The sequence below is a fragment of the Xiphophorus couchianus genome, chromosome 24 (genome assembly GCF_001444195.1).
Source record: "Xiphophorus couchianus chromosome 24, X_couchianus-1.0, whole genome shotgun sequence".
NCBI classification, from domain to species: Eukaryota; Metazoa; Chordata; class Actinopteri; order Cyprinodontiformes; family Poeciliidae; genus Xiphophorus; species Xiphophorus couchianus.
The window spans coordinates 13550810-13622898 of record NC_040251.1 but is presented as its reverse complement, the minus strand read 5'-3'; the positions used below and the strand labels follow the sequence as shown (position 1 = coordinate 13622898).

Genomic DNA, 72089 nt, shown 5'->3' with positions numbered 1-72089 from the left:
CCTTAAATAAATGAACTCCAAATACTTAAAAAAGTCACTCAAAATACACAAGTAACAGTAATTGGCATTGAGAGTTGAGTGTGTTTCATTATTTCTGTCTAAACATAAATGTAGTTAGGAATCTGTGGTAAGAGTTGAGCATACAATCTGTTTTGCAAGTTTTGTGATTTATATTTTTAACAAACTGAGGGCCAAAATTTCAGTCTTTTTATTTGCAATTTAACTGCTAAGTACTATTTCAGAGGCCTGAATAACAATGCACACCACACTTTTAAGAGTTATACGTGTAAAAATCTAAAACACTGCCTTCCTTTTCTTTCACTTATAAATGCACTATATTGTTGGTACTGGATATTGAATAAAATCAAAAGAAAATACAATTGTGTTGCTAATTTAGGCAAAATATGGAGACATTTGACTGGATGTGAATATTTTTTAAATGCAAATAGAACCTTCCTTGTAGTTGATATAAGAATAACTCCATATGAGATGCAAATATGACAGAAAATGCATAGAGGTATTTTTCTGGAGCTTACCTGTATGTAGGTTTGTGATGAAATGAGGGGGAAACATGATTAAAAGCTAATTAAACAGCCCATTAAATACATGAATGCTGTTGCCTGTACTGTACAATGAGGTCCATGTATCACGCCCAGCTGTCCAGCTCAGCGTGGGCTCCTTCATTTGTCATCGCTCTGTGGTTTTTCTGTTGATCCACTTTCTGCACACAAATACTTTCATGCCTGCTTTTTAAGACCTAAAAAATCTATTTCACTCCTTCCGTCACATCTCTGAATATTCTGTGCGCTTCCCGAAGATGTCCTTTAGATTATATATGTTATAAAAGTTTAACTTAATCTATATTTAAAAATCATGTTTGTCCTTGCTTTATTGGTTCATGTAAGATAAATATGCCGCATGAATATCTAAGCATTTTCTATAGGGGCAAGAGAAAGGAATGGTGTATTTGGATTTAGAGAACACAGCGTGCTGAGCTTATAAAAATTAATTACTTAAAATTCAATACACTAAATTGCACAATTCCCCGTAAGCTTGCATGATGTAACCTCAACCCCACTGTCTTCACCATGAACAGCAGCTTTGATGTTGAACTAATTTGGTAACGCTGTTCACTAACTAGAGCTGTAGAAATTAATGCAAGGTTCACTTTTTCATGATAAATTAAATATTTATTCTTTTTTTACCTTTTTTTGCTCTCCCTTGGAACACAGCTGTGCTGCAGGCCTTTTCAGCAATGCTTTAGTGTTAATTGGGTTTTTGTTTCAGAAAGTTGCATCGTGTACTGGATTCACAAATAACTTGTCTGAAATAATATTGGTTTAATTTGTAAATACTTAAAGGATTTATTTCGTTTGATAACCACAAATTAAAGTAACTTTAGTAGGAGGAGGAGGGGTATATGAAGAACCCAATCTAACTTGAATCTGTAAATTAAAGAATAAATTACTTTCTTTCCTTAAATAAAATGGCCTTTATTTAATGCATGGTAAGCTAAAACTTAGTTTTCACTTATGGAGCATTCTGTTTTCAAGAGAAGTGGAGGCACAGTGGGAGAGATTAAATTAAGTAGTTTATCTAATTAAGGTTGCATTTAAGTGTCAGTTATTATCCCTGAATCAACTTTATTTCTTTTAGATTTTTGCCTTATTGACAAAATTGTTTGGTTTGGGTGTAGAAATTATTTTTTTCCAGAACCGATTGACTATAGAGAAACTACTGGTGGGCAGGAGTAGTGGGATCTGGAGTCGAATAGAAACCTGACTGACTCAAGACTCATGACCCAGCAGTTGTAGCTTGATTCCAGGTGGGTATATGATGCAGCCGTCCAACTTTGATGCAGATTCCTCAGTGGCTTGATATAGAGCGTAAAGTCCTGAAAGGTTTGGTCACCTAAAGGTCTTCACATGCTCGTTTCTGCAAACGCAAAACTCACTGGGCCCAACTCACCTGGAATTAATGATTTGTTGTGTTGCATCAACTTCTAGCGAAGAGCAGAACTGATGATTCAATCCGTTATGATGATTTGTTCAGATCTTAAAGTTCAAAGGAACCCCGACATTCACAGCACCACTTTAGATGTTTTTTGGGGGAATTTCTACATTTAGCTCAGTTGTCAGTCATCATCCCCAAGAACTAATATCCTGCATGTTTTAGATGTTGCCCCATTGCCACACACCTGACTTAAATTAATAGGAGACTAACAGGCTTCTGTAGCATTTGATGGCATGCTGTAGACCCTAAGAACTGGCATTGAGAACTATTATTTTAGCCTACCTCAAATTGTAAATAATTTTTACTCAGGTGATTACTTGTTTCTTCATATCAGTAGGCAATCAAGCCACATTCAAGTTTCATTGGTTTAATTGAAGTAAGAAATTGTGGTTAGCAACGTTTCTATCTCTCCCCAGTCAGTCATGGTGGTTGAGTCGGTACCCACTGCATAGCTTCAACATGCTGGATCACAAGGACTGATTACACCACATTTCTGCTGTCTTTCTACAAGACTACAACAGTATTAAGATGCTAATTTATTGCTAATTTACCAGTACCAAGCAGTTGGTTTCACACACGACACTTATTTTATTTTATTTTATTTTTTGCGTGAAAGTGAATTTGTGTATTAAAGTAACATGAATAAGAAAGAATTTATTTACAAAATCTAATTTCAATCTGTGAAATGAAGTCACGGAAACACTTGCAGTCTACTAGTGATTATTATACTGCAACTCTGTTTGTTGGTGGAGCTCAAACAGAAACTTGTTCAACAAAAATCAAATGCATTCTAACATATGCAATTAGAACAATCTAAAGCCAAGTTCTTGATCTATAGGCTTTTCCCTTCGTTAGAAAGGGTTCTAATAAACCCCTTCACTCATTAAAGTGCCGGAACTTCCTTTGGTGTATGTTACGTGATCTACTTTATTCGGTTGCGCGGCCCTTCTGTTCTGGAAATCTCCCTGGGAACAGAAATCCACATATCATAATTTCAAAAGAATGTTTATTCATACCACTGTTGAGATTTTGAAGGCGTGTCTTTGGGATGCCATCTTTTCTTTTGTTCTATAATGGAGGACATACATAATGCATAAGGCCAGTACAGCTAATTAACTGTTATGATAGCCTTTTACAGAATGCATGAATAAAATCAATATTAATGCTCAATATTTACTCACATTTTCTTCTCATGAATCTTATTAGGTGTTTTTCTTTTGAGTTTGTCTCAGTGGGAACTTTTAATTTCGCAGTTCCAGTGCCAGAAAATATAAACACTCTCTCTTTGTGTTTGCATTTTAAGATATAATCTATCTAGCTTTACTTTATACAAGTTTTGAAAGATAGAGGGATGGGAGGAATTGTTGAAAAATTACAAGGAACTCTTAATCTCCTCAAACGAGTAACGTTGGCGTCAGCATAATGGCAAGACACCCTAAACTTATCCCTACAGATAATAACCCAGACACACCCCTCTGTCAAACAAAATAAAAGTACTGCTTCATCAGCTTGTTCTTTTTATTATCTGTTGCCGGCATCATGGTGTGTTTACAAGACAGCTCCTTATTGTATTTCCTGATCTTATCTCCTGCCCCCTTTCATTTCCGTCTGGCATCTTTCATTTAAACTCCACGATGCAGCACCTATGTTTGCCAAGCCTCGTCAAAGCCCATTGCTAAATATGCGCAGCCTCCCAGGTCCTCACTGTCTGCCACCCCCCAACTTTCCTTTTTTCACCTTTTTCTCAGTTAAAGCTCAAGACCAACCATGTTCTCTGAGGAGATACAAGCTCTGGCAAAGAATTCATTGAGTTTGTTGTACAATTGATCCCTCAGAGACAAGCTGGGATGAAAACAAGAGTGGGTGGTATGGGATGGTCAGAGAAACAAGGAAAGAGGAGTATATAGGAGCATCTGAGGAGATTGACTAAATTATCTTAAAGTCTCAACTGGATAAGATCTTGTTAAAATGTATTTGTTTTTTTCTTGCATGCCAGTGCTGTGAAGTACTTGAAAAGGACAACAGGAAAAATACAAAATGCATTTTTGTGGGAGCTGTTTTAATGGAGCCGCATTGCAGAGTGCTTGAGAATTAATTTAATGCCACATCATTACGATTGGATTTAATTTCAGATTTTGACAAGGCCACTCCGAAAACCTTTGTTCCAATTAATTTCTCGGAGACGGAGTGGCTGGCGTGGTTCAGATAATTGTCCTGCTGCAAATCCCAAATGTTTTTGAGTCTGATGCTAGTAAATTATGGTTGGACTTTTGGTCTTGAATACCTTGTGATCTTTTTAGTTGGTTGTTAACAAATGTATTTTCTTGTGTGCCAAGTCATCTGTTGCATTGGTTTTGGGAAACCATTTTTGTTCTTGCACCATTTCAAGATTCACATATTTGGTCAAGTTTTGCTTCGGATGGAATTCATCAAAATAGAAAATTGTTGTGCCTATAGGTAATTTTAAAATATCCAAGTAGCTCTATAAAGAGTTCACAACGTGTTTCTCTCTCTCTCTCATGTGTTTTGTATTCTGTACAAAGTGTATAACACTTTGCTGTGCAGTCGCACTCTGTGTATTGAAGAGTTCTGCACCTTGCTCAAGGACAACTCAACTTGGAGAGGTTGGGGATTAAACTGCCGACCTTGTTTTTGGAGGACTACTCCTCTTCCTGCTGTGCCATGGCCTCCCTGGTGACATTATTAAAATAATATAACTCCTTTTCTTGTTTTACTGACATTCATCTTTCCTGCAGGACCTGAACTATGAACTACGGCTATACATACTGCTTCATAGCCCAGAGCATAACTTCTACTTCAGTCTGTTTTCTTCGAAAATTTTGTTTTGTACTTTGAACTGAATATTGACATTTATGTTTCCGATGTGTGAAATATAAACAGGAAAGGTATTTCTTTACACTTTTCAGAAGTTATGCACAAGGAAGAACTATCTTCCTTATACGAGCAGCTGGAATGAACTGAAGTTCAGGTCATTCTTTGAGATAAGCTGAAGAAGTGAAATTTTGGGCAAGCTTGATGAAGAGCCACTGCTACTTCCACACTGTCAGGAGTGAGTTAATGTGATTCAGGTATCTAATCAAGATGACTTCAGGTTTTTGTACTAGGTCTCCAAATCTCAGATGAGAGGAAAGCAACTGATAAGTGGATTGAGTAGTGTATTACCAGGCACTCTGCTGTGGCTCACTTTGTATCTGTAAAGAACATTATGCATCCAGTTTTTCCCTTTATTGAATGAGCTCCCACAAACTGAATGTAGCAGTATCCTGATCATGATTCATCTGAAAATATTAAATATGGTGCAATATTAAAATATTTTATCTCATTTAAAAAAAAATTAAATAAAATTGTGCAGTGGCCTTCTGGTCCTCTGTGGACTCTGGACCTGGTGTCTCTGATCTTCATTTTAAAAATATTTTGTCTTTATGATTCTTAATGGGGTTCTGATCTGGGGAGTTTCTGGCCAACCTTTTGATACCCTTTGCAGTGTGAGGAGGCACTAAGTTCTACTTGAAATTGAAATCAGCGTTTCACTTGTAACACTGTGAACAACTAGCTCCTTTAAGCAATGACCTTTGATGGCTTATCCTCTTTGTAAGGGGTGTCAGTCTAGATATGTAATTAAAAATATGTATTTTTTTCACAATATAAAATTTTTTTGAGATGTACCTGCAGTTGATTGACAGTAACTGTTGAATTTGCATCCCACCCATCATCTGCCCCCACACACACATTCAGAAGCAGTGTTATTGCAGTGTTGAACAGATCTAATCAGTAATTGAAATCATCATATCAGGTGGCTGTGACAGGATATTTGATGGTGTTTCAATAGAATCGCAGCATAATGGCCCGCACAAAGATTTGATCATTAGAGACCCAGCTTTTTGTGGTGATTATCCACCTGCTCTATTTAGGAGCAGAAGAAAAACTCAGCATTCAGTTTGAATCTTTATGCCTTGCATTCATTTTAAAGGGCCACAACAGCATCAAGGGGTATGAAGAGACGCTTGTTTGGATGTGATGAGACACAATGGAGTCAGTGCTATTAATATAAATCATTAAATGATGATAGTTGATGAGCAGGTTATGCAAATATGGATATTTCAATTATCCAGCTGTTGTGAGGATGAAATGAACCCATAATTTGTTTTTCTGAAACAAATGACCATTCCCATAACTTACTGTAGCATAAAAATAAAACATGTCTGCATATTTTTTGTACTGCATTTTTTCCCTTTTCTATTTTTAAAATACAATTTGAGAAAAATATTGATCTAGCATTTCTCTGATTATTATGGGGCAGCGCCTTATTGACTGAACAATGCAAGTAGCAGAATAAGTGGTTCTTTTCATAAAACTTGTTTTAGGTAAAGTTCTAACCCTTTTAGATGGATACCAATCAGGCATAAGATTATAACCACCGGGGTAGTTGAATTTACAAGAACCCAGAAGGGTAAGCTTTGCTACGCATGTGACTTGTTTGTCAAGCACATCCCGCAGATGTTCTACTGTATTGAGAGTTAATTTGGAGGCAAGGTCAACACTTCCAAATTGTCCATAAATAATTTTACCTGTGATAGGGCACATTATTCTGCTACAAATGACCTTGGCTATCAAAGAATACTTGTTTCATTTAAGTGTGTGGGTTATTTGTTTCTAGTTCTGCTTAACTTGGTGTGATTTTCTGTTGTACATCTGTTGCAGATTTAAAACTACTAACCAGTTGATTTTCTAAAGTAAATAAAAACTACTAGCAAAGCTACTCTAGCAATTAAAATTTTTTATTGATAATATATTTGCAGATACAATGCATGGTTTTCATTCCATTTGATTTTAAAGCCAAAAAAAAAATGCTTTAAAATCAATGTCTAAATTGAACACGAATAAGCAAAATCTATCCTTAGCAGAATTTAAACAGTGCTAAGCCAAAGGTTCACCCAAAGCAATTGTAGTTCATTTTTTATATTGTTTACCTTTTTGTCCTCAAACATTATAGTTAACTTCTTGGTATTTGACATTTTCTAGCTAAGAACTGTTGGCATGTAGAGAAAAATCTTTGCTTTTGCTAAGCAAAAGCAAAGATTTTGTAAAGATTTAGCAACTGCTCTGAGTCAAACAGTAGACCAAAGCAGTGTTCTTGTTGAAAAGCTTGTTTGATGCTGTATATCACAGAAGCGATGGGGGGAGAAATTTAAAAATTAAAACTCCACCTTTTATAGAAGACAAACTGTCTCCCTGACTACTGACTACTTTGTGTGCAGCTTCACCTCCTCTTTCTCCAGTCCCATAACGTAATCTTCTTTTGCCTGGTGCAACTGATCTTTTTCATCTTTTTTGCCAGAAAACCAAAAACATCACGGGGAGTTGGAGATGGCAGGATAAAATATTTCTTTCAACAAGATGTGGATTTTCAAACTTTGCATTCTAAGCTTCAAGGAAAGCTAAGACCAGTGGCTAGATCCCTGTTTTCAAAGGCATCCACGCAGGAGGGAAGACGGTGAATAAACCCAGAATAAGGCCATGTTTTTCAGCACAAAATCTTTTCCCTTTTTTTTTTGTCAATTTTTTCTTAACTGTCATATTGTCAGCTCAGCATGCTTTGCGAATATTTTAGGCGCAGCAAACTCTGGTAGGTTTTACTAGCTGCAAGCCATCCACATTTCTTTTAAAACTCACTTGCTTTTTAAATAACTTTTTCCTATTATAATGATCATTTTTGGCTGTGTGGTGCTCACAAGCTGTGCCTTTTCATCCGCTGACCTGATTAGTACAGAGGAGCCAATTCTCCCCTGTTTCAGTCTCAGCCTACCTCGTTCTCGCGGCTCTTTGAAGAGCCTCACCCAGAACTCTGTCAGGCTGCAGGAGACCGAACTCACACATAGTGAAATCCATTGAGATGATGCTCTGTGCTCACTCGCATGATTTTAGCCGCCATTATTTGGCAAAAACCTCTGCTCAGGGTGGATGCCACTGTTCAGAATTGGCTGGAAAAAGTAATTCAGCTAGTACAAGTACAAATTCAAATGTGCATCTACCAGAATACAATAAAAGTACTGTCTGTAGACGCTCTCAATGCAATCTGACTAAGCATAAGATATTTTTCAAAGACCAGGAGGAAAAGCTTCAGTCTCTTTATGTGCAAAAGCTGTTAGAAACCAGCCCAAAATGACTGGAGGAGGGCAAAGCACAAAAGCATGTCAAACTTTAAAGGCTTTTTTTTGTGCACTGAAAAGAAACAGTTTCTCTTGGTGTTTCACATTAAATCCATGTAAACTACAGATCTGTAGATGTTACACTTTTTCAAGACACTGACTACTTTTTAATGTAAACTTATTTGGACTATTGGATGCGAAGCAGGTAACGTTAAGCTATCAAGCATCAAAATCAAGACTTCTCCTCCGAGTTGCAATTTGACTTTGTTCCCTGCAGTAATGGCACTACAATCATTGCACAGATCACCCTTTCCTGCATTGCTCAGCCTCAAATGCTCCAGAAATTCTCAAATCATTTGAAAATGTACTTTCACGGAGCTGCAAGCTATACGCCCTGAGCTACAATCCATCCAGGCGATGATTTCATGACATTACAGAGCGTTGCATATAAGGCCATCACATCTGCTTCAACACACGCACACACACACCGACTCATTTGCGCAGCAATACACCCTCAGCCTGCATTCCTTCCACTGCCTTTGTCCCCATAGTAATATCTCCAAGGATGAGAGGAGACACAGTTTGCGCTCTGATGTAGACACCAAGGCCATTGGCGCAAAAATAATAAGAGTGTAATAGAACTGCAAGCAGAAGTCCATGATGGGGTATACATTACATGCATTAAGTGCACTTCCTCTCTGCAACGACAACCACACCTGATGAATCTGCTCTTTCGTAACTCTTTTTAAATGGTTGGAATCCTGCTGATGGAAGCAGCTATTTGCTTCGATGCTTAAACTGTAGCAGTCAGGATCACCTGCGGTTAATTGTATTCTTTTGTACTGTCAACATGCATCACTGTTCTTGGCAACATTTCACAAGCTTCACTTGATAATTCATTCTTTTACATGAGATCACCAAAGAACCTGCTAATTTACTGAATCACTTGACCTCAGATAACATCTCCCTGCTGTTTGTGTGTGTACCTGTGTGTTTTAGCATTTCTCACCTAGCAGGGCATCGTTTTTTTCCATCAAGTACTACATTGTGAGGTCCAACTGCTCCTTATGGAGCTCAAAGCCTGAGCTCCATAAGAAAAAGTCCTATTTTTAGGTTAGGATTAACCATGTACTCTACTTTACCAATTAACTTTCTTATTCTATTTTTGAAAATAAATCTGAGCATATGATGCATGATAATACTGAGATTTATAGTCCAAGTTGGGGTTAAAGCATGAAAACCAGAATGGACATTCATCTATTTGAAGTAACTAAAAACAGAAAAGTGCTACATGGATAAAACTTGTGTCCAATTAGTGGAAGGTGTCCTATGTTCCTACCACATTTGGTGGGTTTGGCTACAGAAATGAATGAAAAATTAATGGAAGTCAATGAAAAGTCCTTGTGGAGATAGACTGTGTGTGTTGGCGTGCATGTGTGTGTGTGTGTAGTGGGGGAGTGTTTAATAGATCTTCTGACTTGTAAAAGTAACAAAGTCAAGGACAAAGAGAATAACATTTTGCTGCTGGAGATTTGTTTAGACAACGCACATCTGAGCCGTTTTATTAAGAACAAATGCAATGCAATGAAAACCAGAGGGCATGAGTTGGAAATAAAAAATAAAAAAAAAAATCTATTGACCACTGTGGTGAGAATTGTTCTGTGGCTGTTAACTATGACTATTAAAAGACGTGTGAGTGTGATGTAGGAGTTAATCTAATGAAAGGAATATTTTCACAAGAGATTCAATTCACTCCCAGTGGGCGGATTGGGAGGCAGCTGTGACTTACAATGCCCTAGTAAAAATGATAACTCTGGATGTTTCTCACATTTTTGTCATGTTATTTTAATATCTTTTGTGCATACAATATTTTTTTTATATATTGCAAATATAAAAATTTAAAGACTGTGATTATTTTTTATCACCTTCACTCTGAAACCCATAAATCAAATTATGTATAACCATTTACCTTCAGAACACATCTGAGTCGCTGTTAAAAACTGGATGGGAAATATGGGGTTAACATTAATATTACAAAACTTCTTACATTTATTGTGATAATGATTGGCGTGATATTCATAGTCTTTTTTGCCAATTTGTTACCAATATATCACTGCAAATAACCAATGCCCAATAAATGCATTCTCCTGTTCAAATAAAACTCATCCAACATTGAACAGTCGCAGAAAACGGTTCTATTACACTGCTGCATGGGAAACAGTAACTGCATGAAATCATATCTTTGTAAATAGATAGATGTTAACAAACTTATGAAATCAACATTGCAACCAAGAAACTGTAACAATCTGAACAGTGATGTTAGCTTTTTCTAGTTTGCAGAAATCCTCAATTTAGTTTTGTTGAACTATTAAAAATAGTAAAGTTGGTCCTAGATCAGATTCTGTGGGCCCCAAACCGATTGCCTATTATGTCTGCATCTAAAGCCAGATTGCCAATCCCAAATTAACTGCCTTACAGTCTCTGCACAGATCATAAATCAGAGTGTATGCAAATGGGAAACTTACTTTTTCACAGAAATTTTAGCAAATATAGAGTTGCACAAGCATTTTTCCACTCCCTTTCTCAAATGCAGGATTGGTTTACAATCTGGTAGCAAGAGCAAAAGTAGGAAGAGCTGTGAGAACACAACAAAACATTCTCCAATACTATAACTCCCACAATAAATCAAATTTTTTATTAATATAGCTTTTTTCTATAATATTGATGAATAATGCAAGAAGTTCCCTTGCCTTCTTGAAAGACAGATTTTCTGTGTGTAGACTCATCCTCACCATAGTGGAACAAGGTGGTGGCAACATCATGATATGGACATGTTTTTTTTTTTTTCCAGCATGGACAGAAACATGTTGGAGGAAGCAAAAGACTTTAAACTGTTACAAGTTTGTGGTAGTAACATTGCAAACACATTGGGGTTGAATATAATTCTACATTATTAAAAGGCCCAATAAGTGTGCGTGTTTCAGCGACCCAGCAAATCTAATCATAGCTTCTGGCAATTATTCATACCTACCAGTCAACTACTGAACTGTCAGCGTTGATTTCCTAACGGCTTCGAAGAAATGAGAAATGGAAGACCTCGAGTCCATCCATGTCCATCTCTCTTTGAGCTGCAATTCCTCCTCAGAATTATACCATCACTACAAATAACCATCCACTGTGCTCTTTTTAACTCACAACACACTGTGACTCACCCTGCTGAAGCTCTTCCTCTAATCCTGCTTGTCAGAATTTCAGAAAATTTTTGGACTTGTCATTAATAGGCAGAGAAACACACGAGGACATAGATTTACTGTTTGTGCGTGCATTACTATTCAGGGTGGTATCGCAGTATTTATTCCCTGCCCCTGGTGCACAGTTGACCCATAAAATTACTAAGCCAAATGGATGTTTGACTTAAACAGTACCCTTAGGATGTTTACACTGCAGCCCAAAATGCACTGAGCCTCAAATCTACCCCAGGTTATCGCTGGAGCGTTCCAAAAAACCCAAACTGCTCTCTGTTACGTCAACACGTCTGATTTGGGACTGAGATATAAAGGTGCTTTTAATGCGGGATAATCTGGTTAAAATGCAGGCTGGTAAAAAGGATCTGCGCATTTGCATGGCCCATAAGACATGGGCCATGTCTTATGTTGGAGATGGAAAGAAATGGGTGGGGAGGGACGGAGGGGGAAACAAAAAGAAGCTCTACAAACTGTTGCACATGGGAAAAATGAATCCCAGGCATCTTGTTCGTATTATGTTATGTGACCATTGTTTGTGAATGTCAGGCTGAGGCTTTCCAGCTCTCAGCATGCTGAAGGGGGCTGCAGCCTGGTACTGCAACAGATACTCGTACACATTGCTGTGCCTGCACTCATGTGAACACACACACATGCAGCTTCAGCTCCATTAAAGTTTTCAGGAGAGGAGGGGTTTACCAAAGTTCTATTCCAGTGTCTACATCGCTCTCTACTGGTTGAATACAGGAACTGCATGCAAAATCCTGACCTACAGCGTAATGCACAATTATGTTTACATTCAGTGGATGCCATCTCACAAATGGTATTTCAATTAGCCATTTAATAATTTTACATGTTACTTCATATAAGGGTATGTCAGAAATTAGCCTACCCTGATGTAGAACATATACTGTATTGCAATAATGATGTAATATACTTTTTTTCATAACTGATACTATGTACTATTCTTGTTTCTTTGCTATTCTGTTTGAAATATTCAAGGCTCCTATTTGTCACAATGCCCCTTGTGATCTAAAACAAATTACTTGAAGAAAAACTAAACATAATTTGGTTAAAACAATGGGATTCATACATACATATGAACAAGAATGCATTACTATTTATTATGTTATTACAATTTAGGAATTAGTTTGACTAATATTGTTAAAAACAAAAAAACTGAATTCAGCATAAGAAAACTGTAATATTACATTAATAAAAAAATTTAAAAAAAGAAGCTTTAATTCAGAACTACTGAATTGACCAGAGTCCACTGGACATGGTGAGCTACAAAAGTTGATTGCTGAAGATGGGGTGTGTCCAAAGTGATGTATGCATGCTTATTAATCGAACGTTCAGTAGAATGTTGATGGAAAAAGTACAAAATTAACTGAGGATAACTGTGGCCTTGAGAAGATTAAGCAAAGGCCATGATAGAGTTTGGGGGTGGGGATGATTTCAAATGTGTGGACTACAGGTGGAGTCAGAGCTTCAAGAGCTGGTGTTTGTCCACAGTTTGTGTCCAGTATGATGTCAATGCAGTGAGATAACAGAAAATCTTAGGGTGCTCCATGCAGACAAGCTTTGTGGGGATTAATTTAATTTTCTAGCAGGAATTGGCTACTGGCCACACTGTCCAAAGTACCAAGTCCAGGTTTATGAACATGGTATTGCTAAGTTTGACTGTTGTCCTCCTCCTGACCCAAACCATACAAATAATCTATGGCAGAGATCAAACACTCCACTCCAGTAGGGCTGGATTTCTGTAACTTTTAGATGTGGGTATGATTCCGCACACCCGAGTCAAATACATCAATAGCGGGGCTTGTAGTAGAACATAATTGCATGCTGAAGAAACAATCAAGCCATTTGATTTAGGTGTGTTAGATCAGGAATGCATCTAAATTTGCAGGGCATCTGTACTCCGGCTGGAGTTTTAGATCTCTGCTGGGAATTGATTAAAAGAAAATCAGAGATGCCAGAACAGACTGCCATTAAAGAAACTTGGGATTCCTGAACACCTCAGCAGAGCCACAAACTGATTCACTGCACGGCATACTGTTTGAGTCAGTACCTCATGCTGAAGAAGCCATAATTAAATATTGAGTAGATATACTGTACAGTATCTGATCATGCTTTTTAATGGATCCACAATCTTTAGTTTGATGTTGGTCATATGTAACATTCAAGTTTTTCTTGAACAGAATTTGTTTTTTTTTAAACTCTCAGAACTTTTCCATGATTGCTATTTCTGCTCTAACTTTTCTACTGTACAGTTACAAATGTTTATGTATTTGTTCTTATATTAAAAGTAACTCTATCCTGGTAAATCTCTATACAGCATTGCTTAATTTTTATTTTGGCATATGACATGTCAATGGCTCAGTCTCTGTTTGCAAAATAATCAAAATGGTCATGGTCAATACACTTTCAATACTCATCTGAATAACCAATGAGGGGTGAACATCAAATTGTTTTTGATCTTTACTATAAGATTCCTAAAAAAAGATTCAGGCTAACATATCCATATCTTCTCATAACTCAAGTCAATTTGTTTAAAAGTAAAATGCATACTTTTTGCATAATAATGCATTGAAAATGGATAGTAAGATCATGTAACTACCGTTATTCTATTAATAAATGATTAAAATCTATTTTTACAGTATCTCAAGAAAAGGTTAAAAAAAGAGATCCATCAACCACAGAAAAAGCTTCTCAAAATACAGTGACCACCGTGTCTTCCACTTATCCCTGTCACCTTTCATCTACTTCAGGCCCGCCCTGGTTCAATACATCCTGAGTCTATGGAGGGATGTAATTGAATGGTACCTGTACCTTTCATTACTAACAGTGTCCTAGGAAGACTGAGACTCTATCAAATCCCATAGCCATAAACACACTCCTAAAGAGATCAATCAAATGAGAGACTTCTAGCTATAACTTTCACTTTCTCTGTGGTAGAAAATGAAATGCAGTGGCAAATAGATACGACTAAATTACAAAACAGATGAAGGGTGAGGTTTTGTTTTTACCATTTTCTCTATTTGTTTGAGTCAGCTTTAGGAAGAAATTTTAAAACGGTTAATAATAATGATTACTTCCTAAGTGTATTGGCTTTTATGTGGCAATTGAAATTTTAGTTGCTGGATTTACTAACTCACTAAAACATAACTTTTCAGTAAGTTATATTGGTCTCAAGTCCAGGGATTCCCTGCAAGGAAATGTAGGTGCATGAGGAGTGACTCAAATTATATGTGTTTTACTTTTGTGTAGTCCGCCTGAGCATCTGTCTCGATCCATTTTTCTGTTGTCCACAGGATGACTTGGGGTGTTGCAGAAACTCATTGTGTCCTTCTATAGATTTTTAAACAGTTTTTAAAATTGTACTTTTTTGTCTTGATTTTGTTTTTGTATGTCCATAAATTTTGATCTTAGAAACACAATCTTCAATTTGACCCCTTTGATGAAAAACTAAATCTTGTTTTTGAATTAAAGATACTAAGAGAGTCCTCAACTGCAGAGAAGACGATCACTATTTCTAATCTCAAAAGAATTTGTTTTGGTAGACTGTTGCCTAGCATAGCTTTAGCTATTATCAGAATTGTCACCATTTTGCTTGTAATGTAGGTTTTGATAACTATTTGTAGCCACTGATGCCGTAGATAGTGCATGATTTATTGGAATCCATAGATATTTTTTTCCAGAAGCAGAGGAGAGAAATATTTGTTTAGAAAAAATGTCTTGAGCAGTGTACCTGGGATTTAAGTGTCACTGGAATTTGCCCCAAATTGTTCCTGTTTTATCTTGTCAGCTGTTACCAAATGGAACTGAGCCGAGGCACAGATGATGGATCTGAAGGGCATATGTGTTTGCTGGTGATGTGTATACACACAGTCTATGGTGTTTGTATAATAAACAGCTCTGACATAGTGGAATTACTTCTGTGTGAGTCAGGAAGATGAGAGAGACAACATATCCCCATGGATCTGCGAACGCCCTCACACAAAGATAACCAGCATGCGCGGGAGGCTGCAGACACACACGGGGCAAAAAAAGAAAAAAGAAAAGCAAAATCAAACTCTCGCTCAGACCGGATATTAACACGATTCAAGGAGTCACCTGGGTGTGTCATTTCTAAGTGTCTGCAGTGGGACTCGCCTCAGGTAATCCATAAGCAATTATTCTGTGGAGACAACAGACAGGCCCGTCATATCCGCTCCCCTGTCCACGAACGCACTCAGGCAAGAACAAACAATGGCATAAGCATGCCATTGCACCCACACAACTACAAACCTTGCAAACATTTCCACATTCATATACAAATGGGCCTGTTTCTCTCACCTTTTCTCCTTTCCCAACTCTCTCCTTCAAAAACAAACACTTTGAATATCACACATTGTCTCTCTGCTGTTTGTCTTGCTCGCACAAAACCACTCTCCTTTTCTCTCTTCTTACATTTTGGCAGTCGACTTTTTTTCTTGGAATCTCTCCCATGGAAATTATTCTCAGTCTGAAGGGGGTCTTCACAGCACCTTTAGAAAAACAACCTACTATAATAGAGGAATAGCAATGTCGTAGAATGAATGTTTATTTCAATAAGAAACATGCTTTAAAAAAAATTTCACACAATGTCTTAGATAAATAATTGGCATCCCAGGTAGAGATGTGTAAAACGCCCTCAAATGTTATTTATTTATTTGCTTGCTTACTTAAAATATTGCTAACACACAGTGAAAATGATGGTGAGGGAAGGGAGCTTCTTGTGTTACAGCAACAAATAACTCTGTTGCCACTCCATTTAAACAAAAGATGGATATGTGGGGGGCACTGCATGCCGACTGTTAAGTTTGTTGATGGATTTGTGATGCTACAGTCTTGTTTCATCCAAGAGCCAATGGGAGCCTTCAGTGCATGGAAGCAAATGTAAACTTATGACATTCTCTGTTGTCAGTAAGAGTAACTTGGTGTTTTTAGCTAAACTTAATCAAGAAATCTGGAAAAATTACATGTTCTTGTGGATGTTCATCTCATGGAAGTAGTCATGAAGACAAAATTGTTGGTTGCAGGCGTGTTGCTCACATTGAACTGGTTTGGTGTAGCTTCTGGAGCAACTGGAAAGAGTTCCAACATCCAGAAGACTCCTGAAGGGAGACTGTTGTATTGAAGCCAACAGGCAAATCTTAATTTACTACTTAGTCTGCTTTCTAGTCTCCATCTTTGGCTATGTATTGTCACTGCTGGGTGCTTACAGGGTGGCTTGTGTACCCTTATGGATCATTTGAAGAAGTTTGATATTTTTTTGAAGCCCAGAGAGGAGTCATCATGTCCCCTGATGTACTAGCCAGTTGAGTAAGTACTGACATTGGGTAGGAATGACTTCTGTATCCTGCCTAGGAAGATGTAAGACATACATCACTGAGCCATGCCACTTGGCAGACTTTGTACTTGCTTAGGGTGGGGTACCTCTTACAACTGACTTGCTGTTACGCCCCTATGGTCTAGGGGTCCAGGGGCGGTAACATAAAAATGTGTCCAGAGAAAAAAGTGGAATGAAAAAATGATTTATTACAAAATGAAGGTTTTCACAGAACCAAAACACAATACAACTTAACCCAATTAAACAAAACTGCATTCTGTGTGAAGAAATGTCACACAGAATGCACTTTCCAAAGCATTCTGGCATTTCTCTGACTAAACAAAATCAGTCTTTGGGCTGAGTAGATTGGTGAATCTTCCTGAATTAGCACTGCACCAGCCCCAACAGCACTGGCATCCACCTCCAGCTTGAAAGGTCGGGTCAGATCAGGTGCAGCTAGTACTGGTGTGTGACAAAGAAGAAATGTCACACAGAATGCACTTTCAAAAGCATTCTGGCATTTCTCTGACTAAACAAAATCAGTCTTTGGGCTGAGTAGATTGGTTAATGGTTGAACTACTGAGGAGAAATTTCTGCAAAAGGTCCGGTAATAGCCAACCATGCCCAGAAATCTACGTAGTTCACGGCGTGTTTTGGGTGTGGGATAATCATTAATTGCTACAACTTTAGCGTTGAGGGGACGGACTTGGCCTCACCTCGGAGGCTCACCACCAGACACACTAGAGGTTGTGTTCCAGGGACTGGATGTCTATACAATCTGCTTGTCCCACAATTTGGTTTTTGCTCCCATTTTTTGCTTTGCATGGTTTAATACATAGACAGATTTTGCGTTGTAAAACATCAGACAAAAAATTGTGATCAAAATATGGACAATTGTCACCAATCTTGTCCAGCATAAAGGACCAAAAAAAACATCCTTGTCCTCAGAGTGTTTTCAGTCCAACTGCCTGATACTTTGTGAAGCAACTGACTTCTAAAAGGAAATGACAATTTTTTCTCAGTCAAGGTTCTAACACCTCCCTAACACCCAGCCAGTATACCTTTATTTCATACCTTTATCTTTTCTTGTTGCTTGGTTGCTCTTGCTCTCTTCTCTCCCCTTTTACATTCTCTTCCAATTAGCTGAGAGCACAAAAGCCCTTCCCCATTTGCAGTGCAATGAATTATTGTCTCTTAATTAGCAAGGCGCTAAAGGCCTGTCTGTCCAACTTTGCTGCATCCTGGCTGATGTTATGATTGAGAACTGCAGACTAATTGGTTTCTTGACTGTCTGGATGAAACTGCAAGGCTGTTGAAGAGGGATGGAATGAGTGATTGGGAAGAAAGGAAAGTTTAAAAATTAAAGATCAAGAAAGGAGAAATTCAGAAGAGAGATTGCTTGTGGCCACAGGATAGCCAGAAAAAGGATGAAAACAGAATAAAAATGGAAGCAAATTAAATGCAAATTTGTTTTAGTCATAAATAGTTAGAATGGCTTTCATCAGTCAAAAAATTAACTTTCAAGTTGCATAATTAATATGTTGCAAATTGATCATTTTAACTTGAATTTTGCCCCTGGCTTTGCCAAGTCAATGGATTCACTTTGTGCCAAGGCAATTGGCACCTTGGCAGACAAAGATAAGAGTTCAAGATTGAAGCACACAGCAGCTTTTTGATTAAACACATTAGTACAGAAGTGATAGAAACTATTTCACAAAAAAGCACAAGTCAACACAAGATTTGGCAAGAAAGATTTGAATTTCATTTGAAAAGTAGCAGCTGGCAAGTGTACTCTGCTGAGCTGGGGGTCATATTCATTAATACCCTCCTGTCTGCTGTCCTTTCAGTGGGAGATTTATTTATTTATTTTCTTAAATGACACCAAAGCTTATAGGTGAGTTTTAATATATGTTTGCCAGAGTAAAATTATCATTCTTTTATATGTATATCCTGGCTTAACCTTGCATAACAAGTGAGAGAAGGAACAAACCTCCAGCAGAAAAGTGTGAGCAGTCATCTGCCATCACCGACTGCAGTTTTGAGAAGACAGAAATTCTCACCAAAACCCAAAGCACTGACCCAGTAGTGCTTTATACGTTGAAGTTAATTATATTTTTCACAAAATATATTTGTTTTAAAAAATGTTTTCCTTCACTTGGGTCTGTTATTAAATTAGCTGGATTTTTCTGGGTGTGACAAAAGCAAAAAACAGAACAGCATAATAGAAAAAATCTGAGTAGTGTCGGCCGAAAACCTCCCAAACCCATGCAGCATCATTAAAGGCAAAAGGCATAAATCATTCTTTATCTTTGGCTTGGATTGTGTCAGACGTCTAGGAGTCAGCATCAGATTGTAAAAATCTGATTGCTCCAGCAGTGCTAGCAATAAAATATACAGAACAGACATTACTTTTTATCCATGGGTGAAGTGAATAACCCTGTGAGACTCTGTCATCAATGGGATGTGTTGTGCAGCCATAAACATTTTGTTCCCAAAGTTGATTTGTAAGAAGCAGGAAAAATTGGCTAGCTAATGGATTTAAGAGAGTCTTGACAAATAACGACGACTAGACTTCTGGGTCAGAACATCTCCAGATCTGTTGCTACCTTTGAGTGTCCCTGGTCAGCAGTTGTCAGTATCCATCAAAAGCAGTTCAAGTAAGGAACAGAGATAAATCTGCAACAGGGTCATGGGCCACCAAGGTTCACTGATGCTGGTCATAACACACAATATTTGGGGCTGCAGGCCAGTCATGGTGTCCATGCCGACCTATTGTCCACAGATGAATGCTCCAGCATTGTGCTCTTGAACTGGACTACAGGGCAATAGAAGGTGGCATGAAAATGTACCTGAAATCAAAGAAAAAAAAGGATCAGAAGTAGCACTGGTTATTGACCAATAGACATCTTGACCTTTAAAGATAACGGATTATTTCAATATGACTTGTTTTTATCCAACCTAAGCTTTTTTTTCCTTCCCCTTGTCAGAAACTTTCCAAAAACGTGGAAATAATTCCTCAGTTGGACTAAAAAAACTTAATCTGCTCGATATGGTCATCTGCTGTAAGTTCGGCATGTTTTGCTCAAAGCTTCCAGCAAGACCTAAAATGGATAATGTAAACCGATTGAGCCAAGTAACTGGGATCCCTTTAGGAATAAAGAAATTGATGGACAAATTCCTAATTGCGTATAGATTGCATTCTCAAAACCTGCCGGATACAATGAGTGTGGCTCATGTTCTTACTCCTGTCTTGGGATATGGCAAGATGAATTTTGTGATGATCAAAAGTAAGAAATTTGGAAAATAATTACTTAAAAGGAGTGATGGAGAAGAAATGTCAATTTCAAATGATGAAGATCACATCAGAGCATATCAAAGATATAGAAGTCAAATTAATTGAAATGATCTATTTTAGTTCTTGCTAGTGAAATATTTAAATGTAAATAAAAGTTCTTATGGAATATCAATTGATGCATTACAGTTCTCTGCAACACACTCATTCATAGATCCATATCCCAACACTTCACATAAAATGGTGTGAATTAATTTCCAAAACCTACCTGCTATTATATTCAGGCCATGGTGAAAAGAATCTAAACATTCTGATGGGAATTATTGTGAATTATTCAGCAACATGTCTATATTTTCCTGAATCCTAATAGTGACATCTGCTGGATACTCAGAGGAAGGACTTCTTTTTTCTTAAAAACTGCCCAGCAGGAAATGAGGATGATAATGAAGTTTTAAAGTTTTAATAACTTGGTTTTGTAATTAAAAATTATACTTCACTATCTCTTAATTAGGTTGTGTAGAAGTCTGATGTACTGTATTTTCGCCATAGATGGATCTTTGGAAGAACATTTGATAATCAGTTGGTGTGCTAATTTTTGCTATTTTTCTTGTAATTTCTTTTCAAACACTGACATTTTTTTTTCACTTATTTTGAATCATTTTCATTAGCTTGAAATGCAATCTGGAGGACCTTGAGAATGTATTCAGAACCGTTAACCTTTAAGCATGTTGCATTACAGCTATAAACTTCAATGTGTTGTTGAGATTTTGTGTGAACTGAAAATAGGGGAAAAGTAACTGGCAATAGTTGTGCAAGCTTTTCAATGTTTCATCAAATGACCTACTGAAAAGTGTGGCTAGCATTTAGGTTTTTTTTCCAGCTGAAGGGCTAACCTTCCTTCCAGTCTTAATTTATCCACTGCTTTTAATAAATTTGCTTCCAGGATTGTCCTGTATTTATCACAACTTCCTATTAACTCTGATCAGCTCCTTATTTCTTGCTGAAGAAAATAATTCCTCCTAGCAGGCTACCATAGGGATGATGTCGACAATCGTTTTTTTGCCCCACACATAGCTTTTTGAATTTAAACCAATTTTTTTTTTTATTGTACTTCCATCTCACTGGGGCATCTTCTTCCACATTTGCAGAACGGGACTTCTAAGACCTTTCTTTAAACAATTGTTTTCTACTTACCGCTCTTTCATGTCGTTTTAGTTCCCCTTCATAATTATGTTTTACTTTGCATTGGTCTGTCGCATAAAATCACACTAAAGTATGTTGCTGTTTGTGGTAAAGGTAAAAAGGTTCATACAGTAAAAAGCATTTTGTAGCACATAGTATAAAGCACAGACCTCGAATTATTGACACATATGACAAAGTGTGCAAGTTTCCAGAGTTTGCCTTCTGGGGTCTCCGTCGGTGGTGGCCTTGCTATAAAAAAAAAAAAAAAATTATAATCTTGAGGGACTTGACAGATTGCCTGGACGAGTGCAGCTGCATTTGTACAAGCACAAAACAGCGACGCACTAAACCAGCTCTGGTTTAATTTTTGCACAAAAGTGGGACAGTGTTTGCCTAAAGGAGGGTGAAGCGGTCCTTTTGAAGGACGGTCAACGGTTTAAATTCCCATGAGGAGAAACTGAGTCACTTTATCTGTGTCTTGTTAAACCACACTGAAAGTGCCCTTAGGGAGCTCTGGCTGCTTGAGTAGCTGGACGCTTACATTAGTTGTCATGTGGATGCACACAAGAGCCAAGGTTGTGCAGAGGAACAACACAAGCTCAGCAAATCCTCCCCAATAAAGAAAAGGTTAATAAAACGGTAGGTCTTCAACCTCTGCGGGATGATTCAGCTGAGCAGCGAAATTCCAAGATGCATTATGTTAGTATATCGATTATTTCAAAATGTCACACAGAGATATTGTATGAGGATACAGGCAGGTCAGCAGGCAAAATAATAATGTTGAGCTGGAAGAAAAAGTTAGACTTCAGAGATTAAGTATTATAATATGCATCAAAGGTCAAAGGTGAAACTTGACAGCAATGAATAATTATCCTGTGTCCTGTCTGGCACAGGGTTACCTTCCAAAACAGCAGGATTCGTTGAATCTTTAAGATCAGTGTCACAGGGAAATCCATCTTGCAAGGTCCAAGCTTTTCTTTGGGGACCAATACACAGAAATTAGTACCAGTTGACATAGAGTACTGGCAGGTGTCTCGTGCACCAGTGGTCAACACTGGTAACACCTGGTCACTCACTGACTTTAAGAAATGCTTTGTTTAAAAGAAGCTTCATCCAATCGCATGCTAACTAAATTCTCTACAAGTCTCCAAATAATTTCAACGGAGCTTTTACACCTGATAGTTCTGATTACACACAGCTGCATTCTAAGCTAATTTCGAGAGGATTATGCTCTGAGGACATAGTTTACATGCCAAGAGCATTTACAGGTGTCACGTTTGTAGCATTCTCTTTACTGTTTTCTTGCTTCTGCTGATTAGGTTAGTTTCTGGTTTCAGTATATAGTACTGTCTTTGAAAAGGAATCAAAATTGCTTTTTTTTTTTAGAAAGTGCCAGAGTGAACAGAGTCTTCTCAGGCTGTAAGCAACATAGAGTAACTCAGATCTGGCCCTCTCTCATCCATTGCTGCCAGTTTGTTGACTGAAAGACTGGTAATTTTCCATGAGCAAGAATTATTTGAATCTTTGGAAATATTTCAAGTCACAAAAACACACACAATCCAGACATTGAAATAAAATCAGCATCATTCATCACAGAGGAGCAGATAGACCCCCCAAAAAACAAACGGGTAATATCAGCTTCTTATCCTGTAACTACATGCAATCCAATGTGGCCATAAGGGTATATTTTGTGCAAAAATCACTTAAATTGCTAGTTGTGTGTTTTTGCTTAAGTCAATTTAAAACTATAAAATCTCATAACAACCCATGTCTATAAGTAATAGTTTAATGAGTGCTTCAAGAAGCACCAATTGAGGTTTGCCAAATATTCTTTTGGGCAATCCTTTCTGAGAGAACACACTGAGCTGTGTGAATGACAAACAAAGCTGTAGTTTACACCAGATCATATCTGTTTAGGGATGAACCCCTGCTGTCTGACAACAATCACTCCTTGAAAGCCAGGAAGAGGCCTTGATTGGGTGCAGGAAGTTCACAATAAACTTGACGACTTCCTCTTGTGCAGGAAATTCCCAAACTAGGGTGAACTCTGCATTTTGATGTCAACCAAAGTGCAGACTAGATTACTCAGACAAAATGTTGGGTGTATAAATGAGGACATGATGCTAATCAGTGCCGCTGTTTAACTCAGATCAAAAATGGTCAAATTTAATTTTGAAATTTTGTCGACATTTTGACAGTCACATTGACAGATGAAAAAAAATAGTAGATGGCTTGATGGACAAAGCCTAGCCTCCAGCATACTGTAGTTCTATACTGAAGGTTTTCAAATCCTGCTGGTGCCCCTCAGTTTTTCCATAAAATGTTTGAAATTGCTTGAATTTTTGTTTTGTGATTTTCTCAAGCTAACAACACATGAGAAATGTAAAATTTGATGTTTTTCCATACATTACCAGATTTTGATGGAACCCCTGTAATGTTTTTATTAATTTATCCGTCTCAAAGCTGCTCAAATACACAAATGAAACGACAAACCTGAAGTGAAAACAAAAACAAGTTTATTTTCTGTTGTCTGTTATCCCAGGAAACAGTGTTGCACCTGATTTTCACAAGTGTTCACATAGACTGAACATAGATCACCATTTTTAAAAAGTTTAAAAGGACACATTAAACAAAGCACAAATCTTGGATTAGATGATGGGATGATTTGGTAATCTATCTGCTCAATGGATTACCAAAGAGATGGTCCAAAAACCTCAGCTGTTCTTCATATGGTTAATGGTAAATTGTTTTGTGTACAAAACCTGATCTAATTGAGAAATGCTGAACTTTTTTTTACATTTGCATTGCAGAGGGAACTCTTCAGCATTATTATTAAGGGTAAAATTCATGTGGAAAATGTCACAAATTTGTTTCAGTTACTAGAAATCGATACGGCAATGTGAATTTTTACCTTTGTATTTAATAATATCCTGGGAATACAACTGTTCGACAACGTGCCTATTATACATCACATAAACTCAGGATCACAAAACAAAATGAACACATTAGGTCAGACAGAACACATCTCACCAGTATGAATGCATATAAATTGCACGAAAAGATGAGCATTTTAGGCTACAAACCATGAATAAAGTGTAAACAATGTGCAAAAAAAGTCTATATTGGGAATACAGCAATCAATATTTTCCATTCATCTCTTATTTTTTTAAAAATATCTCAAACTTTATCATAGAATAAAATTCATCTGAACAGCCATGGCTACTTTGGTTCCTTGTTGAATGAACTGAGAAAAAATAAAAAGGGCTTTGTGGGGTACAACAAATGTACAAAATATACATGTTCTGGATTTCACAGCAACCAAGACGGATTAAAAAGTAAATGTACTCGTATATGCTTTGCGTACTTTATGGAAATTTCAAAGTGCTATTTTCATTGAGATGAGCTATAAAAATAATAAACAAAAAAAAAAACCTAAAAAATTAAGTTGTGGCTTTTTTTCCTTTTTGCAATAGTTCAAATATCTCTGTCAAAACACAAAGAATATGAAATCCATCCTCTGCTTTTTGCAGAGCTGTAAGGATTCAGGAAAACAAGCGACCTCATATTAGTAGCATATTGAAACATATTCTAGGAAAGCTTGAAACTAACACCTCTATGCAGTGCCTTGCTAAAGTTTCTACATCCCTCTAACCTTTTCATGTTTACACCCCCAATCTTTAGTGTGTTTCGAAGTTTAAATGATGGACCGATACAACATAGCACATGACTGCACTGTGCAATAAAGAAGATGCAGAACTTTAGAACTATTTAAGAAAATGTGAATCTAAAAAGTGTGGCATGCAGTTGTATTTGTCTCATTAGCACTAACGCAACTAAATAAAATCAAGTATAACCAATTGCTTTCAGAAGTTACCGAACTAGTAAATGGTGAACAGTGTTTATTTTAAGATGATCTTTTAAAAAATCACTATAGCTGTCTCATTATTAAAGAAATTAAGGAGTGTATGTACTTTTTCAAGGCACTGTTGCTGCACTGGGTAACTGTGAACATATGCTGAGTAGTTTTAGTGGCATACCAGGAAACAAACATTCTGTGACGATCCAGATAAGCTAGAAATTATATGAAGAATAGATCAAACACAGACATGCTTACTTGTTCTTTTCTTTTTTTCAAGCATGTTTTATGGTTGAGGTCAGAAAAGACAGTTTATATTTTTCTGTTTTGTCCCTACTTCTGGACACATAATCGTCCATGACCAGAATTTAATGTGGCTAACTGTAGCAGAAGAGGATGACTCACTCTTTGGCTCTCTACCCAGAAAGCATAGTTTGAATAAGTGTTGCCCAGTGCAGCTAGAAGGTAGTGACTTTCTGTGAGTTTCATTGTGTTTTTGTACCATTTAGTTACCAGGTTCTAGTCCCTCTAGATGGTCGGGTATAGGGAGACCAGTGAGTATCGTCAGACACTTATTCCATACATTAAACACGGGACACACAGGCTGGATGAAGGAGACGTGAAAGGTGTGTAAGTGTTGGGAACCGACGGCATCATAAAAAGCCACATATCCGGCATCGTAATCCAGCAAGACCCCGACCCGCCGCAGTTGGGGTGAGGGTTCGATGGCCAGCTCCTTGCTGTTGTGACGAACCACCCAGGAGTTGTTGCAGCGGCAGAGCACCCAAGAAGCCGAGTTCTTGCCAATCCACTCGTGCTTGGGGGCAGACTTGTAGGCAATGCCTATAGCGTACCTTTTTAGCAGAAAAAGCAAGTTAAGATTCAAACAAAGAACATTTGGTTAGGTGCTGTAGAAATGTTTCCTACCATGTACTCCCTCCAATCAGAGCCTCCCAATAGTGACGCCCGCTGTCGATGTAGACATTTCCCACCACGCCGTAGCTGCTCTGGCTGGTGAACCGATCCTGACTGTGGCCTTTCTTGGACGTGGTTTCATCCCGCTCCACTGTGAGGTTATCATGGGAAACCTTGAGCTTCTTGTGAGCAGATTTCGGATCCAGTTTGAATGGCTGGCCTGGTTATGAAAGACATTTTGACTATTTTAAGAGTTTAACTTTATTGTTGCATACAGAGGAAAATGTTTGATTTCTTACTGTTGGTTTTTAGAGTCCCCGGCTCACTGCTTCTGCTTCCTGCTTGATTAATGGCCTTGACAACGAAAATGTACTTGGTGCCGCTCTGCAAACCATGCACTGTGTAGTGGTTTTGCTTGATGTTTGGAACAATCATCCAACTTTCTAATGAGTTACATAGACCTAGGTGGAAGAGGGAAAGCAGTTATAAAGTAACAAGAAACTTTCCTAACACTTACTACTGAAGGCATACTTTTAGTCCACAAAACAATTTCCTTTTAAAAAAAAGCCAGCAGAAGATCAATGTACTACTATGTGACAGCATAGTGTGCTAAATTGAAAAGGATGTGCAAGCCCTTGGCTGTGGGAGCAGGTAAGAGGGTAAGAAAAGGCACAAGAGGAAACAATTCACACCTCGTTGGCTTCATACCAGCACAATACTTTCTGCTGCGAGTGTTTTCAGTGTGGGTTTATTTAATGGTACCTCTGCTTTTCCACAGTGCCTCCAAGGCCAAAGTGTTTTTGTGAGCGTACATATACTCCTCATGTCATTTTTCTTCTTTTCCTGAGAGATTGACATGGTTGTTTTTTTTTCATTTTCACTTCCTTGCTAGGCACTCGGAAGTGAAAATAGTCAAAACATGCTCCTCATGGTTCGTATAATGTGTTCAAAGACCACGAGAGCAAACTTCCTGTCATATTTACAATGTGATTTATAAAGTTGAATAGAAAATTGAACTAAAAATAGCATGCTTATGCTGGCCTTGCGATTAAGCTTAAATTGTGTGCTAAATGAATTGTTTGACAGCATTCCTGTTATTAAAAAGCCATAACAAATTTTAACACAAAGTCTGCATTGGGTGAAAAACTAAAGTATATTATGTAAACTATATAATTTTTTACACTGTTTACACCAGGGTAAAGATGTTTCACTGTTTGACGAGCCTGGTAATAAGATATTTTCTGACTTGAGGTAAAATGTTTGACCAGTCCCAGTGCAACTGCACCATTGAAAGATGGACACCATCTTCCAATCACAACAAATAAAAAGCTAAGGTTAAGCTAGCAGCTTTGACAAGTTCAAGTTTAAATTAACACATTTAGTTTTTTGGGGGTTTTTTTTATCTTTACTGAACATATGAACAGTTGAAGACAACAGCAAACTTTAAGACCATTAATTTTGTCTTGAGTTGGTTTGAAAAACTACAGATTGGCTACAATCTCATCTATTAGTTGACTAATAAATCAACATATGCATTTGATTAAAAGGATATCATTAGCTAGAATAAACTGGAATGTAATGCAAAACAATTTATATTTCGGCACATTTGCATGAAAATCGAGCCGATGACCTCCTTAAAGTAAAACCTGATTTGTTTGACTGCGGATTGCAGCTACCTGCAAATGTGGGTAAACACATCAGTTTAAACATTCTCAAACTGTAATAAAGAAGCAAATAGTTTATATTTACAAGACTTAGACTTCCCCCTTGGTGGGTCCAGGGAGAATTATATATATAATTATAATTATATATTATAATTATTATATTATCTGCCACTTGACCCCGACTTTGAAAGCAACACCTCTGTCATTAGTGAATGTGATAAGAGTGAGTGCCGTAAACATAACATATTATTGAAAAAAAAGAGACTGGGATACGACAGCAATAAGGAAATTAAGAGTCACATTACTGTGATAAATGTTGTTTTTTTTAATATTCTTTAAGCATTAAAATAATGAGGGTTGTAATGGAAAAAGAAACCACCTTATAAAGGAATGCTTTATTAGATAACCATCAAGAATATAAAACAAGAAAATGAAGCACTAAAGAAATGGAAACTTTTCCTGAGAAGTCTTTGAATCTTTAAAATATTTCAAATCTGGAGCAGATGAAAGACAGAGATGAGGTGGTTTGATTGAAAGGCAGCAGGGGAGCTTGTCTTCAGGTGCCTTGACCCCATTTTCCTCCATGTAGTTGTTGCTCACTCAGCCGTACTCAAGATTTCTAAGGTCTTGTGGGTGTTTGACTGATGTGTATGTAAGTATACACTACAAGGTAATTGTTCCATAAAATGTTCTCCGTTTTAAGTGACTGATACTAGATTATTTTTTTCTCTTAGCTGTCATCGTGACAAAAATGCCTCCATCCTCTTGGTTTCGTCTGTTCTTGCACAGGAAAATAAAACAAAACTGCTTTTCATATCCAGGTAGCAGAATGTTTTGCTAAAGGAAACCGTCTTTTCTTTATACATGTGAGATGTGATTTGTAATCCTTTACCTGCACAGATCGCGCACATACAATCTGTCAGCTCAAAGTAATTCGACATTTGGTTTTGAAGATGATGGAAAATGATCCATGACTTTCAAATGTTTTCAGTGTATATTTTTTTGAGTAAAGGTGAATGCATACGTTTGCCCCACATTTGAGGTTTTTATTTAAAAGATATTGCAAGCCATGTTTCTACTGCCTTGGGTTGGTTTGTTACATAGAATCTGAATAAAACCTAAATAAAATACATTGTGCTTGTAAAATGTGAAAAAAATATCATGTAGGGTAAATATTTGTACCAATATTTTTTGTTAGCTATTGCTTTAACTCGTCAGATAATCTGAAGAGTTGCAGCGAGACGAACAGAAGTTGGATGTCTGCTGTTGTGCATGTGAAAACGAGGCCCGAGTGCTCAAGCCTCATTGTTTCCAAATATTTTCCATCTATGTTTACACAGACATGATTCATATTACATTTCTAAAAACGTCTCCCTATGGAGGCCATTGTCAAACATTTGCGGTTTTGTCCAGCCAAAAACCGTGTAAACAAGCAGCCAAAATGTTGACGATTTACTGCCCTGATGTCATGTAAATAGGGCCTTAGATTCTCATAGTAAAAAGGCATTTTTCTTCCTTCGTTGTATAATTGGACATGAATTCTGGCAATATGGAAATAAAATACTTACAGTTGTACTACAGTTAGAATTAACATAATGTGGACCTGATGTCCATAATGCACTTACTGGCGATGTTGGACTGTCCGGTGAAGATGGCGTACTGCAGCTCATAGGACACAACTGTGAATTCATCATCAGATGTCCAGTGGACACTGATTGTGTCATAGGAAGCTGTGCACAACTCTTCCCTTATGCATGGAGCGCTTGGAGCTGTAGAGAACCGAAAGCAGGAACATTATCTTTGCACCCCCAGATGCAAGAGATTGCATTAGAGAAGTCCCAAGCTGGTGATTCACCAGTTTTTAGTAGTTCCAATAAAATTCAGCCTAATAAACCTCCCTTATGTGCACAAGAATCTAATTTAGGACTTTTATGGGGGGGGGGGTTGAAACTCATTTTGAGATGCAAGCGTTACAGGTTCAATAATAATGGCAATAGAAATAAATCTCCAAATCACATTAACACAGCGGGAACAGAACATAGCACAACCTCATTAGAAACACAAAATCTTAGTCACTTAGTGTATAATCACAGAAACTGCTGGCTCTATTTCACTGACGCATTGATTCGTGGGGAAAACAAATGTTATGGGAATTTAGTTGGAAATGACTCCTTTTGTGTTAAGTCCATTGAGCTTCTTGCAGGAGGAGAACAAAGCGAGGTAGAAAAACAAAGATACAAAAGCCCAGCTTGAAATGATTGTAAAGTCACTTCTTATCTCTTTTTGTGCCTGTCACTTGCTCCCCACTCCCAAGCATTCTGTCATGAGTGGCTGCACATAGTGGAGTGATTCAGGCTGATTCACTGAGTGAAATACCCTCCAGCGAAGCCCTCATGCGTCGCAGAGAATAAATATGAGCCAACCATTTTCACCAGGCTTCAAATCCACAACAAACCCCATCGTTCTTTTTTTCTTTTCTTCTGTCCCTAGTGTGCCGATCAATTAACAGTGACATTTTGATACTTCCAAGCAAATGAAAGATGGGGAAGGTAATGTTTGACATTAATTTAGGAGTTAATTGGATGAAGTATAACTACTAAAGCAATACTTAAAGACAGACTTGAATGAAATTAAATTAAGGAAAATTAAACTAAAACTTGAAAGAAACTTTATTAGTTCTCTGTAAAGTCTTAAGTTTCACAAGGGTTAATGAATTCAGAATAAAATCAGATTTTCCTTTTGGCTGTGAATACATTCTTGATGTAAAATGTCTCTAACCTGTGAGGTAATCCAGATTCTCCAGCAACTTCTTCTCTCTGGTGAAATCCAGAGCAAACGTGTCAAACGTGTCTGTTAGGTGGATCTCTGGAATCAGCACCTGGGTTGATGCTGTTGCCATGGAAACCCTAGATTATTATAAATAGAAATGGAAAAGGATTTTACACCTTATGTTTCATCCGTGCTAATATTCACTCTTTGGTCAGAATGTAAAGCATGGACCACGTGTTGTGAATAGGCTTCAGATATGAAAATCAGATTCACAAGAGTTCCTGAATTTAGCAGTAGGAAAATTAATTTAGCACACAAGCCCAACTTGTTGAAATCGGTCCACAAAACGCTCGATTGGGACTCAATACTTTGTAGCTGGTGAGGCTCGAGTTGAAATCTCTGCCAGGCAGCCTGACCTTTCATTGATGCTCTTGGCCGTCTGCAGGAAGCGAGCGTGATCCGTTTCCTTCAGTGTCTGATCGGCCTGTGTGATGAGGGCCGAGGATCTCTCGATGCACTGCTTGCAGTTGGAAATCTGCTGGGCCAGCTTCCGAAGCCTTTGAGCCTGAAATCATTGAAATGGAGAACTTTCAGCAGATTGGCTTTTAAGACGAATAGAAAATGGCAAGACTGCAGCTCTTTATGTGGCTACATGGAGACTAATGTTGACATTTGCACAAAAGGTCAAGACTAGGACATTCTGTATTTCTTGATGTTTTCTCATTTATATCAGTATAAGAGCAGGTAGAAAATGGTACAAGTTCAAGAACATCAATCTTTTTTTAGCTAAATTTACACTGACTTGGAGTAGATTGGTTTTAACCTTCTTGTCTCTAGAGTTGTGAACCTGTAAAGCACTCTGTAAACACACAGTGTACAAGCACCTGCTGACTGCCAAATTTTGTCATGTAAACAATGAGACCAAGGCATTTCAAATCTTCTTATTTTTCAAATGTGATATCCATAATACAAAATTCTACTGGTTAGAAACAAATCCTATCAGTATCTCATTTGTTGATAGAACTGTTTGGCTACTCTACCATGTGTAGAGAAGCCAAACATACCCTGCAGCCTGAAACTATTTATAGTGATTCAGTTTTTCCACAGTTTGTTACGTTTTATTCCAAATTATATTAATTTAATCTCTGCTCTCAAAATTCTACACACAATTACCTCATTATGACAAGATGGAAAAAAAAAATTCGTTTTGTATTAAAACCAAGAAATCACATTTATTCAAGTTTATGTCAGTGAAGGACCAAACAAATTATTTGGTTTCTTTAGTTTACATTGTGTTATCAACCAAGGTTTAGGGGATTATAAGAGCAAAATTTATGAGGAAAACATACAAATAAACTGGTGCAAAATGTAATGAAGCAATCGTTTTATGGTGAAATCCCAAACTTTCTTAACATTTTTTTAAATCAGCCATGTTGGTGATTTTTGTTGCATGCAAATCTGAGATTTCAGCTTCTCTCGTTTGCCGTCCAGTTTCATTCTCTTTGCTTTTTAAGAGGCAGATTTAGGTCACTGGTTAGATTGAGGTCAAACGACATTTCATCAGCAGTTTGGCTTGTACCAAAATAAACACAGAACAGAAACTGTATCCCAGGAAAGATTATACCATAGCCATAACCTCTGGATCCAGTTTATGACAAAAATGCCAAGCGTCTATGCACATTCTTTCTCATTCAGTGCTAAATGTTGAGATTGTTGAAGATAGACGGTTGGGAAAAAAAAAAAAAAACTCTGAAGCACACCAAGTCTCATTACATGGAGCTTAAATTATCATTTGGGTTGAGAGTACAAGCAAACATCTTCTCCATATGCTGTGGGATGTTTCTTTGGCCAATCTGCCACCTCCCGTCTGTTCAGAAGGGTTTGAATCTCAGGCATCTGAGTAGTTTGCCATCTGCTGTGAAAGAGTTTGCCCCCTTAATGATTTCTTTTGAGGGGTTTTTCATACTGTAATATTTGAAGTGAAACAACAAATGTTTATGCTTTCAAAAGACAACCTGAGTAAAAACAAAAAGCCACTTTCTTTCTTTGAGGAACAAATTTATCAAAACCAGTCTGAGCCTTAAAAGAAAAACTAAGTATTTAGTACAATTATCTCTCCCAGAACATTGTGCGGTAGTGTGCTAGGCCATCATTACAGGATCTTAAACCCAATCACACTCCGGTTAAACTGTAAGGTGATAATCCACAGGTCTTTCAAAACCTTCCATGTATTCCAGGGTTTCTTTTGTATTCTTTTTTTCAGCTTTTGTTAGAGTTACTCACAAATTCTGCTTGTTTAAATACAAACAGAATTCATACAAGCCCTTCTTAACAAGGGCTTTTCAATAATTTAAGATTTTCATGTTTTTTTTTGTTATACTTTTGAAATTTTAAACAGTTTGAGGACAGAATAAAAACACTGTGTGCTATTTGAGGTCACACCGTTCTACTTTTTCACTTCACCTTCCCCTCTTTAATCTTGCTGCCAATGATCTGCCTCCTCTGCTGGATGATGTCAATCAGGACGTCGCACTCCTCCAGGAGCTTGCCCTCCTGGCGTGATGCATTTACCTGAAAATCAATTCACAGATGGCATCAAATTGACAAAGACGAGACGGGGAAACATGGAAAGTTTACAGAGTGTGTACATTTATATTGTGGTGTGATATGTTGTACCAAGAAAACATTTTTCTTCATCCATCTTATACTAAAGCAAGAACTTGGTGAATAATTAGGCTTTTTTTAATATTTTGCTTCTGCCTTGAGTGATAAAACAAAACTACCCGTGTTATCTTAACAGCACAAATATGTGTGGGCGTCTGCATGTTTGTGGATTTCACCGTTCTAGGACTTACATGGGACCTTGTGCTAAGATTGAGCTGTTTTAGCAATAAATAATTCCAGTGTTTCTCCTGGTTGAAAATGGGAGTATCTCAGACAATGGGAATATTAGGGGAAAAGATTCAGATTTTTGGCACTTATTTTGTATTATAAAATTGAATTATGCTAAGATTAATATATTTAAATCCTCTGTTACTTGTAATATTCATGATTTTGCCATTTACCGGCTAAAACTTGGTATCACTCAAGTTCTAGTTCAGTTTGGTTTGTACCAGCAGTGTCTAATTTCTTCTTTAGTAACTGATGACTTAGTGATTTTCTATGTAAAAAATTAGCTCAAAGAAAATTTGATCAACTTCAAAGAATGACATATGCAACAGGAGGAGTTATTTGTTGTCCAGATGTTATTTTGTTGTATTTTATAAGTCAACAGACTGAAACAGGGATCCGGATTCCTTTCTGTACATAAACATTTGAGATTTGACAAAGATTGAGGAGTGAATATTTTAAGAAGAAGAACTGTCTGTGGGATTTGTATTCTTCTTTATGAATCCAGATCCCAATGATAGAAATTAGAGGAGAGAAATCGTTTAATTTAGTTGGAGGTATTTTGCAAATTCAGATAATTACCATTCAGAGCAATTGTGTGTCGTTTCCACCAAAGACAACAAGCATTTGGCGTACTTCTCTCCAGCATTTGATTCCCTTCACAGGTAGCTTGACACACTGAGCAGGCTGTGAAACCTGTTCGTCCATTTATAAGGTTGCTGGTCTTGGCATAACTCACAGTTTCCTATTGTAGTAATTTCCTAGTGGTCCTTTAAGCACCTTGTAAAGTTTTCTTGCTGCAACCAAGTGATGGCGCAGGGAGCCATAAAAGGGAAGTCTGTTGCGAGAGTTACCAAGTGATTATTAAAGTGCAGTTATTCATTCAAACTTAGTCTCTCTGTGTGCTGACAAAAGTTTTAATAATTACATCATGGGAAGTCATTTTATTTCCTACACTGAGCCAAACGCGCTTGTAAAGGACTTTGACTGAATACTCAAAGTATTCAGTCCTTTCTTACTGCGTTTATATAATTTTTTCCTGGTTTGTGTTGCCAAAAGCAACAATTTGCCACCTGGAGTACATCTGTGTTAATGTGAAACATGCTGAGCAAATACCACGGTTCCTTTGCCCAGCGAGGAAGCCTCGGCAGCTGCTGCTACAACTTTGCTAATTGGTTTCTTTGACACCAATGTAAAGCTTTGCACTTTGTGAAATGCTTGCACCTTGGATTTGGTACTCAAAATCATGTGTGTGTGTTTATATATATATATATATATATATATATATATATATATATAAATGCCACACATTAACCAGAAACTGCAACTATTGAAGGTTAGGTGTAACTTATGGTTGAACTCTTGCTAACTCTTTCTTTGAGAAGAATTAAACATTCCACATTCTATTAAGACAACATCCGTTAATATTCAGGAGGCCATGTTGCAGCCTAAAATATGTCAGTGCTCCAGTTGTGACCAAATTCATCATGTCTTGTACAGATGTAAAGTATCTACTGCGAGCCAAAGCCCCATGGAGGATATATTCAGTGTGACAGATTGTCGGCTATAAGAAACATTAAGTGTTTCATTTAAACACAAAGCGTCTTAAATTATCTTAGCCTGGAGCATGTGGAAGAACTCTTCTACAAAGAGACACCATTACTTTACTGTTGGATTAATTCTGCTGCTGCAGTGCTTGGCAAAGTATTTCACAGCGTAACAGATATTTCTAATATTTGCCCTGTGTTAGTTCATTCCATGTTGACAGGTTTGTGAAAAACTCTTTCTGTGTTCAGAAGATCAGATGAAGAAAGTTCCATAAGAAGTACAAAGTTTGGAATAGTTGTTTTATAGCCTAACCTGTGCTAAATGAGGACCCAAACACAGGCAGGATGCAAGCAATATCCTGAGAAAAGTGTAGCTTAGACAAAGTCCAAAAAACATACACGCTGGAAAACTAAGGTGCCAAAATAACACAGTCAGCCAAATGGCACTGAACCACGAAGGAAATATGATGAACTGGAGAATTGAATCCAGCAAGTAGTAAAAACTGGAGGAACATGTATACCGGGAGGTGTGATTAGTGGGGGGAAAAAACAAGTGAGTTTAATCAATTACATGAGCCGTAGTTGTGAACTGTGGCACTGAGGGAGAACGACTCAAAATGACAGACTATGTAAACACAACAGAGGAACAACAGGGAAAATAACTGAAGATAAGTACACGAATGAATAAATGAATGAATAATCATTAAGCATAATATTAGAGAACCAAAAGAATCAAGTGAGATGTGAAATAAACCCAAAGAAGAATTCAAAACTATACTGACAAAGCAGAGCAGAAGTCTCTCAATTGATGACACTTCTGTGATTCTCTCTGTTTTATTATTATTATTATTATTATTATTATATTCTCTAACAAACCTGAGGCCTTCACAGAACAGCTGCTTTTGTACTGAAATTATAACACACAATGGTGGACTCTTTTCTTGTAGGGTGACTTATGAAGGCAATAGTTAAGACTATATTTTTAATTAAGGATTTGAGGACCAGATTTCAATTTTAAAAAAATAAATTTTCACCAGTACGTGCTAATTTGTGTTGGCCTAATCCCAATAAAACCTAATGTTTGTAATCAATAAGAGAAAATCTGAGAAATAAAAACTTTAGAAAGGCCTTGTTATTTTAATGCATCATGGTATGACAAAATACACATTTTCTGTTGAGTTTATTCAAAAACATATCAGCTACAGTTAAATATGTGCAAACAAAGTTTCAAACTGAGTATCTTTACATTTGCTAAAATGCACATATTTGTGTCAAGTCTGTTTCATCTGCCTGTGTAGATTAGGATTAGCACATCTCTTGACGTTTACCAATCTGTGATTCAGTCTTAAAAGGGGGTCTTCATCAGTCTAGTAACTCAAGCCTCACTAATATAACGTAAATAGTGTATGAGGATTAATAACGTATGTTGTTGTGGGGGGAAAAAATATCTATTCAACTGTGAATTTTGACATAATTATTATGAATCGTGACTTAATGTTCTTAAGGATTTTGTGTAAAATCCTTTATTGTACTGTATTTAAAAAAAGAAAACTAAAATGACCCTTGTGAGTCTATGCATATTTATTAAACAGTGTTAAATTAATTCACTCCACTCTCCCAGAGCAACCCCTAGACTGTGTCCCCATTTTTCAACATGTGATAAGTGCCCGAGCATGCTTGGAGTGTGGGTTGGTGTTGGTTCTAACATGGAAAAGCTATAAACAAGATGCCAGCTGAAAAGGCAGACGCATCTAGTGTGCAGCAGGAATGCAAAATTATGGGTGCAGCTGAGCTGGTGAGTCAGAGGAACAGGATGCGAGTTGGCAATCTTTTTCAAGACATGTCTTTGCAGCTGTTTTGGGATAATCTGATGTGAAATATTCAGAAAGCTCATTAGTGGCATGCAAGCAGAGTCTCCTTGATCTTCATAACTACAATTTATTTTTGTATGTTTATATGTCTGACTTATGTTCCTTCTTGTATTTATGTTGCACACCATCGCTAAACATTGTCCCATCTCATTTTTCTCTCATTTTGAGGGATATGCTCAATATTAATATGCTTTCATCTAATGCATATTAAATGAAAGGAAATTTTAAAAAAGAAATAGTGGTTTATAAATTAGGTGAAACTTGTACTTTCTACAAATTATCCACTTATGGAGCAAATATACAATAATTATATATATACATATAAAATTATTGTAGCTGTATTTTCATTACAGTTTTCTCAAAGTTGTGCTTTTGTGATCACAGAACCGCCATTTCTTTCTATCCTTTATTCATTAAAATTCCCTTTATCTTGTATAAACTGCACTTTGATATGCATGCAAAACAAGCACACAACTGTAATTTAATCTTCTGAAAATATTAAACTGCCTAATCCTTTACATTCCTCTACTTTGCAAAAGGTCTTGGCAGGCTGCGAAGCTGCCCTCCATATTTTCTAAAACCCTGTGGCATTGCTTTATTTAAAGCATCTTAGTGGTGCAATGTGATGCGAATGGGCAGGCTTGGCACAGAACTGCCTTCAAAGGAGACTGCATGCATGCAAACATGAACACAAATCTGTTAATGCAGGAATAAATATGGCAAATCAAACCAAATGACAGAAAAATGTGAAAATCTGCTTAAGCATTGTTTTTAAAAAACGGTATAAGAATGTAAATGCGATTATTGTACATTTATTGCAAAATTTCCATGCAGAATTTGAGTAGATGCAGATAATCACTGTGCAATGAATTATAGTTTAGACTTAAACCAGGGGAATAAAGGAATGTCAAGCTACAAACATAGATGTTTGCATTATTTATAGAGAAAGTGACAATTTCATACAGCTTATGGTTTTTCTTAAAATAATTTATAAATTACAAAGTCGCTCATAAAATGAAGCATTAGAGTAAACCAGTTATTTTTGAGTCCAGAATGTCTTCACAGTCCTTATATCAGATATTGAGCTTAATCTTTAATGACAACTGCAATCGCAAGATGTGGCCTGATTTTTAGAGAATTGTCTAGTTTCTAAATTTGTCGCCTTCATATTTTTACTCTTGGGCAAAAATAACCAAACATCAGCAGTTTCTTTCACACAGAACAACACCACTTGAATTGCTAGACAAATTAGGTAATTGGTGACCCCGCCAGGGCCATTGAGACTCACCTCGACATGTTGACAAGTCTGGATCAGCTTCCCCATAAGCGACTCTAGCTCATTGTTCCTCTTGATCAAGTTGCTCAGGTTGGAGTCAAGAGCTTGCTGTTGGAAACAAGAGTGAGAGATGCTAAAAAAATAGAAATGTCACACAGATGCAAGACGATAGAAATGGAAACAAAGCTTAAGCCGACGCATCAAATCAACTAAGAAGGAACCTTCTAAAATAAAACGACATGCAAATTGTGCAGTTCTTTAACCTGATCAATTTCTAAATTTGTAAAGTTTTGAAGGTGGCGTACCTCTGACCGTGGGTAGTACCCCTCATCCCTGCACTGCCTCCTCATCCTGCCCCGTCCGAAGCCTCAGACAGCAGATCCTAGTTCTAGCCGTGGATGTGACTGGGGCAGTCACTCCACTGAGCACCAAGCCATGCGCAAACCCAGCCAAGCGATAAATCAGGGCTTCAAAAAGCTTTCCCTATGAGAGCAGCGCTCCCGGCAAACGAAGCGGCAAACAGGTGACAAGCGCGTCAGTGCCGCCCCTCGATGCTCCTCCCTTCACTTTTTCCCCTCCTTTCTATTCATCCTTCTGTATTTTTTACATAGCTATTTTTATTTTTTTAAATGCCAGAGCGCAGGCTGTTTTGTTTGCTGCCATGTTTCACATAATTGCCAAATCAGGCATGATTAAGCTGTTCTGATGCATCATTGTCACTTTTCCTCTTTTCAAAGTTTTAAGATGTTCTTCGTGGTTTCAAAGCTGAAAGTGAAAATGACCGAAGTATGAAGTTATAGAATATGCTTTGTACCTCTTCAGCCACGTTTTAAATATCAACAGTTTTTTTGTGGTGTCAGAAAAGCTCTGACTCGTCCACAGAGGTGGACATGGTGCCTCTTTTTTTTTTTTTTTTCCTTTGCAAGTGTGATGTAGTGCCACGGGGGTCTTAATGGATGACCTTAATACGCAGATGGCACACAGAAGTGACATAAGGGTCTGCTGTAACAGGAATATGACCCTCTTAGTAACAGAGGGGGAAAAGCTGATCTCTAAAAGGAGGACAAGAATTGCAACAATAAGCCATCCTCTGTGTATTGAACTTCAATGCAATATGCCACGACATAAACATAAAGAAAAGGGATTTAAGCCTATTATATGTCCTTGTTGCCAGCTTGTATCTATTTGTTGGAGCTGGAGCGCCTTCCAGCCCCCATCAGTTTGATCACTCGTCAATCATCCTGCAGCGTAATCTGTCTCTTTTTATCAACCCACCCCCTTTTTTTCTGCCTCCACTCTGAGCTAGATTTTGGGAGAAAAAAGTCTGTGTTGTACTGCACATTTAATCTCTGCTTAGTTAAATGAATTTTCAAAGTGCCGTGAGGCAGTGGACTGGGATTATTCTAATAGAAAACCCAAGGATGCAAAATGACAGGAGTTAACTAGTTAGAAAAAAGATGTCCTGTTTGTTTCATTTAATGTTTATGTATTTCTGTATTTCAAGCCATGAGAAGATTTTAAAACATTTCAGCTAGCCTACCCTACTCTAAAGTAGATTTAGTAAAATGCTAAATCAGCAATTATTGAAATACTCAGTCAAGCTCTTCTGGCACAAACAACCAGACCACATTCAAGGCCACTTTAATCACCTTTCTTCCCCAATCTGACACCTTTCTTCCCCCAATCTGTCCTGTTTGAACTCAAGCAAGTTGTCTTTACTGCATCTAGATGCCTGCAATCCTGAGTGAGAGATGGGAATGCTACTGGGCCTGTTTTGTTGTTTATTGAATGGTTTTACCTTAAATCAGAAGGAGTTTTTATGCTCTTTACAGAATTTAATAGAACCAAAAGGTCCATCACATTATTACTTGGTCAAAAGGTTCCGGTGCTCATAAGTGGTGTGCAGAGATTTGAACTTTCTTCCCCAGGTAGTCAGCAATTCACTTTCTATGGATTAAATAACAGCAGAAGTAACTTAACGTTCTTGCTCAGAAGCATGCTGAAAATGTTACACCTTTTATCCCTATAAAAGCACACTACAGTAAATGTTGGCTCAAAAGCAACAAGCATTAAAAAGGGGTTCATTCATGTTCTCCTTCAACCTAAAGTAAAACACATTTTAGATATGCCAGCACAAGTACGATGAGAAAAAGCTTAAAGTATTTCAGTCAAGCATTTCTACACAAAACACAAACTTAGCATCTGACAAATAAGAAAGCGGAGCATCACAAAAACAGCAGTAAAGTGTTGGTGTTCCATTCACACTTTTCAACATTTTCCACAGTCATGAAATGGAATCAAATAAAATATGGGAAGTTAAAACCACCTTTCGTAATAATAATGGAGCTGATGTGCACAAACTTGGCATTTAACACCTCCTGAAAATCTTGTTTTTTCACCTTTGACTACACCCACTGGGATGGAGTGTGAGGACCCACCATCAACAATTACTATGGAGTACACTTTTCACCCTTTCAAGAGTAACAGACTTCACAGCTAGTCCAGTTTATAATTCTGTGACCATCTATCAGGGAAAGGAATTCTAATAAATAGATGATTTGTGAAATGTAACATGTTTATGTACAGTATGCGTAGTCTAAAAGAATCCCCCAAATTGTTTTATATTTAACTGCTCTTAAGAATACCAAACTGTTCCAACTTAAACAGAGAAAGGGGAACACCAAACCAGTGATTTAGTACCAAGGCTGACACATACAAACAGCTGCTCCTATCTTTTATCCTGAAGGGTTTTACTCCGAAGACCCTGAGCTAAGGATTTTAAAAGCCATTTCCAGCACCCTCCTCTGTCAATTTCCTGTGACAGGGGTAATTTTATCTCTGAAAAAAGGATGGGTGTTCCCACAATAACCTCCATGGTTCTTATCAGAAGCACACCAACAGACTCACAGAGAGAAAAAAGAAACTATTCCAATAATCTACTTCTTTTTTTGTCCCATTTTGTGAAGAGTGGAAGTATCTTGTATTCAGCAGATTGGCAAAAAAGTGATAATAATGAAATGTCCCTGGAAAATATGGCAGAAGAACAGCTAAATCATGTCAAAATCTAAGATTAGGGTGGGGGATGTGAGACTGCTAGTAAGATTTAATTAAGTTGTCACTCTTAAAAGTACCAGTACCAATACAATGGTGTATTTTGCATACTTTAAAAGATTTTAAATAGAAGTTAAAGTGTTCAGTAAACTCAAAAAACTGACTTCTTAGACAAAATACATTTTGTAGTGTTGCACTGTAGCGTCAGCTAAAATTGCATTGCATCTTAAAGGTCAGGTAATACAGGGTGTTGGTCACTACCCCTAAGGCAGGGTCACAAATCAATGACAGTGAAATGATGGAAATATAACTAAACAAAAGAGTAAAGGTGATGACTGTTGCAGTGTTTGCTATTACAAAATCCATCATACTAGGGATGCACAACGCAAAAAAAAAACCTGCCCCTGCGGCCTTTAGCACTATGATGCACAAGTCAGTTCTCAGTTAAGCCAACCTGCACCCAGCTTGTTAACCTGCAACCTTGCAAAATCACCATGCCTTGTTAAAGACATACCCCTAATTCACTGCCTCTGAATACCTCCCTGGCTTCCTGGTGTGGCGCAGTCATTATGCTAATTGCTTAATTATTCAGGAGAGATTATAAATCAGCATGAAATGATGAAATCTCTCTTGATAATCAAATTAGATACCTGACTGAGGATATCAGGAAATTTCATACTTCAGAGGAGAATGAAATTAAAGTTTGAAATTCATTATATGTGTAAGACAATAAAGGGCATTGGAGGGTTTTTATACTTATCTATAATTAGACTAAGTAAAACACTGAAAACAGCAGAAAGTTTTTTTTTTTTTTTTTCTTTTTTAAAGACCATATAAGCCAACAGGCACATACCTTTAATTTTTCGTAGCGGTCGCTTAGGGCTGCCACTTGATGATCCCTGTGCCTCCCAACCAGTTTGCACAGTGAGCAGATCAGCTGGTCGTCAGTGACGCAGTACATGTTCACCTTCTCCTCCTCATGCTCCAGGCACTGGAGCCCTCTGAGGTGAGAATCAGGCATTGGCTCAATGAGCCGGTGACCTGTGAATGGTTTCTTGTTCGGGTGAGTTGCCCTGAGGCACTCCTCGCAGTACGACACTTCGCATGTCACGCACGTCTTAACGGCATCCTGGGGTGGGTCCTGCTCGCAGAACTGGCATTGGACTGGTTCCGGCGGAGTTTCTGGGCTGGACATGGCGGCACTGACGGGAACCAGAGCCAGCCGGTTGCTCCCTTCCTCAATGGGAGAGTTGGGCCCACTGTGGGGACCGGCCAACGGCAGAGGGAGGCCAGCCGAGGATGAGGCCCGTTGAACTCTATCGATAATGTTCTGCAAGGTCACGTTTCTCTTGAGTCCTTCTAATCCACGCTCCGGACTCAGGGAAATGACATACCTACAAGTGGGGCACTGAAAAGCGCCAATGCTCTGGACGGACTCGTTGGTGGCGCAGTGGGAGACGAGGATGCGGTGGGCACAGCCGAAGCACAGGCTGTGGGCACAAGGGAGCAGCAGCGGGTCTTCAAAGAGCTCCAGGCAGATTGGACAGGTCAGCTCTGACTCCAGAGTGTCCATCCTGCTCAGAAGAGGCCAGGCGGGACTGGGTGCAGCGTCATCAAAATCCAGAAGAGCCGCTCAGATGTCTGGAGGCCAGAGACAAAGAGATAGCACCAGGAGAACAGAAAGGGGAACAGAGGGAAAGAGAGCAGAGGGATTTGAGATTAAATTGTGTGAAACAGCTTATTTTCCACAGCTTTCTTGGGAGGGCTTATATCTCAATGGAGCTGACAACTGCTAAATAATTGCAGTGTTGAGTTTTTCCTTTTCAGCCTGTAAAAAGTTAACTGTAGATTCTGCCAAACCCATCAACAAACAACAAATGAAGCAACAGACCTACAAAATAGGCAGAACTCTGGATCATCTTAGCCAGAAGCTGTGCAATGTCATTAACAATTGGAAAATGCTCACATCTTTTTTGGTCTGTTTATTCTTTAAAGATTCTTGTTGTGTTTTCCAGCACCAACACTTTAGGTTTAGCTAAACCAAAATTATCATCTGGCAGCAGACTAGAGTGTGTTACTTTCCCATTACATTAGAGCTGCAAGGAGAGTTTGTTGGGCTGGAAGGTGCTTAAAACTGCATCACAACAAACCTCAAAGCCAACCTAAGCTATGTTTAAATGATTTATGATGCAGCAAGTTATTTATTTATTTATTTTCTTTGGAGCACAAGCTGCTGCTGTTGCTCATTAGCATTCAGCGCTGGTTTATAATTCACTGCAATGAGTGGCTGCAAAACGGTACTTTGGAAGTCATTTTTAATCTTGGAGTACACTTAAATTTGAATCTATTTTAATAAAATTGAAAAGGATTTCCTTATCAGCATTAACATGTCAGCAGGAAGGATGTTTTTCATTTGAGGTGCAGCAGTGCCAGCAGCTGCTGCTGCTACAGCTGTAGCCAGTTAGTAATTAGCGCATGTGTCGACTTTCTCCTCCTGCAGAGAAGCTGGCTCTTGATTTCAGCGTGTTGTCGCCGTCAGGTGGTTTTAGTTAATGTTTGTGCTGATATTGCGCCCCCACCTTCCCCAATAACCATGGTTTCCACTGAAACATCTCAAATATGTTTATTCACAGACAGATTAAAATAGAAAACAATACAGCTATGTGTTTAATAAAATTATGTTAGTTGGTTGGAAGTAAAGCTCTAAAATTGAAAGAATTGGTAAAATTTTGGGCATGTCTGACTGTTTCTTTGAACTCTTGACCCAGTTTTTTCAAAATGTGGTAGAAATCAGTTGATTTTGTAAGACTTGTAAGATTCGGTGTTGTCTTGCACAGCTAATAAAAGTGGTGACGGATGTACAGAGTATGGTAGTGCAGCAGCTAGCGTGGACAGATTTCTATACATATAGTTCTACATCCTTTTTTGAAATTATGGATTTTTGCATCTTCATTTCTCAAGGTTTTTTGTGAGGCTTTCGTTTTTAGCTTGTGGGAGAGATTTGGCCTGTTTTGTATGCTGTAAAGTTTTGGCTTGGATAGACGTTTCCTGATTTAGTTGGGGTTTTTTTTATAATTCTGTATTATCTCCTCAAACTAAGGCAGTGTGTCTTTCTCTTCCAGGATGTAGGCATACAGAAATTCTGAGAAATTATACCAATACAAAGTAAGCATATGTAGAGGAACATAATATGCAAGTTGTTTCTTATGGAAGAATTGAAGTGTTGCAACCATTTCTCGTTTTTTGTGTGTATAAAATTGAATTAGCTTTCTGGAGAACTTGTGCAACACTGGTTTTAAATCGACAATGCTGTTTTTTTCTAAAAGTGTATTTCAACACAAATGGATGTGTAGATAGACTTTGGTCAAATTGCATTGAGAAGCAACAGTAAACACTGATAACATCAAACTTGGAGAGTGCCAGTGTTGTGCACAGAGCAACAACAATGCTTGGACATTTGCCGTATTAAACTGTCCTCTGGCAATTTCGAAAATGTCGGATAACATCAATTTTGTGAACGTTGCTTCTATTCATAAGTCAAACTTCCATAAAGCACGAGAGAGGTAACATAATAAGTGCGCTTCTGTGATATAATGCATGCATTTCTGATGCAGGAAATGTGTCCAGTCTTATCTCAACAAGCAGGATTTTCAGCAGATGTCACTGTCGGCTGAGATTAAAGCATTGGTGCGTCAGACAATAGGATGCAAAGAGCTCAGAGTATCTCTCTCATTCCCATGCATGGTTTCCTCTGATCTAAAAGAAGGGGGAAAAGTGCTGCAGATAAATTGTACCCCACTTGAGAGTTTTGCAGTGCTAGCATTTTTGAGGCCATGTGAAGGCGGATGACAGTTTTGTGTTGATTAAAAAAAGGCAGAAAGGAACTAAAATATATTTCTGCAAGAAATATTTAATATTTAATGCCATAAAAGAATGTTTCCACATTTACAGATTTTTTTCTCTTTTTTATTCTCTTGTACTTAATTGTAAAAAGTAAGATATTTACAACAAGTACATTTTCACCACAGAGCAATGAATAGCCATCAAGTTGATTTAATGTATTTAATTTTAAAGTACCTATATGTACAACTGAAGCAGGGAATGTTGTGCAGAAATTGACAAAATCCAAAGTAAATAGGGCTTCAGTAATGAAGTAAATATTGGCTGAAAATGTCCCGAGACATTTTGATGCAGTCACTTTATTCACTCAGCAGTCAGTCAAGTAATATCAACCGCCAACAGCTTTATTGAAGGAAAGAAAGCAGCAGTAAGGCTTAAAAATAATCTTTCAAACAAAGCCTGGAATGGTAAAAATTTATAGAGCTGTGATTAGTTTGGGCTTGACACTGAGGGATCCTGAAGGCATTATTGACCAAAGAGAATAGATTGACTGAATTCAGATGAAAACACTTTAAACCAATCTGTTTGTTCTTATGCATTCACAGACTCACACAAATTGAAACAGGCAGCCGAGAGAGGGTGAAATGCCTCTAACCATACCGTAGGTGACACTGTTGAACCGTGCAGGGAGGTGACTGAGTACAAAGCAAAAGAAGAGAGACGGGGGGGAAGGAGGAAAAATACGTGGGGATGCTGGGGGGATAAATGTATATGATTTTACAAAAGCCTAAGTTGTTTACTTTTTCCATCATCACTTTGTGCCTCTGGACTGCCAGAGCTGTCTCAGTATGTAAATGACTAGTCTGTCATGCTGGCACCTCAGCAATGTCAGTACCAATAGTCTTCAGTGGGGGGCAATACAAAACTGATTAGAGGAATGCTTTAGTGTTGTTCCACCTCCTCTTCACTGCAGTTTCTGCCTATAAGCAGAAATTATCTTTATAACCAATCACAAGCTAATATTTCTAGCATGTTGTTTTCATACCTATTTATACATTAATGTGATATTACCCAGCATGCATCCCTTGACAGGCATAATGTAAATAATGTATGAAATATTCTTCTTAGCCCCCTACAATGCTTACTTTCCTGAGAATGAATTTGCTTCAACCTGACTACACCAGTTTAGGCAAGAGCTTAATGAAAAACTTGTTTTCACAAGCATAAATCAATGTTTCTAGCCTTTTTTGATGTCAGTGTCTCCATGCTTGTGTTTGGAACACAGCTTAAAAGTTTTGTTGCAAGCTAAATCTGGGAATAACCTCACGCCCCACTTTCTCTGCTCTAGTTGCAACAGTGGGGGGAAAAAAAGATCACAAATATATGCTTGAATGTGCCCTGTGAGGCTGATTTAATAAAACAAACTATGAGCAGGATGAGTAAGCATTTTATTTCTCCCACTTCAAAAAATTCTGGATTTCAATTTACAGGGACCCAGGATTGTAATTCCTACTTCAGGGAGCATTTAACTGCATTTGTATGACCTGGAACTGGAAAAATTAAATTTCCATGTATAAATGGTACACTTTGTGGGCTTAAATCCACAAGCAACTTGCTGGTAAAGGCCAAACAAAGCCACCTTAAATGGAGTAAAACTTTCTTAATGTTAGATTTGCGCCATTGGTGTTGTCAAATGAAACTGGATTGCTGCTTTAAATGCAGCATGTTTTTTGAAACATAAAAGTAACAATAAAATTTCAATTTTAAAATGTTAAGGTAGAAATCATTTTATTTCTGTGCCATAAAGCTACTGCTAGCTAAGATTTGGTGTTAGAATTTCCTGCTTAATACAAACCAAAACAAGGCTTTTCTCAGCATTTTCAATTATTCAAGAAACAAAAAATGGAACATTTTCACAAATTTTGAGTATAAATGTAAAGTACTATGTGTAATACTTTGCATTTATGGAAACAATAAAAGTTCAAATGAATGGTTCATTTCTTTTTTCCACTGTGTGCAATATTTTACATAGAAAGTAACCATATTGAATTTAAACTTAGACTAGGTTGGGGACCATCATCTTTGCAAGTGGGAATTTTGATTACAGAAATTCATGTAAAAATTGGTGAAACAACTTATTTTAGTATTTTTTTAACATAGGTTTTTAAAAATTTAGTTTATTCAAACAGAGCATATCTGCCATAAATTATATCTGTTGGGACTTTACAATTATATCCAGTTTATGACTATATATAGTCCCATAGGTTAATTCAAATAAGTACAGGACAATTAGAATGTCTGATTTAAATCCAGTTGTATCACTTGATTGATCACTTGAATTTCAACTTCAGCAAAAAAAAAAAAAAAAGATTTTTTTCTTACACTATCAAGTCCATTATCGTCTTTCTTAGAGATGGCAGAATAAAATGCTAAAATGTCTCAATTTCAACCACAGGGTTAAAACTGAGACATATTAACCTGTCAGTTTCTAAGTCTGTACCTTTGTCTTTATAGAAATGGAAAATCTGTTGCCGTTTGCCATAGTTACTTTGAAAGAAATCTTCTATAAAACCTCTTATCTATAAATTCCAACACAACCTTTGGTGTAATGTACTACATCACCTTCCATTTGTCATTTTGCTTGTAATCCACAAGTTACCTGACAAACAAATGTTCACTAGAACAACAGAACCACGGAGCTTTTCAGAAATTAAAACCCCTTTCAACTTTTGTTCTCACTTCCAGTTTACATCTGGGCCGTCTCCCTCCACAAAGTCTGGGCCCCACTTCTTAAATCTTTCATTAAATGTGGATCCGGGAAGGTAGCGGCTTTCCCTTCCACTCACAGTTTAGGCTGGAATAAAATTTTAATGGGTACCCTTTTATTTTCTAAAAACTGAGCAAAAACTCGGGCGTGGGAGGAGTTTGGAGAGGCCATGGAGAAAGACTTCCGCACGGCTTCGAGGCGATTCTGGTCCACCATCCGGCGTCTCAGGGGGGGGAAGCGGTGCAGCACCAACACTGTTTATAGTGGGGATGGTGTGCTGCTGACCTCTACTCGGGACGTTGTGGGCCGGTGGGCAGAGTACTTCGAAGACCTCCTCAATCCCACCAGCATGCCTTCCACTGAGGAAGCGGAGCCTGGGGACTCTGGGTTGGGCTCTCCAATCTCTGGGGACGAGGTCGCCGAGGTGGTTAAAAAGCTCCTCGGTGGCAAGGCCCCGGGGGTGGATGAGATCCGCCCGGAGTTCCTTAAGGCTCTGGATGTTGTAGGGTTGTGTTGGTTGACGCGACTCTGCAGTATCGCATGGACATCGGGGGCAGTTCCCCTGGATTGGCAGACTGGTTGGGAGTTCGCCCAACCAGTCTACATGTGTTTTGTGGACTTGGAGAAGGCGTTCGACCGTGTCCCTCGGGGAGCCCTGTGGGGGGTTCTCCGGGAGTATGGGGTACCGGGCCCTTTGATACGGGCTGTCAGGTCCCTGTATGACCGGTGTCAGAGTCTGGTCCGCATTGCCGGCAGTAAGTCGGGCTCGTTTCCGGTGAGAGTTGGACTCCGCCAGGGCTGCCCTTTGTCACCGATTCTGTTCATCACTTTCATGGACAGAATTTCTAGGCGCAGCCAAGGTGTTGAGGGGATCCGATTTGGTGGCCTTAGGATCTCATCTCTGCTTTTCGCAGACGATGTGGTCCTTTTGGCTTCATCAGATCGTGATCTGCAGCTCTCGCTGGATCGGTTAGCAGCCGAGTGTGAAGCGGCCGGGATGGGGATCAGTGCCTCCAAATCCGAGGCCATGGTCTTGAGCCGGAAAAGGGTAGAGTGCCTTCTCCGGGTCAGGGGGGGTGTCCTGCCCCAAGTGGAGGAGTTTAAGTATCTCGGGATCTTGTTCACGAATGGGGGAAGAAGGGAGCGGGAGATCGACAGGCGGATTGGCGCAGCGTCTGCTGTCAAGCGGGCGCTGTACCGGTCCGTCGTGGTAAAGAGAGAGCTGAGCCAAAAAGCGAAGCTCTCGATTTACCGGTCGATCTACGTTCCCACCCTCATCTATGGTCATGAGCTTTGGGTCATGACCGAAAGAACGAGATCGCGGATACAAGCGGCCGAAATGGGTTTTCTCCATAGGGTGGCTGGGCTCTCCCTTAGAGATAGGGTGAGAAGCTCAGTCATCCGGGAGGGACTCAGAGTAGAGCCGCTGCTCCTTCACATCGAGAGGAGCCAGTTGAGGTGGCTTGGGCATCTGGTCAGGATGCCTCCTGGACGCCTCCCTGGTGAGGTGTTCCGGGCACGTCCCACCGGGAGGAGGCCCCGGGGAAGACCCAGGACACGCTGGAGGGACTATGTCTCTCGGCTGGCCTGGGAACGCCTCGGGATTCCCCCGGAGGAGCTAGAAGAAGTGGCTGGGGAGAGGGAAGTCTGGGCCTCCCTTCTGAAGCTGCTACCCCCGCGACCCGACCTCGGATAAGCGGAAGAAGATGGATGGATGGAAAACTGATTTGACAGAAGCACAATGTGGGCAAAAACAGAGGCGGGACTGAGCTTGTGTTTGTTAAAAGGGAATGCCTGGCGTGGTTTTACAATGCACATAATAAATGCTTACATATTGTTGATTTAATGTGACTTGCATGTTTAATTGCTATTAACTTGCGGAAAGTGGGACTTTTAGCCTTTTATGATATTTTTTTCACAATTGTCAAGGTAAACTGAGTGGAAAAGCCAAATCTTGGCAGTAATTACAGTAAATACTCTAAAGCCACATAACCTTGGTATGAATTTAAAAAAAAACATGTGTGCAGGGATCCATTTTGTGATTTGATGCGAACAACTGTGGCAGTCCACGATGTAGATACAAGAAGTAGGTCATTCCCATTGACCTGGCTCACATAATCAGTGTACACTGTGTGTGTCACTTCATGATCTCGGCGTTCCAATTCTCTCTCCATCTCGCTCAGCTCGGAGGAGGCGGAAAAATATAGCAGAGCACACGGCATAACGATAGAAGAGGGCAAAGGCATCTAATTCAGAGGGTAAACATATCTGGCTGTCAACGTTCATAATGTCATGTCTCAGGACTAAAACAAACAGTGCCCAGTGAAAACCGATGGGATAGATTTAACTGTACACAAATGCATTAGCACTTCCTTGCAAAGAAAAATAAAGATTTTAGTGTTGGGTTGTTGAATTAAGCGCACCACTTGCCCCTAAATGTAACCTACTTCCAGAATGAAGATGCACTAAAAGAACTGTCACTAAATAATTTATGTTTCTGTTCCTAAATACCAAATAATTCAGCTCTTGATGTGCATCGTTGAGTCAACTTTACTCTTCCGTCTCTTCCAACCTTTCACCCTTTCGACACCTTGTTTGCATCAATCTCTCGAAGAACTCAATAGATCCCACAACTGTTTACTGGATTTGTGGAGGAAATCGGAGGGGTGGGAGGGAAATAACATAATCTGCCTCCATAGAAGCAATGGGTGGCTAATGCCAGATTAACCCTTGACCCCGTTTCATGGTTGAGAACTAGTTGGCTTTACAAGAGGTCGTGCAATCCGGACCCAAGCTACAAAAAATGTGCCATACTAATTGATTTCTACAGGAAAGGATTTATTCTAAAAACACTTGTAAACACATGGAAAGCCTGATGCTATGTTTTCCCCCCCCAAAGCATTTCTTATAGAATGTTTTTGGCATTTCTTGCTGTATAGGCTAGAAGAACTTGTTTCTATACAGTTTGCAGTCTTGCTTGCATATATTGTAATATAAGTCCAATTGGGACACAGGATGAGGAAATGTATTTTGGCAAGGAACATACCCAGAGCAAAAGCTAACGAGGTCCAAACTGGAGTTTTAGATGAGGGATCAAAAGCTTTTAACTTTAGATGTCAAACTCAGAAGAGAATTTGAGGTCTTTCATCTCTTCCACCTTTTTTCCTCTCCATCTTGGCCTCCCTTTGCTTTCCCTGTGTTGTATGATTCTTCATTTCCAGGTCTTATAACGTTACCAACACTAAAAATAGTCAAATGCTACACTAACATTTGTGTTTTCAGTTCTCAGAAACCCTGCCACGTTTTTATCCCTAATCCGCTTCCTGCCACACCGGCTGTGACCAATCCAGGCCTTTCATGGTCAGAAGTGGGCAGTCACACTTTAACAGGATTGGTTGGTCATAGTCTGGGATGCAGAGGCTATTAGTGATGATAATGGAGGGAGACGTTTGTGATTGTTTGTGCGTGGCAAGGTCTGTCTGGAATCTCGCTTGTATGACCCAGATTGGCCTCAGTGGTACAGCTAAAAAAATCAATGCGATGTTTGTGGGGCAGGAGATTATAGGGGACATGAAACAAGTCTGGTGTTGACAGTATGTTTGATTGGGGTGTTCGATGTTCAATGGCATTAACAAAAAGACTCACGAGGCAATAAAGTAAACATGTTGGTTTTGGACACTTCATAAATATTAAGCCATATGCTTTAGGAAAGAATATTAGGATTACTTCTGTAACAACACTTTGGAATAACATCCACTCTAAAGGTCCGGTTCCTCACAGAGGGTGTGAGAGTTCCACCTAAGATTGCCAAGTACTTGATTGAATAAATTTTGTCCTCCGCCTCCTGCAGGTTTTCAGTGCCAAAAGACTCTAAAGCTGGCCCAGAGCATCACTGAGTTGCTTTCTTTTCCCTCAGAGATGCCAGTTCACAAAGTTTCCATTCTATTTTCTTTCAGTTTTGATTAATCGCTTCACGGAACAGAACCCCAAAACCTTTTTCATTTTTCTTATTTTGCGGTGAGCAAATTGGAACTGACAGTTCCTGTGCTTTTGGGTCTGTAGTGGTGCATTTCTTGAGTTTAAGCATTGAGCCCTTTAGCGTTCAGTATTTGCCTTATGTATATTCTGCCAAAAAGTCTTTCTGGATCTTATTTGCAGTCAATTGAGGTAGCCACCTGTCTCCTCCGCAGTCTGATGACAGCAGATGATAGTTACCTATATGTCCCACCAGGTGGTGCAGCCACAATTCCTTTAACTGTCAATTGTGAACTCTGCTTGAAATTATACCTGTAGGAACATTCAGGGCCTTGGATTTCATTGTATTCTCTTGGAATTTCTCTTGACTTGATAAATAAAAAACATCCAATAAAATGACAGACCAGGTATTTACAGTGTTCTATCTCAAGTACACAAATGTAACCAATGATTTCTTGGATCACTTGTGCCTGAGAGCACAACTGATTTGCAAATGTATGCTCTTAAGGTCAATCTGGAGAGTTGACCAATTTATAGAGAAATTACACTCTTTAAACTAGAATTTTGAGTTGAATTTGAACTATTCTGGCGTATCTTGTTCATTGTATACACCTGAACAGTTTTTAATTTAGCCAACAAACCAAAATTTGCAGTAGGGGTTTAACCATATTCAGTAGAGCTGTATTGTGGAAATGATGGTGTCTTGTTCTGAAAATATGTATTGAGACGTTTCTTTGCCTAACACTCTACCTGTGTCACAATCCAGCTTTGGGATTCACTCTCTCCTGCTTGTATTTAACGTGAGATAAACTGCGTTTAGGCAATAGGAGAGAAACAAACAGAACAGAAACCTCACCGCACACTTTTAAGAGTTGGCTGAAGTTTCCTTCCATCACCACAATTACTTAGTAATGCTTTGATGAAAGTGATAATGTAGCACTCATTCCCAGAAAGTTATCTTGGCTGCTTTGATTGGCTAATAAAATGTTGTGAAAGATCTGTGTGGCATGGGTATGCATGAGCAGCGTGCTGGAGGGGGATGAGGCCAGCGCATGTGGCTCGTGCCACGCAACATACATTTAATGTAAACTATTCAGGGTGAATGAGAGTGAAGCAGTGATCTCTGCTACAAATGAAATTTGTGTGGCATTACATCAAGTGAAGTTTGGTTCTTCCAGGATGTGGTAAATCTTGGTGGGGTTCTGTTTCTGATCTCGGCTAGAGTAGATTTTTAGAAGAAGGCCAAGAACAGAGTGTATTCTACCAACTTTGAAGAACTGGACTGTTCTTCAAAGTTGATAGTTGTTTTTTGTTTTTTTTCTCATAATGTTCCTTATGAGAAAAAAATTGAAAAGTGTCGAATGTACCCAGACTAGTATGAAGTGAAACTAGATTAAAACCCCAAACATAAAAGTCTTTGAGACTATATTTTTTACATTGATGCAACTTAAGGTGCAAATGACTCTAAAGTTGGGAATCTGACTGGTTTGAATGAATTTGGACTTATTTTGGTAATCTCTGCACAGAACAGTTTGGGTCCCAAAATGCAGTCTGAAAATAGTTAGTTGAAACAGAGTTATATTAATCTTGCAAGTTTAGCTTGTTTGTCCAAACCTGTTGAGGCTACTGCACTCTTTGCTTGTTTTCCTTAGTGCCCCTTAGCTTAGCTACCAGGTTTTGCTCCTTAGACTTTGACATAAAAGTATATTTCAGGTGAGTGACCTCTGTCAACACAACAGAGAATAACTACTTTGTATTTTATATCATACAAGTTTTAAACACAAATTGTGAGAACTGAGCTTGAAGCTAACGCTATAATTTTCGAAATCTGGGTTTGTCAATGCCATGCTACTCAGTCTCACACCTCTGAGTAGAGCAAGGTTAAATTTATACATTTTCACATTTCCTCTCTCAGCTATTGATTTTACTGCACTACAGCATCATTCCCACTTGTCAAAAACATACAGTGTGAGTTGAATGGAGGAGAATAAAGGTATGTCTTGAACAAACTAACAAAAGTTTGAGTTGGGTTTATTAGCATCAGAGCAGCCCAAGTGTGCACAAACAGCTTCTTTTGGCCAAGGATTTTGATTTTTTTTTTTTGCTGCACATCAGGTTTTTTGCAGGCTTGCAGTTGTTGGTTTGTCTCTTCTTAGAGTATTTAGTGATTCATAGCAGAAAAGGCCTGAACCAACCAGTTCTTTACTACCAGTTGCAAGAAGAACGAGATGCTTTTTAAAAGCAGCTGTTTATTAATTGGAACAATTTGGTCATAATTTTGTTCATGTTTATACTTTGAAGTTTATTTTGTTTTCTTCTGCAAATGTCTATAAACTTATTGTTCAGGAAATAGCATCTTGTCTTTCTCTCGCTGAATTGTTTACTACCTTTTGTACATAGTGAAATGTTGAGCACTTTAAATTCTAAGGACTCAATTGGGCCTAAAACAACAGATTATTGGTCTACAATTCAAAAGGTTTCCATAATTTTATGGTGATTATTCTCATTGATCTTTGAAACATTGGCTCCTGGTAATACCACCATAACTTTGTTGCATCTCAAGGAGAATACACAACATCAAGTAAATAGCACTCAGCCTTGCCTTTCCTTCAACTGAACACTGCAGAATGCATCATTTGATCACCACATAAGCCCCATAAAGCTGCCACAGCTTTATTTGGGTATGTAAGAAAAATTCCTTAGCACTTAGACGATGCTTATACCACACATATGCACTGTGACGGGATTTGCTGATGCATACAGTTTCTCCACCAGATCTAGTTTGTCATTAGACGTTTTTTTTATTTTTTTAAAATTCAGACTTTTTATTTTTTTATTTTCACTGTTGAATTTCTTGATCTCAAATTCAATAGCACATCTTACATGATATAAATCACCCTATAAAGATGTTTAAAAAGCCTTACAGACCCTCTTTTATTGCAATGGCACAAAAAGAAAGAAAAGTTTTAATCTCTGAATATAAACTGAATTGTGTGTGAATGAATAAACTGAATATTCATGTATTTCCAACATCTATTGGCACTCTTAGAAAATTTCTTTAAAAAATTTTACGTGCTTTTTTTTCTTTTGCTTCTACTTGCCAAGTAAATTATAAGTTGTTTCAATTGTGTATGACTGTGTTGTGAAAAACAGAAGTCCACTTCTCTTGGCCTTTATTCAAAATGGACAAACAAAAGGCCAATCTAGTAAGGCAGCCATTTGTTGTAACGCATATTATGCAGTATTGTGTACACTGCTCTGCAACTTACTGTGGAGAGTTCTTCCAACTTTAGAATAAAAAGCTGAAGGACCCACTTATCCCCACCACAGGACTACTGAATAAACCAGTTGCACCCATTGTCACACTTCTGGAAGTTACCATGACAACATCACTCATTTTACTTGGTTGGTGATTTAAAAAAACCCACTGGAGTGGATAAAATGAAGTGAATTGGAGAGGAATGAAACTAAAAAAAAAAGTGTATTTCCCATTTCAGGAATGTTTAGATGGCAATTAGCAGTTCTGCGTCCCTCCAGCGTGAACTAGATGTTCGACTTTGAAGATCAAAATAAGCATTTAGAGTGATAAGCATTCCATTAGTTTTACCTCCCTGTTTATCACGTTAGCCACACATTGGTGAGATAAAGAGATATTTTTGGTAGAAATGCTCTCAGAAATAGGCCGTTTTTTCCTCATTATCAAAGCAGCAATGATCAAAGTTACAGCTTTGATTCTAAATAAGATAGAGTAACTTAGCCTTTAGATAAGTTTACATAAACTGCATGAAGAGTCCCGTAAGGAATAGAAGCAAGTTTAAAAGGCTGTTTGAGATAATTGTCTGCAAAGTTCCCACGGTCCATATCCAGGTGGGGCAGGGAGGGGGAAGAGACGGATCTGAGTGCCGCTCTGCTTCTTTCTGAAGGTCGCCCAGGCTGACAATGTCTCACTGAGACATGTTTGTGGAAACAGGAAAAGAAACAGGAACACTACTGTCGTTGCTATATTGGTCGACGTTCTGACCGTTTCAAACCAAACATCCCACTAAGCTTTTTTTTTTTTTCTTGGATTTAGTCGTTGTTCATTGAGACATTCTCAAAAGCAACAATTTTCTCGATCTCTCTGATCCGTTGCAGGTGAGACTGATGAGTGGTAGCATCGAGCTTGTGTTGCCCAGCTGTGACACACTCAGCACAGAAGACACGCGTGCAGCGAGGCGTACCAAACACGCCTCAGCACAGAGCATCCGAGTTTCTTTGAGGCTAATATAATGCACAATCAAGTGGGCTGTACTCTACATAAATGTAATATAAATAATCACACATATACATATTCACATGAACAGATGCACTCAGTCTAAAGTTGCATTTAAATTAGGTAAAAAAAATTAAAAGACTTGCCAGGTTAAAAAAAACAAAAAAAAAAAACAGTTTGCACAACCAGAGTTTAAGCACAAACAGTATACGTAACCCTTCCTTCTGCAGATGTGTGTTCTGAGTTTTGAGAGACCACACAGATGAAAGTGGGTCACAAAACCCAGAATCAAACTCCACCCCAAAATCAAAAGTATCACAAGAAATTGGATAATCGGGGTTGAATTAAGTTGTCAAGACGCCTACAGACTGCGGAGCCGTATAGAGTCGAGATAAATGACTCACACCTCCTGTGATGAAAGCAGACTTTGTGTTGTACATATGTTCAGCAACTGTTTCTGTAGAAGTTTCTCCTGGTCTACAAAGCTGAATGGTTGAGTTCTAAAGCCAGCACTCTGTTATTATCATTCTTGTAAACCTGCCACATCTCCTGGGTTTCACTGAGAATACAGTCGGGAGGTTTATAGCATGCGGGAAACCCCCCAGGGACTCCCAAACTTCAGCAAAAGATCACAAACTGCCCATTGTGAAAAAATCCACACAACTTCTTCTGCTCTTACCTTCCACATGATTAAAATCCCATCATCCAAAAACAAAGTGAAAAAGACGGGAAGATGGAGAGCTGTAGAGGGAGACTGGCAGCTCTCTTTCGCTCTATCTCACGCTCTCTCTCTCCTCTCTCTCTCCTCTGTGGGATGCAGGAAGGTTGACGGTGGCGGCTGAAACAGCAGCGAGGAGAAATCCCAGGAGGCAGTGAGGATGTGAGTACGTCTCCGTGGCTGTGTCATCACCTCTCATGACATGTTTCCTCCTCTGCCTGTGTAAGCTTTTCCATCCAGACCCAGCAGAGAGAGAGAGAGACGGGACAAACTAGTGCACCGCCCCCTCACTGTTCCCCCTCCTCTCTCCCCCCTCAGTCTGTTCATTCCTTGCTCCCTGTTTCACTGTATTCAAATGTGCCAGTGAGCTGCCCTGCCTTTAAGTAGGCCAATCACTGGCCACAGAGAGGTGGACTCTGATCTGGCGATGTGCTTGCGACATAATGTGCCTGCCTGCCGATTTTATTTCATTTTTTCAATATGTCTGCTTGCATGGAAACTCATGTGGATATGCAGCTGTAGCACATTTAGGCACTCTTGAAAGCCAGGTACAGACCAATGACATTTGTCTGACTTTGGACGAAAAGTCAATGGATAAATAGGACACTCTAAATTAAGAACAAACTGGATTCTAGAGAGATGCTAACTTTTGCAAGCCTTCAAAATGTTTACTCCTTAGCTGTCAAATTAAAACATGACACACTCAGGCCTCTTTAATTCTGAACTGGATAATATTAGAGAAACATAAACATAACATAAACTCAGTCTTTATTTTTAAATCAGGATGATTATATTGATTGCATATAGCCTTCTGTCTTCTTAAACCAAGCCATTTTAATGTCATCACATTGTCCATAATACAAATCTTGGTCACTAAAACGTATGTCAGTCATGGGTATAAAATGCATCAAATGTCCATCAGTTGGGGTAAAGAGATTGTTGAACAGATTTTAAATACATACGGCAATTGCGATATTACATTTTACTTTTACATTTTAATTTCTACATTATTTGATTTTTACATAAGTCTTGCATACATTAAGTTAAAATGACATTTGAAACATTTGACAGATGAAGACTATTTTTGGCAAAATTGGAATTTTGAGTGAAGAAAGATTTGGAGTTTCTCAAAGCTCCACACTCAGGCCTCTTTTATTCAGTATCTATGTGCCCCTTATGTCTTAGCTGTGTTAAATTTGTACATTTGTTTTTCTTGTCCTTTTCTCTTGCACAACACTTAACTTACCTTGTGTATAGACTGTGCTATGCAAAAGACCTTGGTGTATTTCTTATTACCTGCCACGATAAACAGGCTGGTTTTTGTTTATGTAAGGCAACAAATTTTATTGCTCTGCATTGATAAACAGGAAGATTTAAGCACAGCCACTTCCTTTGATAGTGCATCTATAAAAAAAGAACTGACTGACTGCTTGAATTGCTGTAAAAGATGTATTGTGAGCAGAATCCTGTTCTCTGTGTGCAAAGTTGCATAAAATGTGAATCCAACAGCTAAGTAAACAAAAGAAGTAAGACAAACTTGTGTAAAAATGCTAATCTAAGGGTTAATTAACTTTCCAACTTATTTTCTTTCTTTCTCCAGTTTATTCTGTTAAGCAGTGGCTGTAAATATTTAAAGTGGAAAGCTGTAAATATATTTTTATCATGACGTCCTCATTCATAAATATTGCCGTTTAATTTTCAAACTTCCAAACACACTGTGCCCTATTAAAATTATAGTCACAACAAAACTAAAACTATCTGATAGTGTGGTACTTGTATTGCAGTAAGTCTGTTCATTAGCAGTTGAATGGCCACACAGATTGAGTTTTTGGTTTATATACAAACTAAAGAGTAATTTAACATTTGAACAGCTTTTTCTTTTCATCTCTGTTTTTGATTGCAGATCAAGATAGTTATGTTCATTTACATAACTAGATAGTTATTTATATAACTATGTACAACATGTTGGTTCTTTTGTTTGAAAGAACAAAAGTGACCAAATTGGGTCTCCAGTGCACAACTCAATCAATATCATGCCTGCTTTCAGGACCTTGTAAACCTAACAACCTAGAAACCTACAAAGCTCAGTGTTTAGGTCAAGCTGGTTGAAATGCCGCTTGGAATCTGAACTGTATTAAAAATGACAATTTTGGCATCATTCGAGTAATGTTCTGACACCACTGTTACTCTGATGTATGCAATCATCAACAGGCCACACATCCATTGAACAAATTCTTTAAAACATGTATTTTTTATCAAGAAAACATCTGTATACTGATAACTTAATAGGCTTCAAGATGGGACTGGCACAGATGCCGTGTTCTCTGTTTGGTAGAGCTTCCTGCTTTTGGTCGGCCAGATGCTTAACTCTTTGATCTTTGTCAAACAATGCAAAGACAAATTGTGACTTGAGTGTATTAATATTTATAGGTTTGTTTGGCTTTGAAATGTGATAATATATCCTCGCGTTCACAGCAGTCCCATTAAACTCAGATTACAACCAGCTGCAACGAGGTTTATGTTTGAGAGACTCGAAGCAAGATCAATTAATAATTTTATGCATCAAGATGGATGGTATTTTGGGAATGTGTTTTTGTTTTGTATTGAACAAATTTAATAAACTGAGAGCTGACATGACTTAAGCTGTTGAAGTGAAAACAAATTGAGAAATAAAAAGACACAGGTTTGTCAAATAAAGCTGTCTTCAGATTCAAGATGAATAGAAGCCATAAAAGAAGTCACTCCCTCATCAGTAAAACGAATCTCTCACTAGAGTTTTTCCCCATTGTTTCCCTGATGTCACCGTGGCTCTCCCTAAACCTTAAAACCTCAGCTGTTTTGGCTGCTACTCATGAATCTTGCTCACTATTTTTTTTTCTATGGCCTACAAGAAAAGCTGCTTAAAATAATCTCCAAGATGCAAGTCGGCAAGCTGCACACTATGACTGCAGTGTTTGGTTGAATATCCCCGACGTTAATCAGCTATATGATTGGACGTCACAGCTCTCTTCATCCTGGCCATTGCACATCACAACAAGCAAAATGAATAAAAACAATCTGCTTAAATCTTTTATTTTGAGTTTTTTCAGCTCGTGATATAAAAGCATTTAAGCCGGGAGCACATCGGTTGCTGAATAATGAATAATCCCTGGCATTTGGCCTTGTGAAAATTGAGTTCTGTGGATAGAAGTGTGGAACATGGTTTTACTTAGCAAAGGTTTGTGGGTCTATTCTGCTCTGTGTTCAGTACAGTAACTTCTTTGTACCAGAAATGTTCTGCTGGGATAAAATTGAGTTAAACATATCAGCTTGAATGTGGTAGTTACCAGACAGAAAGCTAATATAAACCTAAAACCTAAAAGACAGAAAAAGATTCTTTGTACATTTAAGTTCACCCATGCTTTGATCAGTTTTTATCTGAAGGAGTGGTGATCTTAACTAATTCCTTATTACTCAGACATTCACATTGTACATTGTGTGTTTCTCTTGTGGTCAGAGTGGAATCAGTTGAGGTGAGGCGGTTGCCAAAGAATGTTCTTTTGGAAAGGGACACAAACAGTTTCCATCTCGGGTCAGTTCTCTGAAAGAGCAGTACTCGCTCTCTGACTCTCCAAACCAATCATACAATTCATCAATAAGACAAAATAAACGACCCATAGGTTTACAAACAATGCTATCTAAAAATAGGATGCTCCACGTCACAAATCACCCTTAATTTATTGAAAGTAAATATGCTTTGGAACAAAACTCTGGTATCCTTTTAGTAGCTACAATAATTGGGGAAAAAAGTGGAATTGGCTAAACATTAGCTGTAGTTAGCAATGTTAAGTAATTGGACCACCCTGAGTCTCCAGGACCTCAGGGACAACTAGAACATTTTTTGACCGCAAGCTGGAAAACCTGCAGTTTTCCAGATTTGACTGTTTGTTGTCTCCAGTTTGTTATTTTTCTTGCTGCTTTGCCAGTTATACTACAGCACTGCATTGCTTCTACAGGTATTGCATCAGTTGATGTTTCTGAGCTGACCAATTAGCTGTACTTGGTGTTTTTGTAGCTGTGAGATGAGGCAAGAATATCTGGAAAAAGTCCATGCATGCAGAAAAACAGGCAACCTCCACACAGAGAAACCCTCAGACTGGGACCATCTTTATGCACGACAATAACGCCACCAACTTCACTGCCATCCAGCTCTTGATTTTGAACAATTTGTGAAGTTTCCCTAAAACTCTGGGGGGGGGTTCTGCACCACCTGGATTAGTTTATTAGCATGTAAAATATGTTGGGATTTTCTTCAGCACTGAGAGCTTTTTTCGACCCTGTTCAGTGATGTAATCTGCCTACTTTCCTGATGACTCACAGAAGACTTTCCAGTAAACCTTCAGAGACATAAGCTTCATGTTCTTTTTGTATTGTGTTATTTTATGATGTGGTCTTGTTCCAGTGTAACGAGGATCTTTTGCATTATGTTCGTCATCTCCTCTTAGACTTTGAGATCATGGTGGCCAAATTTATTTCACTCCTTTTGCATTTATTCGATTGGATTCTGGTACTTGTCCAGCTTCCCATGTCTTTTTTTAAAGTTGCACTTCTTCTCCTGGTTGGATTCATTTCAGGCAGTGCTGCACGCTGACTTCAATAGAGTGAGGAAATTTGTTTTGTTAGATTAGTGTCTTGTGCTTTAAAGGTCGCAGACTGATTCCATTTTGTCACTGCTACATCTCATAGATTGAGGTGCAGGTCTAGCTTTGTCCGGTGTTCTATCATTTTTCTCTTTGGAAGGTTTCCAAAAGCTTTCTTTAGAATTAAAGGACAATGACACAAGGACTCTACATTCATCTAAGGAACACAATAGATAACCGAATGCTAGGTTTCTTTGTCCTACCTCTTTAGAAAACAGACCTTTTTTGTTGCTTACTTTGTGGGGCCATTTAATCTTCATTTATTGATTCTTAAGACAGAACAAATCAGCCAATCACACAAAAAAAGTTAAAAAGCCCTGTACCACACTGTAGATCTACAGAGTGGTCTTTAAAGAAAATATATCCACTTAGTAGCCATTGTGTGAATTTTTTTGCTTTGATCAAGAGTTGGTTCTGCTGGCATCTGCCCCCAAAGTCATGTGTCCAGTGGTTTAAGGATCAGTATGTATTTTGTATGGTACTTTGAAAAGTTATTCAGGATATTTTTGATTTGACTTATGATGCAAAAAGCTACCTTTTTAATCAAATAACAAACATACATGTAAACAGCACTTTAAATATCCAAAAGATGAAAAAAGTGCTTCACAGCGTAAACAAAACAGAATTGAACAAAAACATTTGAGTCTTTCATAAAGTCAGCCCTATTGCTTATTTATTTTAAGCTAACTGCATTGGTAAAATGCATTGTGGTCTTGCACTTGCCTTTTATTGTAAACCTACCGATAACCCTGGTACACACACACATATTTCTCAATTTAGGAAAGGCAATACGCTCAGAGTTTAAAAGTAGCCTTATTTTTAATGATCAGGAATGAGTGGAATGCTGCCTCTCCTCTCGCAGGGTGAGACCATCACGCAGATACAGGACGACAGGGTTACGACTTAAAACGTTTCCTGGGGCCATGTGCACAGTGGGTACTTTTGGATTTGAAGGATTCGCCTTGCACATATGTGCAGATACACCCACAGGACTTTAATGCCTTGAACGGCTCTTCGCCAGCCTCCCAGGTTGAATAAATGCAAATGGACAGATACTGGAGGCCATTGTGCGCACCAAATATGTTGACTCCATCTGCATGTGGCAACTTTACAACTAAGAGATTCAACACTTTGTTGGCTGAAACTGGGGTAAAAATCTTCATACAGTCATGCATGTTGAAATATTCTGTATCAGTGTCTGTCTAGACGACCCCTGATGGTCTTTTTTTCAAGCTGACCTCTAGTTTTCTTGAGCATGGGGTTACATTCATGACAGGAAGGGTCTGGTTTTAATAAGCTCCAGGAAGACCTACAGCTGCTCCAGGAGGGGAGCTGGAGGGGAAGTAGTTATATTCTTTGTTTTAGAGCAATTTTTCTAGAGTAAACTATTCATCCCAGGAGAATTAAATACCCTAAAAAGGTTTAAAGAAGGCAGCAGATGGAGACGGATTAAAAAAATAAAATGAGGGAGGGGCACAGGAGAAAAGAATCTTAGGTATCATTAGGAGAATCTCTTAAAATTTGCAAGAACAAAGTTGATTACTTTGTTTCTGTGTATTACTGTTTGAATAACTAGAGCTGAAACTTAGTTGTAGGAACTGATTGTAGAGAGAACGGGGAAAGCAAAGCTTAAGGTGCATCAAAAAAAGAGGCAAACAGTCATAGGAGATGATTGTGACTCACTAACTCAAACTGAGGTCAGACAATCTATGGAAATATTTTGATTTGCTCATTCCTCTGTGTCCCTAATAAGGAGCGTGAGGCAACTGAGGTCATAGTGAATCATAATGTTCTTTGAGTAAACAGTAGCTGTGGTTCTGTTTAACCAATGGCTACTTTTTCTTCTAAGAGAGAGAGAGGATTATCATCATATTTTGCAACCATAACTAAAAAGAATAAAGATCTGGAGTGTAGCTGAACCTGAAAGCAAATTCTGTTTTACATCAGGCAACCATCTAAACCCACTGCCTTAATCTGAGAGCCTGAGGTCTTTCTGGAGCTCCGATTCTCTGTAACAGCACACTAACCAGTGAACGTGTCCTTTTACAGTAAGACGAGCTCATCTTTTAAGCCTAAAGGCACAAATATGTATGTACAAACATGAAAATGGGCTGTTTGTAAGAAACAAACGGGCGCATTTGCACATTTGCATATATACATGTCAGGCAGCATTATCATTAGCCGCTAGCGTGCCTGACATATCCACAAACTGTCTAGAGAAAAGTCACATCATCACCTCGTATCCTCCGCCCAAAGCGGCACCGCGCTGCATCAGATGACAACTGCGTAAACCTTCAAAAATATTCTTTTAATTGTAGAAATCACTCACCATATTTGGATTAGCGAAGGTTTTATATAAAGAAAAGGCAGTTAAATATAGCTACTGTTTTATTTATGTTACAGGAAATCCCTTTAATGTGTTTGTCATGTATTTAATTTTTATATACTCACATCTTGTATTGCCATGATGTTTGACTTTCATGGTTCAGTTTTTGAAACTATACAAGGAGACTCCATTGACTCCAATTTACTGAACAAATTATCGGTGACATGATTTACTAATGCAGTGCTTCACAATCTTCAAACCTAGAATGTTTGAAAGTGGTATTTAGTTTTATTCCATGCATAAAAACACAAATGACAACACTGGGATAGTTTCCAGCCTCTTAACCCTCCAAACGTCTTTTGAAATGTTATCTTTATAATGACCAACAATTTTCCACTCTGCTTTTGTTTTTAATAAACTTTTTGCTTGATGTGAAATATAACTAATGTGATGTATTGCAGCGAAGCTTAGATAGATTAGATTTCTCTGTCACTGACTGGAACCCTTAATCGCATTATCTTAAATCTTAATCAGATTTCAACTAACTTAGACATTTCATCAATTACCTTCTATTGAGTCTAATGGGATATGGTGGGATGACTTAATGTTTCTGAAAACCAAATATGTCTGGTTCATATCAGAAACTACTTAGTGAATAAAAAGCTACTCTGAGAGGCAAACTTACCTTTAAGCCGATATGCTATTTCAAGCACCACAGCATAAATTTATTATATTAAAATTCTCATCCACTGGAAAGTAACATCTGGCTGCCATTTTGGATAGGGCAACATAGGGTGTAATGATGCATAAAACTGTGCTGTTTTCCTTTTTAGGTAAGATTAAAAGCCGGCTGAGTTTTAAAAACATGCTTGAAGTTTAAGGAAAGTTGTTGCAACATTTTATCTAAAAGGTGGTCACCTGCAAGAAAAATATCCACAATCCTAGTGGCATCAGAGCAAAGCAAAAATACTTTTTCTTCATAATTGTCTTTTTTTTTGTGGGTGATTTTAGTAAATCACTGTCCAGTTTTTCTGAGAAGGTCGAAAAAACATATAAGTGATTGTAAAATCAAGTTTTTCTAAAATATAGTTTTCAAAAATGCATAGTTTTTTTTTATATATGTCTATTAAAACATATCCAGATGATAAACAAGCGTCTATAACCACAATGTTTGAAATCTCTTGGTGTAATCACTATGCATATTTTTCCTGACAAAAATATCCCAATGTTTTGAATAAAAATGTGCCTTCATTTTACAGTCAAGGACAACTGATGTGCTACAGAGAATCTATGCAGGAATTGTGTCCAGAATGGTTGCATATAGGTAGGAAACTGGTATAATAGATGTCCAAGCTATTTTAAAAACGTCCTTCTCTTCACTTACGATTTAGTCATAGAAATCTTCACTTCATGATCTGAAATCCCAAGCAGGAGACTTTGCAGTCACTATGTCTTCTTTGAATAGCCATTTTTTGTGCTCTGATGCCCTGGTTCACTGTTCTAAACGTCACTCCAAAACAACTTGCAGCAATTTCCATGTTTGCCTTTTGGTAACCTTTTCCCTTTGTATATTTCTCTATTTTGGATATGGAAATTAATGTAGCTATCATGAGCTACATGCCTGAACACATCAGAAAAGGAAAAAGTTGTAAAAGTGATGATTTATGCCCTTTTAAATGACATTTCTATAATGGTGACCTTTCCAGAAGACAGTCCCCATTCGCCTGCAAATGATACAGTTAACTGAAAATGAACCCATTCGAGCTGACATGCAGATTCCCACACAGAACAAAATGTACATCCTAATTTAGGCAACCACATTTGACGATTTAAAGCCGGTATATTTATTTATAAAGCCAGATATTTTTACAGTCATGCTTCCTTAAGATTAGCTTTCCCGCTGTGGAAAAAATTGACTTTTTCCCAGGTGTGCTGAATGACGGCATGGAGCATGAATAAGTTATAAGCGAAAGTCAAGCTCCCGAGCCCCAATGGCTGTCGCCCCTGCTGTGTAGAGTGTGAATATGTGTGTGGTGGTTCATCTAATGCCATGATTAATGTCCTTTGGGCTGCCTAAAGTACAGAGAATTTTCTGATTTATGTGCGTGTCACTGCCTGTGACCGCGAGGACATGCACACAAACTCGCACACATTTTGGTAACATCTTCTTTGACAAAATCTGCATTTGGGAAAGGAAAGAAAGTGGAAATTGCAAATGAAAGTAAAATGTACTAAAAGTGACTGGCAGGAGTTAAGCACCGGAACTTTAATCAAAGGACATGCATTTTGTATGAGGGTTTGCAGGTGGCTTTACATAGTTTCAGAGCTGGTGATTAATAATTAATTGCATAAGTGATGGACTCAGTTGGATCATTATTGGCATAAAATATTAATCAAATCTGGCTCAGGTCTGATTTGTATGAAGCTGAAATTATTGTCTAGTGATCAACCTGTTCAAGGCATACAAACTGTTAGGACCAAGAGAAAAATGCAGATTATTCCTATAAGAGTCCCAGTGGCTGATGATTTTTGCTTTCTCACATTATTTATATAATAATTTTGTAAAATGCATGAAACCAGACATCAGAGTAAAGCATTTTTTATCACTTAATCTCATCATTACAGTGGAAAATGGTTCTTGCCAATTTTGAAACAAATGAAAATGAAATGAAAATGTCTTATCGCTTCGACAACGTAGCTGTCTCATGTTTTTTTTTTTTTTTCATTTGAACTTGGAGGTGCAATCTCAATAAAACAAGTTCACATTTAAAGTTTTACACAATAATCACATAATAACTTGGAGCCATTTAAAGATATATATATATATATATATATATTTTAATTAAGCAACTTTTTGCTGTGCTGCTGATGAGCCTTAGCATGGATACACAATTTGACCATTTGCAACTTTTTGTTTTACTGCAGATTCATGAGGCAAAAAGAAGTAATGACAAGACCTTTGGTTCTTCAAGGACATTTTGAAATGATGTGCAGAAAAGCAGAGTAAGGTAGGCTAAGTCTTTTGAATTTTTTTTTGTTGTTTTTTGTCCTGGGTTTGTTGTTGGGTAGTGTGGCCATGACGTGCGATCTTAGGAAAACAAGTTTTCCGACAGCTAAATGTTTTCAAAGAAAGCTTAATTGAAGAGGAAAAGATATTCTATGCTGTATAGACAAAACTCTGAGACGGTTCTCATGCAGTATTTAGATAGTGATGCCAACAGGCAGTTATGCTGTCAAACTGAGGAGCATCTCAGGAAACACAGCTTCTTAAAGTCACTGACATTTGCGTCAAACATGCTGGGGCGCTCTACGTGTCTTGCTTTCCGATCCATCCTGAACTGTCCCCTCAGGCGAAGCCAACACCTTGTTTCCATTTTCCTACCATCGGTGCAGATGAATACCACCAGGAACAAACATAAAGACCCAGTTTTCCAACTCTGATATAAACAGACTCTAGATTTTCAATCTATAAAAAAATCCGCACAGCACTTCCCAAGAAAACAAGGGAATCTAAACCTGTGCAAAACACGGAATATAAATAGTTGTTCATCCTTAAGAAGTAGCACAGAAATCCATAGCAACCGTTTGTGAATATAAGACTGACGTCTAGCAACAAGGGGAATCACTTTCCCATAACCGCTTACTTAGTTTGTCCAACCAGAACACATTGACCCAATCCAGCTTGTAGGACATCTATTGAATTTTTGCTCCAGCTAATCAAAGAGCCAATTAAAGCGTCAGTACATTGTGCACTAATGGGAACCAATAACTAGCACACTGAGCTTCACAGAATTTGTTCAGGCCATAGTGTGTCAGCAGGCACTTCTCTTGGAAAGACAGTATCATTCTTCAAATGTGAAACTTGTGGAAAAAAGTTTTTTTTTATTCCACTCAACTTCAACCTTTAATTTGTGTTTTCAAACCCTTCACATACTGTACATGTATTGCATGTTAGACTGTCTTCTGCTGTCCTCAAGAAGCACAAGTTCTATAATCGGTTGTTTAACTGCAAGTTTATAAAAACATCCAATTTTCACAATGTTTGGTTTATTGTGTGCAGCGATGCTAATGCAAGCTAACAAAAGTCACGATTTTAACTACAATGATAAAGTTCTATTTTAGATACAACATCAGACACTCAATTTAAAAGCTTTATAAAGTATCATTTAATAAACAACTTCCATCTGAAAGTCATCGCTGAAATTGATGCTTATTGGACCCGGCAATGTTTTTTCTAGTTTGTTAATGTCCAGTTTCGGTGGCTGTATTGTGTTCCTAGTTAGCAGGATTGGCTAACTATCCCATTAGTGTGTTTTTCTGTTGATGTAGCCCATCTACATCCATACTCAACACAATGTGCATTCAGATATTGTTTTGCACATGCATCGGTTGTATCGCAACTGTTTATTTAAGCTTATTAAGTTTATGAACTGGTCTATCTATTTTCCTCCAATCTGCACAAGACTTCCTTTTTTTGTCAACACACCTGCTGCTCACTGGATGTTTTCTCTTCCTTTGGAGGCTTAGAAATTCTTGTGCATTGAAAATCAGAAGTTTCTGAAATATTCAATCTAGGTAATCTGGCAGAAACAGTGCTACATTCAAAGTTTACTTGCATCCTGTTACTCAGTTTGAAATTTTGAAAGTCATCTTCACCACATCAAGAACCCTAACGGCATTCTGCTGCCACGATCAGCTGATTTGGCTAATTGTGTTAACAAGCAATTGAACGGGCGTGCATCAAGTGTTGTGTGAGTACATTTGCATTTTCGCCTCCATTGTCTGTCAGTGTCAGTGTCAGCTGCAAGCTCCTATGAATGTAGCTCCACTTGTAGAAATATTCTAACACTCTAAACTCTCGTAAGACCCTTCTAATGTTCTGTAGAGGCTTGCACAAAAGGACAATATGTTGAGAGAAGCAGATTCCCAGCACAGCTGAAGAACAGCTTTGCAAAAGCTGTGTGGTTGGCAGAGATGGAACTGAACGGAGCACTTGACTAGTTCACAGCCCATCTTATCACTGAGTGTCTTTGGCTCTCTAAGGCTTTGTCATAGTACAGATTAACATTCAAGTCCCATGTTTGGTCACCCGAAGAACAAACCAGTCCATTCATATTTCCCAGCGCCCCCCGGGTGGATAAAAAGAGACCATTGCAAATACATTGCCGCAAATTCTATTTGTGCTGCCACCCACTTCTCTCCAAATTCGGCGCGACGCCTTTTTTTTCTCCATTCAAACTTGCTTTCTTCGGTTTCGGTATAAGGGAAGGAAGTGGCTTGAAGCCAGTGTTCTGCTGCTGGGGAGCTGAAACATGAATGCCAAGATGGATGGGATTTTATAGCTGGAATGTTGGGGGTGGGTTGGCCGGGCATGAAAAAGATTTGACACACTGGCACTCAGTGATGCCAAGGCCCCAGCGCTCTACACCCTGCTGAGCAGCAAATATAGCTGAGAGGGTGTTATAACTGGAAGTAATTTCAGCATATCAAAGAGGGAAGAAGAATATTAAGTTTTAAAAACATCAAACATGCAATAAAAATATCTGTATTGTATTTCCAATTGCATTTTAGCTGAAAATGATTTCTCATTTGTACAAAACGTAGTGAAGAGAGTTAAAGAGATTTACGCGCTTTACTCAATTTTCCTCCCGACACCATCCGCTTAGAAGTTAATATATACTGCTGGTTTGTCACACTGCTTGTTTTTAGCTTGGCATCCATAGCTCCAGGTATTCCCACTGTCACCTTCTGCTTCTTTCAACCAACACTTTCCCTCCCACACATGTCAGAGCTGATAAGAGTGAGGCTCATAGTATAGAAAATATGAACTTGGAATGCCAAAAGCAACAATTTCTGAGACTGTGATGGCTGCCTGGAGCTGTTGATACAGTACAACTGAATGATGTACAGCCAGCCTAAGGAATGAGCAACCTGGGCCGCTGAATAGGTGCCTAAAATCATCAGGGGCTCCATTTATGTTAGGTTTTTTTTTTTTTTTTTTACATGAGTTATGCATTAGCAGTAAATTTACACGTCAAAACTTGTGATTCTTGATGCGGAAAAATTTATATGTAAATTAGTATTGGAAAACTGTAATGTATTTTTGTCTGGGTAGAATATTTTGTTGTGGAATAGATAAACATTCTATAATCTCCTCATGCTGAAGTAAAGATAAATTGATTTGGTACATCAGCAGGTGAAACTAATATATTCAATCCAGCAGATGGCCGTTATCAGTGTGTGAATGTGTGTGTGAATGGGTGACATTTTGAAGCCTTTATTTCTCCCGAATTATTACCATCGGAATTTTCAAAAATTCAATTCTGTGGCTGAATCAAAGTAGCGTGATACAAATCTCATTTAAAATAAATAAAACATAGACTGTCAAGTTGAAAAATGAGTGAAGAAAACGCGCTGTGAACCAACAGCATAAATGCATTTAATTAATCTTGCTGTACAGACCTGCTCTGCTACTCACAGAGGAATGCAATACTTTCTGCACCACCAACTAAATGCATTCCAGTTCATTATTCAATACTTAGCTCTGTGTGTGTTTCTATGCTGGTGACAAATTAGACCCACACAGATTTGCTGCAGCAATGTTGCCAGATTGCAAAGATGTGCATATCGATAAAGGAAAACACTTTTATTGTCTTCTAAACTTGAAACAATCTTAGTGAAGATCTTAGCAAAGTTGTCCATAATTCATAAGAGCACATAGACCATGTTTGTATTATTTATTTGCCATGTCAGGTGCCTTTTACTGCTTTACAGTGAAGAATGAGGTAGTATTTAAATTCTCATTGAGTTTTATGTACACCAGAAGGAGCAATTCATCATGTAGAGGGATTCACTTTTTTAAATGTTTTTGAAGGATTGATGAATAAATTCAGTTTGGAAGCAGCTGTGGAAACTGTCCATTAATCATTGCCCCTTTCTTCTGTACAAGTTTGCAAGAGTTGGTCTATTGACTTAAACAGCCGTTTAATAGTCCAAAGTCTTGTTTATGTGGCTTAAAATTATTTCTGTTTTTCAGGAGACTTTTCTTGTATGTATTGGAAGAGACCCAAATAATTCTGAATTCTTATCACAACTCAGAAAATTTTAAATGCTGGGAATTTTAAACTTAAAATACAGGGAATTATATATATAGTGGTTTGTTTTATTGCCTCAGACTGAGAAAACACCTCTCTATCAAAGTCAAAATAGCAATAAATGTTAATTAAAAATAAATTAATTTGTTATTTAAGCAATAACAAAAATAATAGTCTCCACACTTGCGTGCATCACACTGCAACTGACTTGAACATAAAAAAATGAATATACTCTAAATTTGCAGATGATGGCAACAACAAAGATTAAAAGGGAACTGTGCTGTCCAATAAAACACTTTACCCATTTTTAGGAACATAAAACAAAACAAATAACATTTTGAAGGAAACAGAAACTTCATTGGTTTTGTGGTTTTTCTTTCTGAAAAATTGCTATAGAATGCAACAAAATATTTTGTATTATATAACAAGCTGATATCAGACTGTATTTCTATATTGAAGGTTAGTTTGAGAGGTTTTTGGGAATGTATAGTGAAGCATCAATTTAAAAAATCCATTATACAGCTAATGATGGCAAAATAGCTCAAGTTCACACCCAAAGACAAAAGCTGCTCTGGAACAATGATAGCCACACACACGCACATGCCTGCATTCGACAGCCAAGCTGAGACCACATGGAGTAATTAACCCCTGAATTTCCCATCATCCATTTGTGACCAACTCCACCCTTTAGATGTATGACATCCCATTTTAATGTGCCACAAAGGGGAAGAAAAACCTCTAAACCTACAGCCTATTGAGGATTTTATTTTTTTTCCCCAGTAAATGTGAATTAGGCAACAAAGGAGGCACTTACATTGAAGAGCCTGACATGGTCCTCTGGGAGATAAAAGAACCGGGCAGTCGCTCCACTCTCAGAAAACAATAGAAACATTGAAGAAAGAGCAGGAGAGCCGGGGAAAGTGAGGGGGTGAGAAAGACTGCAAGTTGGAGACTTTGGTAGAAAAAAAAACGAGAGCAATAGGAAACAAGTTTATCCATCCACAGACACAGCATTCAAATCAAAGCACTTTGGTTCTTTTCCTCCTCCTTCTGTTCAGCTTTGTCCCCCCACCACCACGACCCGCGCCTTCAGGTTTGACTTGTCATGTGCTCCGGCTCAGGCAAGCGTGAAGCAGACTGAAGAAACCGAGGTTTGATCTCGAGGTTGGGAATGTCATACTTCCATTTGGAGAAACATGAGTTGTTGTTTTTAAACTCCTCAATTTGATCACAACTCAATGCTAAATGGGGTGGGCATTTTGCATACTGTGTCACTGGCATACGATGATGCAAACTGCCTCTTCTCTGGTTAAAGCTCTCCCCTCCCCAACCTGCTTTTAACTTT

General features: G+C 38.2%; 1 protein-coding gene across 1 annotated transcript; it reads right to left on the bottom strand.

The window, feature by feature from the left end:
• Positions 1-23749: 23749 nt before the first annotated feature.
• LOC114141125 (E3 ubiquitin-protein ligase Midline-1-like) lies at positions 23750-57816 on the bottom strand. Its single transcript, XM_028011565.1, has 10 exons — positions 56607-57816; positions 41947-42734; positions 38055-38150; positions 32923-33030; positions 30876-31024; positions 30469-30596; positions 29316-29459; positions 26326-26487; positions 26039-26246; positions 23750-25965 (listed from the first exon to the last, which is right to left on the bottom strand). Exons 2-10 carry the CDS (start codon positions 42664-42666, stop codon positions 25617-25619), a joined length of 2064 nt encoding a protein of 687 aa, XP_027867366.1. The 5' UTR covers positions 42667-42734; positions 56607-57816; the 3' UTR covers positions 23750-25616.
• Between the last annotated feature and the right edge of the window lie 14273 nt (positions 57817-72089).

Coding starts and splice junctions, on each gene's coding strand:
- LOC114141125 (XM_028011565.1), bottom strand. CDS start 42,666: ATGGACACTCTGGAGTCAGAGCTGACCTGTCCAATCTGCCTGGAGCTC. Junction 31,025..32,922: donor GCAAGATTAAAGAGGGGAAG/GTGAAGTGAAAA, acceptor CAATGATTTCAG/GCTCAAAGGCTTCGGAAGCT. Junction 30,597..30,875: donor GCCAAGAGCATCAATGAAAG/GTCAGGCTGCCT, acceptor ATAATAATCTAG/GGTTTCCATGGCAACAGCAT.